Here is a 72,089-nt window from a genome sequence, read left to right on the forward strand (position 1 = left end):
AAAAACAAAAACATGGTAAAAGTAATAACACCTCTAGGAAAAGGACTACATACATTTTATTCTTCTGTTCACTTAGGTACATTTTATATATGGCTATATGAACATTGGACAGAGGTGTTCTGTATTAATCCTCAGTTCTTCTGCATTTCACTGTCCTGATCCAGTTCAAGCTATGCTTCATCCACATGCTACTGACCCTCTTTTGTATGTCTAACTCCTTTGCCTGCCTCATGCTTACTACGCTGGAATAGTGGCAGTGTTGCTGATTCAGACCTCACTCTCGGTACAGAAAATCCTTCATTTTTATACCTGTGCCTTTTAAATTTCCTATTAAGTGCAATCTTTATTAGTGGTTTCTAAGGAGTTTCTTCCCTCTAATATGCTGTGCACATTGAGTCATGAAATGTCACAGGGAGTAACAAACGTCAATACAGGAAATGCAAAACAAATTTCATTTTCTTAATGTGTTCAGCCATGGGAAATGAAAGATTCATTTATTGAATTGTAAAGAATCAACTGATCACAACATTCACAGTTTGACTGGGATTCCACAAATGGATTAATCAATCCGGCTGTCAAACTCGTTTTCATGACAAAGGAATTCAGTTTGCTCTCATTTGTCTTTTTTCCAAATGAAACTACTTAGTGATTCACTGTCTATGCAACTCAATTTCCAGCTAACTTGACTTTAAGAATATTCTTGTGTGCTCAGTCTTGTGTGGTCAGTTTCCTCTATATCCAGATGTCCAAATTATATTCCTAGGTCAAGAACTAATACAAATCTAGCTCTTCCATGAATCACTCTCTGATCTGTTCAGCTGGAAATTCAGTAGTGTCTCCTTATATTCATAGTTATATTTTTTATATTAAAATATAAGAGAGTGAGAAGGCTTAGAGATCCCTTTCTCTTCCTTGACCCATGTCATTTCTGGTCTTGCCAAACAAAGAAAGTCTATAACAAAGATGGAAAAAAAAATAAGAAAGGCTGTCTTCTTTTGTGCTTCTAACAGCTTAGGTCAGGAAATTTAAGGGATAGTCAGGGCTCATTTTGAGCAGGTTTTTTTTTTTTTTTTTTTTTTTTTAATCTTTGGATCTTAACTGACTGACTGATTCCTCTTTCATCTGCATCTCTTTTGAACTGGCAGAGTACTTTATCTTAAACCTTCTGTAGCAAGAATTATATTTTTGAGATTTTAGGTCAATACTATCCTTGGTCATTCCAGTTCCTAGTTGTTTCACAACTCCCTTGATGAGAACAAAGTTGTCAAAATTCAGTTTGAAGAGCTTATTTACTGTTTAGCAAGAATAGTCAGTTCTATCCCTAAAATAATATCCCTTAAATTAATAATATCCCTTAAAATTAATAATTTTATTAATAATAGGTAATAATATTCACATATTAGCAAATAACAAAATAACTAGGTTTTAACCAATGGAATCTCTCTGAAGTGTAAGTATACTACACAGGATTAAGTAGGGCATTTAAGCAATCTACCTTATAAATTAGTTTAACAACTGATAGGAAATGTTAGACTCACTGAATTTTAAAAGAGAGTAGAAGAATTCCTGAACACAAGAATTTTACTGAGTGTTTAATAGAGTTGTAACAGACTTACTGGAAAGATGGGATACAGAAAGATATTGGCTACGTTAGGGTCTTTCAAAGTGGGTCCTAGACCAGCAGTATCAGTATCACCTGGGAATTAGTTAGAAGTGCAAATTGTGGGAACCAGCAATCTGTGTGAAGAAGCTCTCTGGGTGATGTTGATGCATGCTAGAGTTTCCAAACCACTGGCCTATATTAGGAGTTGCTAAAAGTTTGACTTTTTGATACTAATGCCATAATGGCTTACAAGTTTTTACCCCTTTAGACAAAATTTCTATATTCTTTCATAATGTCCACATATCATGGTCAGTTTATTTAATTTTATATTTGAAAAAGTTTGGTTTTTTTTTTTTTAAGGCTAATGTGTGATTACATAAAATGTGTGTCCAAAGTATACATAGCATTTAACATTTGCTTCTGTATGATTTTTTAAAAAGAACTAAGAGTTAAATAAAAACATTTCCAAATCAGTGCTTCTTTGTCTACAACAAACCCATTTATCTGATATCTCCTTTTCTGTGTTTTCTCATGCAAATATTTCAAATGGTATAACGAGCATAATATCTGTCAAAAAATATTTTGATTAACTTTTTTATTTGTTGATTAACTGATTTGTTCTTACTGTCAGATACACTCTATGTAGCTTGCTCATCTTATAAACACAATCCCTAACAAATAAGATAAAAAGAATCATTGCACAAGTCTGAAAAGAAAAGAAAATGTATGCTTTAAAAAAAAAAGAATAAAAGACCAGAAGTTAAGAAAGATCACACTTACTACAAAATAATCACAGAAATAAACCTAATTAAATGTAACATTATCATTGCCTGATTGAAATAAACATGTTTATTCTGTCAGGGGAAACACTTAACAACAAAATCCATGTTTGCTCATGTAGGTTTTGTAGTGTTGTTGCCAAAACTCGGCCTCTGTTCACCAGTGCTGTATAGAAACATGGAGACAGAGCTTTGGGTGAAGTAGAAAAGAGTAGTTTTTATTGCTTTGCCAGGCAAAGGGGGCCACAGTGTGCTAATGTCCTCAAGACTGTGTGACCCACCCTGGAGTGGGTAGTGAGGAGTTTTATAGTGTTCAAGGAGCAGGGTGTAATTCTCGGATTGGCTGGCATCAAGGTGAAGTTTTAATCATCATCAAACTTTTGGTTTCAACTGGTCTAGTGTCTATGTGCTTGTGGTCAGCAGTTTTCATCTGGTGGGGATCTGCTTCCTATAAAAACAACTTAGGAATATGTGTCAGGCCTTTATTTACATCTTTCAGGGAACTGGGAGATCAGTGATTCTGCAATGTGACAGAATTATAGTCTAAATTGTTACCAGTTCCCCAGCCCAACAGCTATTCTTTGTTTCTACATCTTCACATTTCCTAATCATTAACTCTTGAGCCAGCATTTTAGTTCAAAAGACAAGGACACAGGGGCTTGTACACAGTTTCAGTGTCAAAAACATATGCCCAATTCACACAGTGTTGTTGCCCAAATTCTCAGAGGTATGATCAGCCTGCAGTGTTCTAACGGAAGGAATATTTCCTAGTCTTCTTTGCCTCTTCAAAGAAGAATTATGACGTAAATGAGTGTTATACTGATATCCCAACATTTTCTCTCCCATGGGACAAGAAAAGAAGTTAAAAAAAAAACAAAAACAAAAACAAACAAACAAACAAAACTAGATTCACTCATTGGCCATGCATGTTTGTAGAATAGGATTACCCTTTGCAGAATATCTGTTAGGGAATTGATATCAATGAGCAGTTTAAGTTAATGTTAAAGGGTCAGTGACATAAATGTACCTATAAAATATCTAATCTAAACAAGTGTTAAAGTCATCAGATGGAAAAAATTACATTTGAGAAAAAACAATGTTAGATAGTAATCTACCACATTCAATAATATAACTATTAAGGAAAATGTTGAAAAATGTTATTTTATAAACAAAAGAGAACAAAACACAAACACTAATGTTTGAGTTTTAGTAGTATGCAATAATTAAAATAATCACTCTCAAAACTCCTTTAATTATTGTAACTGCCTTCTCATCTCTCCTAAGAAGGCTTAATGGAGAGAGACTTTCCAGAGTGATATAATCTCTCTCCTAAGATGATTGAAAATATTGGCTCTTATAAATTATATATTTTCATGGAAATATGTGTGATCCAGTAATGCATCCTTTGAGTGTTTGAGCTGAAAGGATTCCTAGCACCTCAGAAGCTCAGAGTAGAGTCCCCAAAGTGGTGACTTGTGGGCATACCTTCCCCTGTCCATATAGGGTTTGTTTGTTTGAAGAGCTAATGTTAAACAACAACAGAAAATCTGTTTTGAATCTTTTCTCAGTCTTAATATCAGGAGATTTCTCACAAAAGTCCAGAATTCTGGCCCTCCCTATCCTACCATGTGAACATAATACATTGAGGTTGAGTGGAGTCTGCCTCATTGAGATGTGTACTTGCTCTTCAAATCACAAGTGCCCACTTGGCCAACACCCCTTCCTCAGACTCAGCTACCACCTGCCCTGTGCCATGCATAGCCCATGGATTAGGGGATATAGCTGCAAATAAAAGGGAAACAAATCTCTAACCTTAGTAAGCTTACATTGTAGTAGAGGAGGCAGACAATAAAATGACATATATAAACAACCAAACTCAATGGTCTATTAGATGAAATGGAAACTATGGAGAAAAAATTAGCTTGGAGTATGTGTGTGTGTGTGTGTATATGTGTGTGTTAGGAGGGGATGATTAATAAGGCAGTCAGAGAAGGTCTTTCTGGAAGGTAACATTTGAATAAAGCCCTGAAAAAGATGAGAGGGTGTGCCATGTGGACATTTGCAGGCAGAATGACCAGGTAGTACTACAGCCTTGAGGTAAGAGCTTGACCAACACATTTGAGGCACAGAGAAGAGTCCAGCATGGCTGGAGTGGGATGGGCAAGAAGAATATAATAAGACACATGACTAGACATGCAATGGATGAGGGACAGTCTGCATAAGGACTTGTGGCCCATTGTCAAGACACTGTCATTTCCACTGAATGACATGGAGAGCCAATAGCCAGTTCTGAGCAAGGAAGGGTCCTGATCTGGCTTTCATTTAAGAGGCTCACTCTGAATGCTGTGTTGGTAACAGACCTGGGAGGAAGGAACAAATATAGGAGCAAGAAGAGCAGCTGGGAGGCTACTGCAATAAAGTAAGTCAGAGGAGATGGTGACTTGCACCAAGTTGGTATCAGTGGTAAAAGAAATTAGTTGGATTCTGGATATATCTTGAAGGCAGAACTGACAAAATTTGCTAATAGATTTAATGTGAGGTACAGAAAAACAAAGAGAGAAAAGTCAAGGTTGACTCCATAATATAGAACCAAAGCAACAGGAAGTTAAAGTGACAGTTATCTAAGAAGATGAAGACTACATGAGCAGTGACAGCCAATTGAATATTAAGTATACTAGAAGGCAATTCATTGGATTCCTAGGCAGAGAGTTCAGATGCTGAGAGTCCATCCTTCCTCTACTGTCGCAATGGTGGGACTCATATATAGAAGGAGTTGAGACCTCACAGCATTATCCAGTCTGTGCACCAGAGAAAAGGAGTTCATATGCCAAGCCATATCAAGAAGTTGTTACATAATTAATTGTTACTTCTAGGGATTGTTTCTACTTTGTAAAAGGCAAATGATAAACCAGTGCAAGTATTTGATATATTCATTATTTTGTTAACTTGAGCAATTCAGATAACTCTAAAAAGACATCTAAGTAGTTACAGTTAAAATGATACTTCAAGGATTTGAGCACCAGTAAGAAAAGTGCTTATTTTTTTTTTATAAACTGATAAATGGAAATAAGAAAAATAAAAGTACCTATCACAATAATCCCAGTTCTGACACCAACTAGCTGTGTAACTTTGACATGTTACTTAACCTCTCAGTTTCTTAATTTCTCTTCTCTTTAGTTTCTTAGTCCCTCTTTCATAAGGTTGTTCTTAAAATTAAGTGAAAAAATATGTATATAGTCACAGAATGACACCTGACTAATAATAATACAGTAGTATCACTGTATTGTAATATTTAGTAATGTTAGTCCTTAATTCTATCTAAATGTACTAGATATTAGTGGTATTTTAAAGCAAATAATAAAAATATGACATTTGTCTAACACTTTTTCCCCATAGGAAATTCATTGACAAAAATCCTGTTTGTTAGGAAGGATAGAGATCCTCATCGCCTGTTCTGAAAATGAAGAAACTGGGCCTGAGAGGACTATTACTTACTCAAGATTACATACTGAGTTGGTGGCAGAGTTTCTGTTCTTTCAAAGAGACCCGATTTCTCATGGAAAATCCTGCAATGTGGTACTGTGGTGTTCTGAGACTGTTCTTCAAGTTCTGATTATTTATTGGTGATTGATATGGCCAACATTGTAAATGGGTATGCAAGTAACAAGAACAATGAATTCAAGGAAAATATTTTTAGAAAAATTTGTTTACATGTCTTATTCTGGTTTTACTTGTACTGTTTTAAGGAATTCGTTACCCTTTGCTAATCAATCACTTCATATTATATCTATGAGCAGCAAACACTGAAAGCGTCATCCCTCCTAGGAAACATACTTGCCTGTAAACAGAAACTTTTGATTCTTTAACTGAGAAAAATAAGTAATTCTAGTGGGGGGGAGAAGTCATTGAGAATGGCTTTTAGTGTCCCTTAAATCACACCAGGTTGACAGTTTCCTATCCTAAGGAAACCATGCAGCCAGTCTATATTCTTTCATAACAGAAGCTCTTGGTTCTCACCATACAAATCTGCTTAAAAAAATGATATACAACCATTGCTCATTTCTCTTTTGCTTCTGTAAAGTCTCAGTCTAGATATACCCTTCCCCACATTCAAGATCAAACTTTTCCTTTTCTCCCTTAGATGTGGTTTAAAACTTCCCTTATGGTGAATAATGTCTGTAAGCCAAATGTATATGTTAGCAGCCTGAGTGTCAAGCCTGATGGAATTGATGCAATTTACCAATATAAAACTAGGAATAAATGGGACCCTGGTTTACACTATCAGAGGGTTGCATTCAAAGTCTTAGGCTAGTGGGATTTTGTACAATGAAATAAATGGCATTGCTGCTCTAAGAGTCAGCAAATTGACCAATGCACAAGAATTACTCTCAGATGAAGTTAAATTCAAATCATCATCCTTCCACTCACTGCATGTGACCTTGGTCAAAGTATGTAATATTATTCCTGAACTTCATTTCCCTAATCTATACCTTTAAATATTGTTCTATTAAAGAAAAATCTATGAAAGAGCCATATAAACTGTAAAGGACTTTGTATAAAGTGTGATTCTTCATTTCCTTAACAAATGTTTGTGGACGACCTAATAAGTGCAAGGCAAAGGCAGCTTACCAGGTAGCCCACACTGCAGTAGAGAGTGTAGAACAGGGATATATATCTATTCCTATACATTCTATTAGGTCAGTTTTTTATTTGATCTCTTTCAAGCAATCAGAAGTAGTCTATCATGTGTGTTACTAATAACTTTTTATCAGAGTAGGTTAATATTTCTCTTGTTCTTTTTGCCTAAATATAAATAGAATATTTTTCATTGTAGTATCATCCTTCAGTTGATAATGCTAAATTCTATCACTGGAGTAGACAGTTGGCTATTTGTGGAAACAAAATCATCTCCTAAAGTGTGCTTTAAAGTTGAAAATTGGTTATCTTGTGAGATTTTCTTTTAACAACTTTGAATGCGCTGGGAGCAGGGAGAAAGGGCTTGCAAATTTAAGAAATACCTACCAAGTGTGTTAATCTTTACTAAATCCTGAAAGCTAGGTAGAAAAGATTTATTTTACACTGCCATTTTTTTTCCCCATCTAGAAATCTCATGAAATACATGAGTTCATGCTTATTCAGTCTCATTGCAAATATCTCTGGGACTCGCATTTCTACCAAAAGACCTTCTGCATGTGTTCTTAAAAGTCCCTTGTTTTTACTTTCCTTAATTGTTCTTCTCCCATTATTGTGTCTCCTCAGTCACACTCAATGCATTATCTCTCTTCTCATTTATAGCTTTCAAATATCAAATTTCAATCATCTATTGTGTCAAGTGGAGCACAGCTACTTTTTCCTCCTTCTCTCACATCAGTCATGTTACCTCTGTGCTAAATACTGAACTCTTGGAATACCTTGGCGGCCCATATTTGAACACCTTTCCATTTTTCTACTCTGTGCCTGATGCTGAGGCTTTGTTAACACAAGGCAATTTTCTACAATCATTGGAGTCATCTGTTAGAGGTAGAAAACTCTTCAGGCCTGGGCCTTGTCTTACATTTGCCTCTCAAATAACCATGGCCAATCCTTTGCTTCTTGAAGCGTTTTGTTTATCCTATTACTTCCTAAAGTAGTCACAATTACTATTTCCTGGGTTCTTGATCTGATAAGATTGGGTTAGCTTTTATTTGTCCCTAATGCTTTTTTCTCTCTGTTGTTCACAAATTTGTGTATCTCCCTGAGATAGTCCATCTTTGTCTTATGAACTCTCTTTCCTATTCAATCTAGATTTGAGAAAATAGAATCCAACCCTGAGATATGTAGAGCAGGAAGCTTTGTGGTTAGTTGATAACTAAATCAGCTTTGCATATAGTTTTGATGTTCTCTAGAGCACATCTCCTACTTATTTTCTTTTTCTCTCCTACTTACCTCTGAATGCATGCGTGCCAGACTGCTTGCCACAATATTGCTAGGAGAGTCAAGCTCTTATCATCCCCTTTGTCAGCTTCTCTGATATACCTCTAAAGTTCAAGTAACATAAAACATAATTTTAGGATCACTCTGATAATAGTACTCTCCACCTAGGTGGACATGTTTTCAAGGACTTTTGCTAACAAAATTGATGGCCAAATTTTTCAGTAATAAAACATTGAAATTAGGGTTTGTTATTTTGGTTTCCATGAAGATGGAAAAAAATGATATGAGGGAAATAGCTAGTAATTTTTAGTGGCAAATCACTTTAGAACCAAACATAAGACATTTTTTACACATTATATCATTTAATCTACATGTTGGTGGTATTAGAGAGGCATTGATTTTCCATATTCCAGATGAAGAAACAGATAGAGAGAGAAATGAAAAAACCTGTGCAGCAAATTAAAAGTTATGTTTATGGGGCTCTTAAGTCATGGTCTCTTCATTATATCACCTGTACTCTGTCCTTGATATGGAGTTGGAGTGGCAAGACTGACACATGTAATGGAAGAACATATACTTAGGTGTGAAGTTGATGTTCTAAGTGTGATAGATCATAAAAGATGGAGATCACAAAGTGGCGAGGAGTCAGGAAAAGTGTTTGGGAGGTTAGAAAAGTTTGTAATGTCTCTGATTTTTCACTTCAGTAGTCTAAAACTTCCGAAAATGATCTATATTTATGAGTTCCCTAAACTAAAAAAAATCCTCTTGTACTTTTTGTGTTGTTTCGAATTCTTAAAAGGAAACTTCCTAATATTGTTCAGTGTAACTGGAAATGTGTCTTCTATTTTTGTTACGACAAAAGCTGGTTGGGAAATGGAAGTTTATACACATCCTGACAACTTCGCAAGTTAAATGAGAATGCACCTGATAGTGTGACTTTTAAAGTATCATTCATTTATTAGTTATTCAGAACATGCTATTGTCTAATATTATATATCAGAGACTCTTGTGTGAAGGCTATCATGATGAACATACTCGACAAGTCTTTTGCCTTCTTGGATCTTAGAGTCCAGCAGTGTACCACAGAAAATTGCAGTAACACTGTTTATTATGTGTTATGATAAGTTAGCCCAAAGCATGATGGCACTTAACTAGCCCTGAGGCATTAGTATACACTGAAATCTAAAAGACTTTCAGGCAGCAGACTTCTACAAAAAAGAAAGAGAGAAATAGTTGTTTGCACTAGGGATGATGTAAGTGACTCCATTAGTATAATACATTTCCCACCTGAGCAGGGTTCTCATTTATTCATCCCTGTTCCACTCTACTCTCTTGTGAAGCAGTTCAGAATTACCTCAGCATCTGTTATGCTGTCCCGATTGAGGCTTCAAAACCCACATCAGGATATCCCCCATCTAGACTTTTCACCTTCCTTAAAAGGATCAGCAGGGCTTTGAGCTAAGGTGGAGTAAAGGAGTGCCGCTTGTCCCAGATATTCCTTTATTTAATTATTCTGATAAACACCCCCTGGCCCACTGTTTTTCTATATGCTAGTGACTTAGTGTTTAAAAACTAGTAAGACTACACTAGGAAGCCTTCCGATAATCTGTTTTTGTTTTGTTTTGTTTCACCTTTAATCTCCTAGAAAATTTAAGGTACTGTTTTCGTTATTTTGTTTTCTAATGGTATTTATATATTTAAGAAAAAAATCTGGGATTACAATTGTATTTTGAGGTCGGGGGAAGAATGGGGAAATTGTCTATCATCATAAAGAGCAAATTTTCAATTTTAAAATGTTGCTTCAATAGAGATGGTTTTAGAAAAGGATTGCTTCAAATTTCTAAATATACTGGGCACCAAAGTGCATTTTTAAAATAATAAACCCGATATGTTAGATGAGAAATATATTAGTATCTATGCTTTTTTATTAACTACTGAAACTTATGATTCATATGAAATATTATCTTCCCCATTGAATCAATTTTCAGGCATCTCACGAACAACACTATGACAGTAGCCAACGTTGATAGTTTTAAAACTCAGTTTTCCTCATTATCTTACCTTTTCCCATTATCTTCATATTTTTACTGGCTTTTTAACCTCATGCTATTAACCTGTTTTTTGGAATATTTACAGTTGAATATGTAATTTTTAAATTATTACATTTTAAATACCTAGATGAAAATTATTCTAAAATCACCAAATTAGTATTTTAAAACTTTTATGTTATTGAGGAACTAACTGAGTCTAAAAGTGGAATGAAGCACAATTACATTTGTATAACCAAATTATTTGGTAAAGCAGTTACTGCAGAAAGTTGAAATAATTTGGGGCAAACAATAACTGTTATGTATTCAAAAAATTAATATATTGGTATACAAGGTTACAAAATTATTTTTTAAAAGAGAGAGAGATTGGCTGATTTGAGGACATTTTACTGATTTTATTTGTGTAGACATGTTCTCTAAAAGTTTACATTTTCAAAATTTTTTCCTAAAAATTTTATTAAAAATTGGTCAAGTAAAATGTATTCTTATATGTCTTCAGAAATCCTGTAGTGTTAGAAGTTTCTTTATTATCACTGTTCCAGAACACGGACATTCTCCGAAGACCAAGTATAAAAATGTATTTACTTGGAATGACATTTATCCATTCAAACAGCAACAATTTAATTGAAATTTCCATCTATCCAAAATCTACTAAGCAATATAAACATTAAGCACAGTTTAAGCCTTGATGTTGACTCTCATAAATGTTTAAAATCTACTTGATAACTCAAATCTAACTCACTTAAATAATAACAACATGATAAAGGTATAACTGCTAATTTTTGAGACTCATACGTGATGAAAATATATAAAACAGAACAATTATTAATAAGGGCTGGGCCCATTAGGCATAAATGCATAAGAGAAGAAAGAATGGGGGTGAGGCCAAGATGGCAGAGTAGGAAGACCCTGAGCTCACCTCCTCCTATAGGCACACCAAAATTACAACCATTTACAGGGAAACTATTGACAAGAAAGACTGGAAGACTGCAGAAAAGATCCTCTACAACTAAACATATAAATAAGGAACCATGATAAGATGAGTAGTAGCAGAGGAGATGTAGTACAGTCAAGACCCATACCAGATGGGTGATCCACAAACAGGATTATTACAAGTGCAAAGGTTTTCCCTAGCAACAAGTTGTCCAAGCCCCACAGAGCTCCCAAGCCCAGAAGTCCTGCACTAAGAAGACAAGCCCCCTGAATGTTTGCCTTTGAAGGCCAGTGGGGCTTAGTTTTAGAAGAGCCAGAGGGTTGTGGGAAATAGAGAATCTACCCTTAAAGGGGACATACAAAATCTCACATCCTCTGGGACCCAAGGCAGAAGCAGTATTTTGAGAAAAGCCTGGGTCAGCTTCACCTGCTGATCTTGGAGAGCCTCCCAGAGAGGAAGGAGGCAAATGAACCTCACCACTGGGACACAGACACTGGAGACAACAGTTTTGGGGAGCTCCTTCTACCATGAAAACACTGGTCCTGGCAAGCACCATTTTGGAATCTTCTCTCTAGCTTGTTAGCACCATGATGTGGGCAGGCCTGTTGGCACCAGTACTGGGACACATTGGGCCAAGAAACTAGCCAAGTGGAGACACAGCCCCACCAACAACAGGCTGGCTGCCTTAAGACATCCTCAGCCAGCAGCTGCCTTGGAACCTGACCTTTTCCACCAGAGGGTCAATGACCCAACCCCCCACACCAGTGTGCCAGCTCTAGCCCTGAGGTACCCAGAGCCCAGAAGCCAGAGACCTCAGGACATGGCTTGGACCACAAGTGGGCAAGCACTAGCCCCTAGACCAGCCTCGCCTACCAGTGGAGAAGCATCAGCTCCAGGACTGGCAGGGCCCCAGTCCTGTCCACCATTGAGCCAACACACCAACTGCAGGACCCTCAGGGACCTGCAGCCAGACACCCCCAGGGACCAGGACCACCCACCAATGAGTGGACTCTAGCCCCAGGAACCACTGGGCCTTGGCCCTGTTCATTAGAGGGCCAACACCAACTCCAGGACCCCCGAGCCCTTCAGCTAAAGATCCCAGGACATGGCTTTGCCTACCAATAGTCCAGCACTAGGCTCAGGACATGGCCTCACCCACCAGTGGTAGACACCAGCCCCAGGATCACTGTAACCCTGTAGCTTGCTATGTCAGGATGCAGCCCTCATACCAGCAGGCAGGCACTAGCCCCAGGACCCCAAGGGCTGCAGCCCCACACAACTGCAGCCTGACACCAGTAGTAAGACACTTTGGGCCCCTCAGACAGCTGCCCTAAGATCCAGCCCTACTCACCACTGGGCAAATACTAGGTTTGGGCCACTCTGGACCACACAGCCAGCTGTGTCAGGAACCATCCCTGCCCGCTAGCAGGCCAATGTTAGATCCAGGACACCCAAGACCTACAACCACCCAACTCTGAACATAGCTACACCCAGAAGTGGGTCAGTACTAGCCCTGGGACATCACAGGGTCCACCCACTAACAGCCAGCAGTCTCCACATAAGGCTAGGTCTCTCAACCAATGACTGGAGGCCAGCAACACCTATCAGATCATCCAGAGTAGTGAGCCCACCACAAAGCAAAGGCTCACACAACCAACACAGGTGTACCACTAGAGAATATAGCTCTGATGACCAGAAGAGAATACACAGCTGAGATGCATAGGATGTCTTCTATAAAAGGCCAATTCTCAAAGTTTGGGTAATGTAACCAACCTACCAAATACATTGCAATCAAAACAGCAAATTCAATACAATTAGGTGACAGAGAAATGTATTAAAAATAAAGGAACAAGATAAAACCCAAGAAAAAATAAGTGAAATAGGTATAGGTAATCAACTCAATAAAGATTTCAATGTAATGAATGTAAAAATGTTCAAAGATCTCAGGACAAGAATAAATGAACAGAGTGAGAAGTTAGACATTTTTAACAAAGGGTTAGAAAGTATAAAGAAAAACCAGAGATGAAAATTACAATAACTGAAATACAAAATACACACGAAGGAATTTACAATAGATTAGTTGATACAGAGGAATGGATGAGAGAGCTGGAAGACAGAGTAGTGTAAATCACTGAAGCAGAACAGAAAAAGAAAAAAAGCATTAAAAAAAAAAGAATGAAAATAAAAAGAAAAGCTTAAGAAATTTAGGGACAACATCAATGGCACTAACATTCACATTATAGAGGTCCCAGTAGGAGAAGAGAGAGAAAGGGGCAAAGAACATATTTGAAGACATAACATCTGAAAATTTCCCTAACATGGGATAGGAAACAGACATCCAATTCTAGCAAGTACAGAGATTCTCCAAAAGAATCAACTCAAAGAGGGCCACACTAAGATACACTGAAAGTAAAACAGCAAAAACTAAAATTAAAGAGAGAATATTAAAATCTACAAGGGAAAAGCTACAAATTTCCTGCAAGGGAACTCCAATAAGCTATCAGCTGGCTTTTGAGCAGAAAATCTGCAGGCCAGAAGAGAGTGGCACAATGTATCTAAAGCGATGAAAGGAAAAAACCTACAACCAATAATCTCTCCCTGGCAAGGCTTTCATTCAGACTTGATAAAGAGGTCAAATTTTTATAGACAAGAAAAAGCTAAAAGAGTTCAGCATCACAGAACCATATTTATAAAAAATGCTAAAGGGACTTCTTTAAGCAAAAAAAAAAAAAAAAAAAAATTACAGAAAAAATGCTGATGGGTAAAGGCAAATATGCAGTAAAGATAATAAATCAACAATGTATAAAGCTAATAGAAAGATTAAGTCAAAAGTAGTATAATTATCTGTTTCTGTAATAAGTAGTTAAGGGATACACAAAACAAAAAGATGTAAAATATGATGTCAAAACCAGGACCAGGAAGTGTGGGTGAGGGGGAAGTAAAAATAAAGGGAGGGTTGTTAAAATGAATTTGAACTTAAGAGAGCAGCAATTTAAAATAATCATATATATATAGAGAGAGAGAAAGATTGCTATAGATAAGCATAATAGTAACCAGAAACTATGATCAATAATAGATACACCAACAAACAAGAGAAAGGAATTCAAACATAACACTAAAGACAGTCATCAAATCACAAGGGAAGACAGCAAAAAAGAAAGGAACAACAAAAACAACAACAAAAATCCCTACAATAAAATCCAAAATAATTAACAAAATGGCATGTGTATACTTATTAATAGTGACTTTAAATGTAAATGGACTAAATGCTCCAATCAAAAGACATAGAGTGGTTGAATGAGCACAAAAACAAAACCAAAATATATGCTACTTACAAAAGACTCACTTCAGATCTAAACAAACATGTAGACTTAAAATGAGAGGATGGAAAAATGTATTCCATGCAAATGGAAATGAAAAAAAAGTTGGGTTAGCAATACTTAAAACAGACAAAATAGACTTAAAAACAAAGTCTCTAACAGGAGACAAAGAAGAACATTACATTATGATTAAGGGGTCAATCTATCAAGAAGAGATAACAGTTTTAAATATATATGCAACCAACATAGGCACACCGAAATACACAAAACAAATATTACAGACATAAAGGGAGAAATTGACAGTAACACAATGATATTAGGGAACTTTAACACCCCACTTACTAAGTGGACATATCATCTAAACAAAAAATCAATAAGAAACACTGGCCTTAAACAACACATTGTCCAAAGAACTTTATAAATATGTATATATAACATTCTGACCAAAAGCAATAGAATACACATTCTTTTCCAGTGCACATGGAACATTCTCCAGGATAGATCACACTCTAGGCCACAAAACAAGCCTCAGCAAATTTAAGAAAATTGAAATCATATCAAGAATCTTTTCCAGACACAATATTATGAGACTAGAAACCAGCTACAAGAAACAAACTGCAAAATACACAAATATGTGGAGGCTAAACTAAACACTATTAAACAACCAATGGGTCACTGAAGAAATAAAAATAATAAAAAGCACCTGGAGACAAATAAAAATGAAAACATAGTTGTATAAAATCTATGAGATGCAGCAAAAGCTGTACTAAGAGGGAAGTTTATAGTGATAGAGTTCTACCTCAGGGAACAAGAAAAATCTCAAATTAGCAACCTAAGTTTATACCAACAAGAACTAGAATAAGAAGAACAACAAAACCAAAAGTTAGTAGAATAAGAGAAATCAGAAATATCAGAGCAGAAATAAATAGAGTTTCAAACAACAGTACAAAAGATTAGTGAAACTCAGATATTGGTTTTTGAAAACATATAAAAAAGATAAATCTTTAACCAGGTTCACCAAGAAAAAAAGGGAGGAGAGCCCAAATCAATAAAATGAGAGATGAAAAAGAAGTGACAACAGGAACCATAGAAATGAAAAGGACCATAAGATATTACTAGGAATCATTATAGGCCAATAAAATATAACAACCTAGAAGAAATGAATACATTTCTAGAAATGTAAAATCTCTTCAGACTGAACCAAGGAGGATTTAAAAATATGAGCAGGCCAATTACCAATAATGAAATTGAATCAGTAATAAGTCAACTCCCCCCCCCCAACAAAAACAAAAGCCCAGGAGCAGATGGCTTCACAGGTGAATTCTACCAAATATTTAGAGAAGAATTAACACCTATCCTTCTTACACTATTACCAAAAAAACAAACAAACAAAAAAAATGCAGAGGAAGGAATGTTTTTGAACTCATTCTACACGGCCAGAGTTTCCCTGAGACCAAAACCAAACATCACACACAAAAATTTATAGGCAAGTATCCCTGATGAACATAGATGCGAAAGTCCTTAACAAAATGTTAACAAATGAATTTAACAATACTTTAAAAATAGCATGCATCATGATCAAGTGGGATTTATCCCAGGGATGCAAGGGTGTTTCCTTAAGAATGGGTATACAGTAAGGGCCTTATATATGAATGAGTTCCATTCTGAGAGTACATTCATAAGTCCAGTTTGTTTGTAAGTCCAACAAAGTTAGCCTAGATACCTACCTAACACAATTGGCTATATAGTACTGTACTGTAATAGCTTTATAATATTTTCACACAAATAATACATAAAATACAAACAAAAAATAAAGAAAACATTTTTAATCTTATAGTACAGTACCTTGAAAAGTACAGTAGTACAGTACAATAGCTGGCATACAGGAGCTGGCATTGGGTGAACAGGCAAGAGAGTTATTGACTGGAGGAAGGAGAAGAGGTGGGAGATGGTAGAGTTGAAGGATCATCAGCAATAGGAGATGGAGGGCAAGCTGCAATTTCACTCACGCCTGATGTTGATGGAACTCACGTTCACATCTTTGAAAGTTCACAACTTGTAGGTTCATATGTAGGGGACTTACTGTAATATGATCATCTCAATAGAGGCAAAAACAGCTTTTGACATAAGTGAAAATTGTATTTGCTAATTTATTTAGAGCACATGATAGGATACTACTATAAATAAAGAAAAATGATATATGTTATATATGAAATACACTAAAAAAACTCATTATCACACAGAGTAATTCATATTTCTATTGGCTGAATGGAAAAAACTAAATTACTATTTGGTCCCCCCCCCCAAGTAAAAACCAAATCATCTTGCTTTGTAATACTTAGAATAATTTGTCTCCAGAAAATCCAAAAATTTTTGAGTTGTATTGAGCAGCCAGCACTCCCTCACACACACAAATAACTGATACCTATAGAAGATAATGGTTCATCCTCCATAATTTCAGAATTATGGTGACAAATGTTCTTTCCTTCATTAAATTCTATCCAGGTTCCCTGAACCTTTCAAATACTTCTCAACTTTCTGACTTTTGTTTCTGTCTTTTCACTGTCCAGTTTTATCAAGAATCCTGCTACATTGGTTTAGCTTGAATTCCCCACCTTCCTACCTCATCACCCTTAATATCTAATCAGGTTCCTCAACCTCCACTACCCCCAGGTGATGTCTGATCACCCTGGTCTGCCTTCAGTAAGAATGCTTCTAGGTAGGGTTAGCCAGAATCCCCCCTTACTCTTGCTATTTACTCAGTTATTTTCCAGCCACCAATCCCCACCCTGCACATTGGCTATAAATTCCCAATTGTCCATGCTATATTTGAAATTGAGCCTGGTTCTATACTGAGATCCTTTCTCCCCTGTTACAACAATCCTTAATAAAATCTGTTTTTACCACTTTATTATCCAGTTCTGATTTTTCTTTACCAACAACCAGACAGAAATTAGAGTGTTCCTGACTTATAAACTACTGGTATATATTATGCTCCAGCTTAGATACAGCTTCCTGAGTGGTTACCCTAATCCCAGGTTATCTCTTTTCCAATATATCCATCATTCATTTATTTACCTAACTAAGCTTTTTTAAGCATTATATTCCTTATGCTTCTCTTTGGCCGCCAAGGTCCAATGGTTACCCATTTGCTTTCACATCAAATCTATACTCATCTGTCTGATTTTAACACCCTATGCAGTCTGATACTATGTTACATATCCCAATTTATCTCCAATGAATACTGAATATTCACTCTATATTCTAATGGGGTCATATGTCTTATGGCTTGATCATATAAATTGTCTCCTCTCACCACTGTGCCCCACACTTGAACTTTTTCAACCTAGTAGAGAATTTAGTGATTATCAGCTGTGATCCTTTTACTCTGCAGATAAGAAAATCAGGTCCCAGAAAAATTGTGAAGACATCATTTTCTCGTAAGGAATTGAAACACAGCCAGGTCAGAAAATTCAGTCTTCCAATCTCTTTTACATTGTGTGGGAAGCCGCCCTTCTCCTTTAGTGACCTGAATTACACATGCTCTTCAGAGTCAGTGCCATTTTTCTTTTAATTTTTCTTCTAGTTTTACTGAGATATAGTTGACATACAGTACTGTATAAGTTTAAGATGTACAGCATAATGATTTGACCTACATACATCATGAAATGGTTATCACAAGTTTAGTAAATATCCTTCATCTCATATAGATACAAAATTAAGAAATAGAAAAAAACTTTCTTGTAATGAGAACTCTTAGAATTTACTCACTTAACAACTTTCAAATACAACATACAACAGTGTGAATTATATTTATCATGTTGTATGTTACATTCCTAGTACTTATTTATCTTATAACTGGAAGTTTGTACCTTTTGACTGCCCTCATTTAATTTCCTCTCCTCCAATCCTCACTTCCGGTAAACACAAATCTGATCTCTTTTTCTATGAGTTTATTTGTTTGTTTTTGAGATATAATTGACCTATGATACTATGTTATTTCATGTTACACAAAATAATGATTCAACATTTCCATACATTTCAAAAGGATCACCATGATAAGTCTAGTTAAGATATGTCACCATACAAAGATATTACATAGTTACTGACAATATTATCCACACTGTATATTTCATACCCCAGACTCACTTATTTTGCGACTGGAAGTGTGTACCTCTTACTCTACCTCACCTCTTTGTTTCCAGCCTCCACCTCCTCCCTTCTGGCAACCACTTGTTTGTTCTCTGTATCTGTAACTCTGTTTCTGTTTAATTATGTTTATTCGTTTTGTCTTTTAGATTCCACATATAGTAAAATAATACAGTATATGCCTTTCCCTGTCTGACTTATTTTACTTAGCATAATACCCTCTAAGTCCATCCATATTGTGGCAAATGGAAAGATTCCAATTATTTTTTATGGCTGAGTAATATTGTTTTATATCTATATATCTATATATATCTCACATCTTCTTTATCCATTCATCTAACAATGGGTACTTAGGTTCCCTCCATATTTTGGTTATTGTAAATAGTGCTGTAATGAACATAGGCATGAATATATATTTTCAAATTAGTGTCTTTGTTTTCTCTGAGTAAATATCAAGAAGTGGAATTGCTGAGTCACATGGTGGATTTATTTTTAATTTTCAAAGGAACCTCCAATAATGTTCTCTATAGTAGCTTCACCAGTTTACATTCCCACCAACAGGGCATGAGGATTCCTTTTTGTCCACATCTTTGCCAACATTTGTTGTTTGTTGTCTTTTTCATAATAGGGATTCTGAAGGTGTGAAGTGATATCTCACGGTGGTTTTGATTTGCATTTTCCTGTTTATTAGTGTTGTTAAGCAACTTTTCATGTACCTGTTAGCCATTTGTAAGTCTTCTTTGGAAAAATGCCCTTTCAGATCTTCTGCCCAGTTTTTAACTGGTTTGTTGTTGTTGCTGTTGAGTTGTATGAATTCTTTGTGTATTTTGGATTTTTTTTTTTTTTTGACATGAGAACGGTTTTATTTAAATCATTGACACTTGTGCAGTACTCAATATTAGGACTTTGAAATGCTTTAGACAAAATCTGTTTCCCTTTAAACTGATTAAAAAACCGAATCTTAGTTGGCAGAATCTAGTGCTTGTATCACACAGCTCATGGGAGGTAGAGTCCTAAAATCTGCTTCCAAGTGCCACCTGTACCTGACAACGCCAGGCAAAGTGTTTATTTTTGTGTTGCACAAGTGTAAGGACCATAAAATCTAGATTAACTTTATAACAATAATTTAAAAGGTAGAAAAGGGTTCCATACTACAGAAATTTTTAAATTGACTATTTTACCATTTATATTAATACAATAAATGAAGAAGGCTGACAGTAGAACAGGCCAGTGGTCAGCCAACACACAACACAATGTGTTAACAAACATGGCCAAAGGATTGGTGTGTGTCATGCACTACCTTCCACGTAACATGTTTTTTGGAGGGGGGAGGGAACATAAAGGCAGATTGATTCAAACTAGCCTTATTAAATATATCTATTAAGTTTATACTTTCTTCTGAAATTAATATTTGAGTGGAACATGTGTTAGTTATTCATATAACACTAGCTTTCTACTGAAGTTTAATAATCCAGTAGATGATGTTCACATTTAGGCAAATCCTAGGAGCAATTGCACTAAACAATATCCACTCAATTATGAACTGCAAAATAATACTGGGTAATTATTTCAAAGTATGAACTACAGATATGATATTAAAAAGTATAGTAGAACAACTTTCTAACTTAAAAGTAAAGTACAAATTGTTAAGTCAACAGTACCTACTTACACACAAATTAAACAAAATCAGAATAAACACTCAACTTTTAGGAGAAGCAATTTCAGTCCTGGTTTTACCACTTAATAGGAGAAAGATCTTACATAGGTCCTTTCATTCAAGGATGATTTGAAAAGCAATTTACAAAGTTAATACCTTGGATCCCAGCTAGGAAGACTCTTCAAGGATCTTTCATACTAACTTGAAGTTGGGGGACATACAATTTGAGAAATTAAATGATACCATCCCTCACGCACTCCCAGGTTACCCACAGTGAGTCCGGATCACACTTCAGTTCCTAATGACCTAAGTTAAGAGTCTCCTTTCTTCACATCTCTTATCCCGTGATACTCAACATGGGCTACAGAACCCAAAACCAACCTGTGTTCTATGTGGCACCACCTGGCTGATACTGATACCTAAGTGTGCACAGGATTGAGTTAAAAAGCTCTTCAATTCATCAAAGAAAAGAAAGAATAAAAATAACACCCTTAGTTTACACAGGCTTAACCTACTTTGATCACCTAGTAAATCTTGAATTGGCTCCCGTTAGTGGTAAACAGAATACTTTTGTATTCGGTGTAGAAACCAACAAATTTAGGTTAAATCAAGCCTTCACCCTGACAGTACAAACTATGTTTATTTGTGTGTAAAGTGCCAGTTTTATATACAAATCATAAGTAAACTGTAAAATCTGCTTTAAAATCTGAAGCAGTGAGTCTGATGTCTTCCTACTGCCTTGTGGTAGTAACTGTTTAATCCTGCTGGATCAAACTTTCTTGACTCCCCACACTTTGAGGCCAAGGAAGGTGCTGTTAAGAGCCAGGGTGAAGTCGTGCACAGCCAGCCTGCTTGCAAACGCCAAACATGGACAAGATCTTTCGTAAGAATCCGAGTAGCTTCTGTCTACGCTTTCAATCTAGGTGACCCCACTAGCATTAACAGGATTGATTTTGAGGTAGCTACACAGTTTTAAGCATGCCATTAATGAACATTATGGGTGATTTATGGTGTAGCTGGTTAATACAGTTCAAGTAGCTGATTTTTTTCTCTTTTGATGAGAAAGAAAAAAAGAAAAATCAGCAAAATAAGAGCACATCTTCAGTTCACTTAGAAGTCAGCATCCAAGGTAAAGGAATTCTCTGTCGGACTGGACATCACTCTCATCCTCTGATACTCGCCTACTCTCTTCTCAGAGAAGTTAGTCTTCCCTTCCAGTGAAATATTCTCCATAAAGTCAAATGGATTTTCTACTCTGAAAACCTTGCTCAAACCCAGCTCCAGCATAAGTCTGTCTGCCACGAATTCGATGTACTGCTTCATCAAAGTGCAATTCATCCCAATGAACTTCACTGGCAGGGCCTCCGTGAGGAACTCCTGTTCTATCCTAACTGCATTGACGATTATTTCTTTGACTCTCTGCTCCGAAGGTTTGTGTAGCAGGTGTTTGAACATCAGACAGGCAAAGTCACAGTGTAAACCCTCGTCTCTGCTAATAAGTTCATTGGAAAATGTGAGGCCGGGCATCAGACCTCGTTTTTTGAGCCAGAATATCGATGCAAAAGAACCAGAAAAGAAGATTCCTTCCACTGCAGCAAAGGCTACGACACGTTCTCCATATGTAGCCTCTTTGTCCCCGATCCAGCACAAGGCCCAATCTGCCTTCTTCTTTACACAAGGCATTGTCTCAATAGCGTTGAAGAGAAATTCCCTTTCTTTGGAATCTTTAATGTAAATGTCAATGAGGAGACTATACATTTCAGAATGGATGTTTTCCATGGCAATTTGGAAGCCATAGAAACAATGGGCTTCCGTAATCTGAACTTCTTGGCTAAACCGCTCCACCAAGTTTTCATTTACTATGCCATCACTTGCTGCAAAGAAAGCCAGAACATGCGAAATGAAATATCTCTCCTCAGGCTTCAGGGCTTCCCAGTGCTGAATGTCCTTGGAAAGGTCCACCTCTTCAGCTGTCCAAAAGGAAGCCTCAGCTTTCTTATACATCTGCCAAATATCATGGTATTCGATAGGAAAGATTACAAAGCGGCGGGTGTTTTCTTTCAGAAGTGGTTCCTCCTCCACACTGGGGGCAGATAGCTTAGGGTTCTGCGGCTCTGCGGGCTCCTGGAAGATCCTCCTCGCAGTCTTGCTGGCCAGTACGCGGGTCTCGCTGAGGGACGGGGGAGTGTTCTCCTTGTCCGCCAGGCTGAGCCCCTTCATAGGCGAGAGCTGGAGGGGGTGCTGCTGCTGCGGGTCAGCGATGGTGGCGAGCGGGACGCGGACGGAGAGCATGGCTGCGTACGGCTCGGCAAGGTGGGGTTGCGCGCAGGTCCTGGGAGCTGTATTTTGGATTTTAACCATTATTGGATTTGTTGTTTGCAAATTTCTTCTTTCACTCATTGGGAGGCCTTTTTGTTTGTTAATAGTTTCCTTCACTGTGCAAAAGCTTTTTAGTTTGATGTAGTCCCATTTGTTTGCTTTTGCTCTTTTTCTCTCTTTCTCAAGGAGACATATCCACAAAAAATATTGCTGAGACTGATGTCAGAGAGCACACTCCCTATGTTCCCTTCTATACGTTTTATTTAAGTATTTAATCTAAGTTGATTTGATTTTTGTGCATAGTGTGAAAGAATAGTCCAGTTTGATTCTTCTACATGTAGCTGTCCAGTTTCCCCAAGATCATTTACTGAAGAGGCTATATTTTCCCCATTATATATTATTGCCTCCTTTGTCATAGATTAATTGCTCACACAAGTGTGGGTTCAATTCTGTGCTCTCTATTCTGTTCCATTGATCTATGTGTCTGTTTTCGTGACAGTGCTATACTGTTTTGATTACTGTAGTTCTGTAGTATGTTTTGAAATCAGGGAGCATAATACCTCCAGTTTTGTTCTTCTTTCTCAAGTTTGCTTTGGCTATCTTTTGTTTCTCCATAAGAATTTTAGAATTCTTTGTTCTAGTTCTGTAAAAAATGCATTTGGTATTTTTGATAGGGATTGCATTGAATCTGTTGATTGCCTTAGGTAGTATGGTCATTTTAACAATATTAATTTTTCCAATCCATGAACATAGTATATCTTTCCATCTGTTTGTACCATCGTCAATTTCTTTCATCAGTGTCTAAGAGCTTTGCAAGTACAGGTTTTTCACCTCCTTAGTTAGATTTATTCCTAGGTATTTTATTCTTTTTGATGCAGTTGTAAATGGGATTGATTTCTTAATTTCTATTTCTTATAGTTTGTTGTTAGTGTACAGAAACACAACAGATTTCTGTATATTAATTTTGTATTCTACAATTTTCCTAAATTCATTGATGAGTTCTAGTAGATTTTTAGTGGCATCTATAGGATTTTCTATGTAGAGTATCATGCCATCTCCAAACAGTGACAGTTATACTTGTTCCATTCCAATTTACATTGCTTTTCTTTCTTTTTCTTGTCTAAATCCTGTAGTTAGGAGAACCAATACTATGTTTACAAAAACTGGTGGGACAGTATCCTTGTCTTGTTCCTGAACTTAGAGGAAATGTTTTCAGCTTTACACCATTGAGTACAATGTTAACTGTGGGCTTATCACATATGACACATTATGTTGAGGCATGTTCCCTCTGTATCAACCTTGTTAAAAGTTTTTAAACAACACAGTTAAGTTGCCTTCTTTCACGATGCATTCTTGTAGGTTTTATCAGAAGGAAAGTAGCTCCCAATATGAGTGACCTCCAGGATAAACAGGAAGCCAGCTGTGATAATAATATCTTTTAGTGGATTTCTATTACCAGAGACAGTCATGAAACTTTAAGGCTTTGAGGAAGTACATGTCAAGCAGATGGGGAAAAAGGCAAACAGACTTCTCTGGGAAAGAAATTTGATTCATCCAAAGACAATAAGATTCAGCCTTCATTTCTTCTTAGAAAAAGGCAAATAATTGAAGGTAGAGAACATTAGATTGCTCTCTAATTGATGCAAATTTTAGTGATATATATGGCTACATAAAAGTTAAACTAGGTCTGGCCTTACATGTGCAGGAATGAGTAAATAACAATATAAAAGCTTTATCCATTTAGTTTAGAGTTTTGATCTCCTTTTCCTTTTGTTTCAATCCTCCAGCCTTCAAACTTCACTCTCCATAAAGTGTATATCATCAAGGAAATGGTAACATTACTTTAAAAACATTTAGCTTAAACTAAGTAATTAACCAAATGATAATATAATTATCTACTGGGCTCTGATCCAGGCACCATCCCTAGTGCTTTGGAGTATACAAGGCTGAACAGTCCTTATGGCAGGTAGTTTACAGCCTACTGATAGGAACGAGAGCAAAGCACATGAATTACAATAGAAAGAAAGAATTATAAGTGCCAAAATCTGGGAGCTGTTAAGTACTGAGCATGTTTGGCAAGAAGGAACACAACTAGAAGAGAGCTGTTAAAAAACATTTTCATAAAATCTTTGAAATAGATAAATATACTTGCAGTGGTACAAAGCTCCACATCTCAAGAAAAAAAAAAAAAAGTGGCAAAACAATACTCTTTCCCAAAACTGATCCAGATTAGTCAACTTTACACCATAATTCCTGTCCTTATTGGTCAGTCCAAAATACTTGCCCCACCTCTGATTGTGGCTTTCATACCTACCCCTTTTAGATTTATTGTTTCATATATACCATATTTCCAGTTACATATGGATAGTTCCTTTTAGTACAAACCTATATGAGACAAAATGGCCCTTAAGTTACTTACTTTCTTAATTAACTTTTTTCTGTTATTACTTCTGTTGTTGTTTTCCAGGCTCCAGAGCTACAAAATTTGGAGCCATATTTTGTTTAATTTTTCCTTTCTTGGCTAGGCAGTGTGGCATGATGTGTCTCTGATTTTCTAATTGCTGGGTAATTGATAAATTATTTACCAATTCCTGTAGGTTTTATCTAATTGATAAAAGCTACAGGAATGCACCTTGAAATAAGGCAATTCTAGGAATTTGGCCATACTATTTAGTATCTCTATATTTTGATTTTTTAAATATCCAAAGTAGGAGTTGATAACATAGACCACAGAGGTAGGGCATGTGCAAAAGCCCAACCTATTGCCTAGTATTGATTGAACCATGAATAGCATTTTCCCACTTCCTGTCTCTCTTACACCCAAACTAGTGAGCATCAAGTTTTTCTTCATATTTCTCTTCTCCCCAATTCTTTGTATCTTTACCTTTCATTTAAGTATTTCACCTTCTATTTCTAATCCTATGAAAAAATCAGGGTTACTGCAAAAGCCTTCAAGAATTTCTCCCTGCCTTCAACCTCTCTTCTCTCCATTACTCCTACTATTGCCAGGCAAATCCTGGAAATGAACTGGGCTGCATGTTCCTTTCCTCTTTTCTCTTCAGTTCTTGGTTTACTGTCACATCAAGTCCAAAATCTTGTTGTCATGGGTCAATAACCTGACATCACTCAACAACAGGAACATGCCACCCCTTTACATGAGCTATACACATGTGTCTTTCTGTAACATCGTTTCCCATCTTAAGTATATATCACAGTCCCACATCACATGTCCTGCACTTTCTCTCTAACCCCACACTTCACGCCACCTTGCACATCCAACCACTGTCCAGTCTTGTGTCCCCCACAGGGCTCAGGAAACTTCAGTAATGACTTACTATTTGAACAGAATTGTCACTCTCCCTTCCCCTGGGAAACCTGCCCAGATACACTCTCTTTTGAGTTCCCCTAATATGTGCTCCTGGCTACTATTTATGTGTTGATTTACTTCTTTCATACTAAGAAGATAAATTTGGTGCAGAGATGTGGTTGTAGTGGGTATAGTAACCAATATAGACAATGTTATGTGTGTTGTACAGGGAAGCAGTTGAAAGGCTGGTCTGATTATAGTGCTAGCCCATTCATACAATGTAATACCACTAGTTGAATGCAGTGGAGAGCTGGTTCTGTCCCTAAGTTTCCAAATACCTGCTCAAAATTCTTACTCTGATAATCAAGAAACTGGGATAGGAGACTAATCAAAATTTCTTTATTTTCAGTATTAAGAGGATTTTTACACTATTTCATTATAAATTTCATTATAAGAAAGCATATCAAAGGGAACTGATCAAGCTGCAGCATTGTACTCAGAATAGCTTGGAAGATATTGGAAACGTTTATGTTTACAGCATTTTACAGTTCGTCCATTTCATATATATTTTGTTACTTACAGATAACAAATAGAATCTCTTAATGTTCCTGAATAATTAACCAACAACTTTTATTTATAGCAGGATGCAAATGAAGATGTTCATATTCAAGATACACAGAACACAAAGCATAGGGATCTTGAATTCATGGATGAATGAAGATGGAAGCAGCATGTTGAACATAGCATTTTTCCTTGAAAAGTGATTTCCATATTTTATGTTATTAAGTTGATACATAGCTGCAGATCTGCTCAATTCTCTGGGATCCATCAACCTCCAGTGCATCTTTCAGTAAAACACACATATATATGCTATGAAAGAATTGGTATGGATAAGGTCATCTAAGAGGATGTATTCTCTGCATTCATTGGGATAACTTAATTATACCTGTTTTTTTGCTGGTAAGATTCTCCTATTTGGAGAAAAAAAGCTTAATAATTTTCTGATTGAGCTTATTTAAGAAATGCTCTCACACATATTTACTGCAGCTCAAAGAGGATTTCATGACTGTGCCCTCAGGAAAATGTTATGTTCTGCAGGATTTGTACCAGAGACAATAGGCTTAATTTGTATTTTAAAAATTTATCAAAACATTTTCACTTCTCTTTGCTCATTTGATCCTTTCTACAGCTTTGTAAGACAGGTTAAGTGTGTGTCCTAATCTCTCTTTGACAGAGAGGAAATCGAGGTGCTGAGGGGTTAGATAATTTGTTAGAAGACACACTCTAAGTTAGTAACAGACCTAGAAGCTGTGTACTATGTCTTCTAGATTCTGTGCTTTCAGATTATATAGATGACTTTTGAACATAAATGCAAAGTTTTGTACCCTTACATACAAGTGCAAAACAAAATCAAACAAGGAGCTTGGTAAAACTCTATGATGCTAGAACCTCATACCTGGAGACTACAATTCAGGTCAGATGTGAGGCCTACTGTATCTATTTTTAAAATGACATATATGTGACTTTGAGTTTGGTTAACCAGCACTATTGAATATTCACTCATCCATTCATCCAGTGTTATTCTTTGTGAATTTCACCTTTATGTACATTGCCTGTCTTCCTAACAGGTTGTTGGGCTCTTTATAATTTTTTAGTCTTATGTCTATGGTGTAGGTATTGTTGAAATAATCAGATTTACTGTTCTTTTATTTTGTTTCACATATAAAGAAACTTCTCCAGTCCAAATTGAAAAAAAAATCCTAATTCAAAATCAAAAAATATTTTTTTCTTACAACAAAATTGAATCCATATCTAGAAGAGAATTTATAAATGGACAATAAACATAAAAGATATTCAATATAGCTCATAAATAAATACAGATTAAAGAAACAAGATACTATTTTTACCCTAAAATCTATAAAAGATAGAAAACTTTGATGGTAAGTGGCATTGGTAAGAATGAGGGGAAATAGGCACTTTTGTATAATGTTGGTGTTATTGGTACAATGTCTTTAGTGGTGAAATTGGCACTATTTCTCAAAAGTAAAAATGTATGTTCTCTTTGATCTAGCAGTACTACTTCCCAGGTATACATAAATTTGTGAAACATGGATGTCTAAAAATATACATTGTTGCATTGTTTGTAATAGGAATAAAAGAAGGATATCTAGATGCCTGTTCATCGACAACTATTTAAATAAAATATACTATATGCATAAAACGAATTATGATGCAACCAGGGAAAATAATAATCAATAATTGTGTATGCTTAAATGGAACAATTCCAAGTTATATTGAATATATTATATTCAAGGTATATTAAGGTTCTTAAGGCTTAATTAAGATTAAAGTAAAAATAGGTATATTATGTTCCTATTTTAGTATAAAGAGGTGTATAAAGGTGAAATGTATGTCTCTGGCTGTGTATACGTAGACTGTTTCTGTAAGGATAAAGAAAATATTAACTCATGCATTTGGGAAAAAAACTAGGAGTTTGAGGTGGAAAGAAAACTAAATTAATTTTATACACTTATACCATTTAAACATTTTGCAATGTGCTTTTATTATTTTTCAATAAGCACTAGACAATTAAAAATAAGTTTAATGCTTAAAATAATAATTGACAATTAGACTGAACAGTAAATTGTAAAATAGGTCTTTTCCAGTTTAGTTTGCACTTTTATTATGACTTAAACTATATACAACTGATGCAACAAATCTATTTATATTTTCTGAAAGATTCCATATATTTCTATGACGATTCTATCATTTCTATATGAAAAATGTAATTAAAAGTTTGGGAAATATCAGTTAGCTATTTCAATCCATGCTTCTCTAGTCGATCCATATCAACTGTGGGATTCTGATTGAGGCATAGGGTTTTCAAAATAAAAGAATGTCAGAAGTATGAGGGACCTCAGACATTTTATAATCTAACCTTGTTTTGGAGATGAAGAAACTGGGTCCAGTAGGATTTATTTCCCCCATGTTAGTTTGTTTCACTCACATGGTAAAATTTAGGATTGAGTTAAAGTAAAATTTAGTATTTAATAAATTGAAATAGTGAGGGTCAGAGAATATGAATTATTCAAACCAGCTCTACATTAGCCGGCTATCTACCCTTGGATAAGTTTCCTTTTCTCTCTGGGCTCATTCTTACAGCTTTGAAATGATTGGCTGAATTCAGTGATACTGTTTGCATTTGTTCCATACTGACGGAAAACACTTTAAGAGATTCACCAACTAACTCAGGACCTTATTAACTTTATTACTTTCTCTGGACTTGTATGCGCCTCAGTTTTCCAGAATTTCTCGATCTATGTAAATGCTGCCATCCTTTAAAAGTCAAGCCATGTTAAATCAAATTGACATTTATTTTGACATTTACTCTGATCAGGTTTTGTTTTTTGTTTGTTTGTTTCACAATATGGTCTCGTGTTGTTCTTTTATTGCTTAGCATGGTTTGTTCCACAGCTAGAGTCTAAGTTTTATATTTCCCATTGCAAGTGTGTAATTAACCTTTGTGTTTTTAACACGAGGTTCAGAATAATAGTGAATGAAAACAGATATTTCAGAGTAAAATAAGTATTTCATATCACAAGTCAAGCCAAATATTGAATTTTCAGTTGCCAGGCAATTTAGTTTAGGTGGAATGCAACATAAAAACTGATACAGTTATGTCTCCCAGGTTGGGATATTGGTACATTGGGGAGGGAGTTCCTGTCCTCCTCTGCAAAGAGAGGATGGAGGAGTCAACAGAATGTAGAAATGGACCCGTGACTCAGCAATTAAGATCTCTCTGTTTATCCCTCTTAGGGAGACAGATCTAAGAATACCCAAATATATCTCTGGGTTAGGGAGTATTTATGTTAATAACTTTCTCCATTCACAAGGATAAAGTAAAACTCTAGTTTGTTTTCATATTTTTGAGGAGAAATATAGTTAGTTCCTCTAGGTTTTAATGTTTGGAGTGTACAAATTTAGATTTCTTTTCCTAAAATTAGGTCATTAGAAGTATATAATCTATAAATAATCACCAAGAGTTCATGAGTAAATTTGCTTTTCAACTTATCTCCCCTAATATCTCTTAAATCAAATCTTCTGTGATTAAAGATCAACACTTTGAGCAGTTTAAAACATTCGGATTTCATAATGGTTTGTTTAGACCTCACATGGCTCTTCTATATGCAAAGCCTATAAATTTACATTTAGAAAATTTCTACCCAAACTACTTAGTCTCGTAATTTGTCTACTTTTGACCTTTTATGTTGCTAATGTTACGTGTTCACTTCATTGTTTTAAATTACATAATAATTTTACTCTTTTCCTGCAGGCAGAACTCACAGCCATGTGGGAGTAGTACATGTGAGGTGGTGAAGGATTCACCATCTGGTACTCTGTCACTGACCATCAGTCATTCCAGGAAGCTGCCAAGTTTAAAGAGCTCATTTTTCAGGTCAGCCACACCTATGAGATCCCCCTGGTCCTGGTGGATAACAAAATTGATCTGACAGACTTTCATCAGGTGAGTGTCAATTTTGCCTGTTAGTGCCTGTCTTTTCCTCTGAGAATACATAGGATCAAGTATGGCTGCTTTTTGAGGTTTATATTGAGAATTATGAGAAAGAAATATTGCACACAGGTTTCCTAAGAAGTCTTTGAAGAACTGTGATAGGTTTTGTTAGTCACCACAATATACCTTATTCCACATACTACTTTTCAGTGTCCTTATCACTCCCACATCAAGAGGCACAGTCTGTTTCTCCCATCCTTTTGGATCTGGGTTGGCCCTATGATTTGTTTTGAGCAGCAGAGTGTAGTAGAACTGATGCTCTATAACTTTTGAGGCCGAGCCTTAAGAGTTAAGTAAGAACAGTTTATGAGACCTCTGGGACAATATCAAGTGCACTAATATTCACATTATAGGGGTCCCAGATGGAGAAGAGAGAGAGAAAAGGCCTGAGAAAATCTTTGAAGACTTAGAAGCTGAAAACTTCCTTAACCTGGGAAAGGAAACAGAAACCCAAGTCCAGGAAATGCAGAGAGTCCCATACAGTATTAACCCAAAGAGGAACACACCAAGACACATTATAATCAAAATGACAAAAATTAAAGATAAAGAGAGAATATCAAAAGCAGCACAGGAAAAGCAACAAATAGCATTCAAGGGAGTTCCCATAAGACTATTGGCTGTTTTCTCAGCAGAAACTCTGCAGGCCAGAAGGGCGTGTCATGACATATTTAAAGTGATGAAAGGGAAAAACCTACAACCAAGAATACCCTACCCAGAAAAGATCCCATTCAGATTTGATGAGTAATCAAAAGCTTTACAAACAAGCAAAAGCTAAAAGTGTTCAGCACCACCAAGACAGCTTTACAACAAATGTTAAAGAAATTTCTTTAGGTCAAAAAGAAAAGGCCACAGTGAAAAACAAGAATGTTATGAAATGAAAAATCTCATCAGTAAAGGCAAACAAGCAATAAAAGTAGGAACTCTTCCACACACAAAGCTAGTATGGAGGTTTAAAGACAAAAGTATTAAAATCATCTATTTCCACGATTAAGGGATAAACAAAACAATTAGATATAAAATATAATATCAAGAACAGTAATCATGAGGGGAGGAGAGTACAAAGAGAGGGTTTTTAAAATGCATTTAAAAGCAAGACATCAGCAACTTAATTATGTATATATATACAATGCTATACAAAAATCTCATAGTAACTGCAAACCAAAAATCTATAATAGATATACACACAAAAAATAAAAAGAATCCAACACAACACTAAAAATAGTCATCAAATCACAAGAGAAGGGGACAAATGAAGAAAGGGGAAAAAAGGCCTACAAAAATAAATCCAAAATAACTAAAAAATGGCAATAAGAACATACATATTGATAATTACCTTAAATGTAAATGGATTAGATGCTCCATCCAAAAGGCACAGATTGGATGAATGATTATGAAAACAAGACCCGTATATATGCTGTCTACAAGACACTGACTTCATATCTAGAGACACATACAAATTGAAAATGAGGGCATGGAGAAAGATATTCCATGCAAATAGAAATTTTAAAAAGCCAGAGTAGCAGTACTTATATCAGAAAAAAAAAAAAAATAGATCTTAAAATGAAGACTGTTACAAGACAAAGAGAAATACTACATCATGATCAAGGAATCAATCCAAGAAGAAGATATAACAACTGTAAATATATATGCACCCAACATAGGGGCACCTCAGTGTACAAGGTAAATGTTAAGAGACATAAAAGGAGAAATTCACAGTAACACAGTAATAGTGGGAGACTTTAACACTCCACTTTTATCAATGGACAGATCATCCAGACAGAAAATCAATAATGAAACACAGGCTTTAAATGACACATTAGACCAAATAGACTTAATTGACATTTATAGAGCATTCCACCCGAAAGCAGCAGAATACACATTCTTCTCACGTACATGTGGAACATTCTCCATGATAGACCACATGCTGGGCCACAAAAAAAGCTTTGATATTTTAAGAAAATAAATCATATCAAGAAACTTTTTTTTTTTTTTTTTTTTTTTTAACCACAGTGTTATAAGAGTAGAAATCAACTACAGGGAAAAAACTGCAAAAAACACAAACTCGTAGAGGCTAAACAATATGCTACTAAACAACCAATGAATCATTGAAGAAATCAAAGAGGAAATTTAAAAAAATTACTTAGAGACAAATAAAAATGTAAGCACAACAACTAAAACCTATTGAATGCAGCAAAAACACTACACCAAGAAGGAAGTAGTTAGCAATACAAGCTTACCTCAGAAAACAAGAAAATATCAAGTAAACAACCGAATTTTACACCTAAAGCAACTAGAGAAAAAAGAACAAACAAAACCTAATATTAGTAGAAGGAAAGAAATCATAAAGAACAGAGGAGAAATAAATAAAATAGAGATTGAAAAAGCAACAGAAATGATCAATGAAACTAAGAGCTAGTTCTTTGAGAAGATAAACAAAATTTAGCCAGACTCATCAAGAAAAAAAGAAGGCCCAAAACAATAACATCAGAAATGAAAAAGGGACAGTTACAACTGACACCACAGAAATACAAAAGATCATAAGAGACAACTCTGAATTACTACATACCAATGTAATGACAATCCAGAAGAAATGGACAAATTCTTAGAAATGTGCAATCTCCCAAGACTGAAACAGGAAGAAATGGAAAATATGAGCAGACCAATTACCAGTAATGAAATTGAATCAGTAATTTTAGAATTCCCAACCAACAAAAGTTCCAGACCTTAAATGTAAATGGATTAGTTTTGGCTTCACAGGTGAATTCTACCAAACATTTTGAAAAGAGTTAACACCTACTCAAACTCTTCCAAAAAATTGCAGAGGAAGGAACACTTCCAAACTCATCCTATGAAGCCAGCATAACTCTGATACCAAAACTGGACAAAGACACCACACAGAAAAGAAAATTACAGGCCAATATCACTGATGAAACTAGATGCAAAAATCCTCAACAAAATACTAACAAACTGAATCCAACAGTACATTAAAAGGATCATACACCATGATCAAGTGGGATTTATCCTAGGAATTTTCCAATATTCACAAATCAATCAGTGTGATACACCACATTAAAAAAATTGAAGAATAAAAACCATATAATCATTTCAATAGATGCAGAAGAAGCTTTTGATAAAATTCAACATCCATTTATGATGAAAACTCTCCAGAAAGTGGGCATAGAGGGAATCTACCTCAACATAATAAAGGTTATATATAACAGACTCACAGCTAACATCATACTCAGTGGGGAAAAGCTGAAAGCTTTACCTCTAAGATCAGGAACAAGACAAGGATGCCCACTCTCACCACTTTTACTCAACATAGTTTTGGAAGTTCTACCCACAGCAATCAGAGAAGAAAAACAAACAAAAAAAAATAATCCAAATTGGAAAGAAAGAAGTAAAACTGGCACTGTTGGCAGATGACATGATACTATATATAGAAAATCCTAAAGAGGCCACTAGAAAAATACTAGAGCTCATCAATGAATTCAGTAAATACGCAGGATACAAAATTAATATACAGAAACTGGTTGCATTTCTGTATTGTAACAACAAACTATCAGAAAGAGATATTAAAGAAACAATCCCATTTACCATCACATCAAAAAGAATAAGGTACCTAGGAAAAAAACCACCTAAGGAGGCAAAACACCTATACTCAAAAAAACTGTAAGACACTGATATCACTGAAAGAAATTGAAGATGACACAACAGATGGAAAGATATAATGTGTTCTTGGCTCAAAAAATCAATATGGTTAAAATAACTGTATTACCCAGGCAATCTACAGATTTAAGGCAATCCCTATCAAAATACCAAAGGTATTCTTCATGGAACCAGAAATAATAATTTTATAATTTGTATGGAAACCAAAAGCCCCAAATAGCCAAAACAATCTTGATAAAGAAGAACAGAGCTGAAGGAATTACACTCCCTGACCTCAGACTCTGCTACAAAGATACAGTAATTAAAACAGTATGCTACTGACACAAAAACAAGCACATAGATCAATGGAACAGGTTAGAGAGCCCATAAATAAACCCATGCACTTATGGTCAATCTATGACAAAGGAGGCAGGAATATACAGTGGAAAAAGAACAGTCTCTTCAGTAAGTGGTGCTGGGAAAACTGGACAGCTACATGTAAAAGAATTAAATTAGAACTTTATCTAACACATACAAAAATAAACTCAAAATGGATTAAAAATCCAAATTAAGACTGAACGTATAAAACTACTAGAACAAAACATAAGCAGAACACTCTTTGACATAAATCATAGCAATATTTTTTGTATCTTTCTCCTAAAGGAAATAAAAGCAAAGATAAACAAATGGGACCTAATTAAACTTAACCTCTTTCCCACAGCAAAATAAACTATCAAGAAAATGAAAAGACAACCTATGAATGAGAGAAAAAATTTGCAAATGTTATGAATGATAAGGGATTAATATCCAACATATATAAACAGCTCAGAGAACTCAATATCAAAAAACCCAGCAACTTGTTTAAAGAATGGGCAGAAGAACTGAATAGACATTTTTCAAAAGAGAAAATGCTGATGGTTAACAGGCATATGAAAAGATGCTTGACATCACTAATCATTGGGGAAATACAAATCAAAACCACAATGACATATGACCTCACACCTGCCAGAATGACTATCATCAAAAAGACTGCAAATAACAAATGTTGGCAAGATTTTGGAGAAAAGGGAACACTCGTGCACTGTTTTGGGGAATGTAAGTTGGTGCAGGCACTGTAGAAAACAGTATGGAGGTTTCTCAGAAACCTGAAAATAGAACTAGCATATGAGCCAGCAATTCCACTTCTGTGTATCTATCCAAAAAAAAAAGTATACTAATTTGAAAAGATACATGCACCCCAATGTTCATAGCAGCATTATTTACAATTGCCAAGATATGGAAGCAACCTAAGTGTTCATCAACAGATGAATGGATATAGAAGATGTGGTATATATATACAGTGGAATACTACTCAGTCATAGAAAAGAACAAAATTGTGCCATTTGCAGCAACATTGATGAACCTGGAGGACATTATGAAAAGTGATGACAGAGAAAGAGAAATACTATATTATATCACTTATATGTGGAATCTAAAAATACAACAAACTCATGAATACCACAAAAAAGCAGACTCACAGATATAGAAAACAAGGTTCTGGTTACCAGTGGGGTGAGGAGGGAGGGGCACTATTGGGGGAGCAGGAGCTACAAGCTATTCTGTATAAGGTAGGCTACAAGGATGCATTGAACAACATGGGGAATATAGCCAATATTTTGTAATAACTGTAAATCGAGTGTAAGCTGTAAAAATTGAATAAAAAAAAATAAAACAGAGTTATTCAGGTTCTGTCTTTGCCACTTGAAATTCTTGTTCTTGAGGTCCAGACACTATGTAATGAGGACGAATCTAAACATGGGAGAGAGCCATGTGGACAAAGCAACATCCAGCCTCACATCTGTCCCTGTCAAGGCACCACACATGTGGGCAAAGCCATTCTGCATATTCTAGTACCAGCTGCCATCTGACTGTAATCTCATAAGATATCCTAGTAAATCCATAAGGGTCATTAAAATCTCCCAGCTGAGCCTTGTCTGGATTTCTGACACACAGAATCATGGACAAATAAAATGGAATTATTTAAAACACCATGGTTAGGAGTGATTTTTCATGCAGCAATGGATAATCAAATAGAACGCTTCCCACTTTCCAGAATCAGAACAACTATTTCTCAAGTTGATTAAGAAATGACTCCTGTATACCATCAATCTGCTTCAAGCTCCTCTGCTGTTTTACTGTGATCCTCAGTCTCACAATTTCTCCAAACAAACAAAATTGATAATCCAGAAACCATGCTTGGTTTAAACTGTGATCCATTATTAGATTTCATGTAGTTCATTATAGTTTATTCTCATCTGATCAGAGACTGTCAGATGGACAAACTATGATTGCCTTGTCTCTGAGATCTCTGCAATGTAACAATAATTAGGTTGTCCTTAGTACTCCTTATGAGACTAAAAGACAAAAACCTAATTCAGGGATAAGGCAAATCATCTCAAAATTCCATTGCTGTTACTCACTTGTACAAAGTTGCGTTACTGAGATGTTGCATACAAATCAAATTTTTCTAAATAAAGTTCTCTAAATCAAGTAGTTTATAATTAGAGATGCTACATCTTTATTTGCACTGACCTTAAATTTGAACTGGATTTTAATAATTTATGTTATTCCAGCTAATGGTTTATTTTTAGACTGTTCAAACTACCCCGTTAATAAAACCTTTTGCTAAGGTAAGAATCTTCACTAAAACAAATAGTTTTCTTCTATGTTAAGTGTTTTATACATTTTAATTTTTGTATCTAATGCATTTTAAGTTTTCTTAAAGTGAAAAGATCTCATATAAGAGCCAATGTTTATAAATTTATGCTTAACACAGAAACATATTCCTATGATTTAGTGCAATGCATTTTTGTATATTTCACTTAAAATTAAAGCATCTTAAAGTGGCAGCTAACTAGTTTTCAGGAGTTATACCATTTATTTTCCTCTGCACCTGTTCTGCTGCCTTGCTTTGTTTTTTCCTTTCTACCATGTTTAATTAGATATGGTTACATTATTATGGGTTAGAAATCCAAGTTTATCTCAGCAGCTAAATATGAATCTATTCTCAGATACTTGACAGAGAGGAGGAAGAGAGGTATAGATCTAGTGGTAAAACCTTCAGATACTCCTCTGGAAAGTGGGGACACTTTAGTTTTTTTTAGGACTTCTGGAAAGTGGCATAAGAGAGCATCTTGAGATGTGTGTGACCGTCAGTGATCACATGACCACCCTTGTTTCACTTCTCAGAATTCCTAGAAAACATAAACATTTATTTGGATGCCAGTCAAGAGAACTATAAGTAACTCTGAGAAAGCTAGTGAATTTGAGAATATTAGGGAAACTTCTTCAGGTAGAAGTTAATCAGATTCTCTCTAGAATGATTGCTCTCCATGATTCCAATGCTGGCGGACATGTGCTTTCCTCTCACCTTCCTGTCCCTGCTTCTGCTTTCTGCTCAAAGGTGGTCCTCTGCATCTCACAAAGGAATATTCAACAGGACCCTTATCTTTGCCTGGGTAATTTCACATTAGCAGTGACGTGAATCACAAGCGTTACAAATGCCACTGAAAGAAATAACAAAAAAGACATTAAGCTGAGTAATTTAGTGGATTTGACAAACTTTTCCTTTCAGATAAAAGCAAGTAAACAAGATAGTCACAGAGAGTGCCAAAAACATGAAAACTCAAATTACGATCTTTTAAAAGCTGCTCATGTACCAACCTCTCCAATAATGAAGTGTTGATATGCAAAGTTGGCTTCTGGTTGTGGTGTTTGTGATGGAAATAATTATTCCTGTAACTGTACCGTGTTTTTTTTTTTTTTCTTTTCAAAATGCTTTCAATTCACACTTTATTTTAATCATAAAACTGCCCTGTGTAGTTGTAAGGCAAGCATTTGATGGATGAGGATATTTGAGAAGTGAATATATTGATAGAAATTGAGGTAAATTATTGTTGTTAGTGACAAAATTAAGACTAAAACCCAGATCACATGTACTCCTTTTATTACATCAGTATTTAAAGTTAGGTCACTGGTTTTTTTTGTTTTTTTGTTTTTTTTTTCATCTAAAACAAAATCAAAAACAAAAATGCTGACACCTGAGTCATCTATAACTCAAAGGAGTTTTGTGAAGATTTCAAGAGTAATAATGTTAAACTCTCAAAGGTATGGAAGGAAATCACGCTGGTGCTTTTGTTCAGTGCTGAGAGGCAGAGAAGTAGGATTCTCACTTGGCAGCTCTTCTTCCTCCTGCCTACACTGAAAGGTATTGAAAGGAAAGAGTGCTGCTGAGGGAAGCTGTTTCTTATCACGTTTGTTTAGTATAGGTGCCTGCATTCTTAATGCATTTCGGTGAACCACAAGTCCCTTTCTTCCAAGAAAAATAAACAAGTTTTAGTGCCAGATTTTTAAAAAATATCATTCACCTCTTTGAGCTAAAATATTGCAGGGTTCTGTTTAAAGTCTAGTATTTTATCTGTGAGCAATATCCATTTTGACACTGATGATGCTGATGATGCATTTACTATTTGCAAGGCTCTGTGCCAGGCACTTAACACACATTATTGTATTTATTCCTTACCAGAAGCTCATGAGTAGGCTCTTTTATGATACTATTTACCTATGAGTCCACTGAGCTTTAATACTTTCAGTAACTTGCTCAAGGTCACACAGCTAGTTAGAGTTGAGAGACAATACCCACTGTGTTCTCATTTGAAATCTCACTATGTTAGACTATTGGCCTGTAAGCCATTATTATTTTCATGATTTTTTTATATCAGCTTCTGGATCTTAACATACTTCTCAGAGAATGGAACATAAACCATGGTATTTCATTGGCAAGATGGATCACGAAGGATCATAATGATAACTCTTTGGATGTGGAGTGAGGAGCTCCAGTACCTGGACAAACCAGTAATAGCCAGAAGTTGGGGGGAAGAGTGTGAGGGAAAATAAGAGAAAGAAAATGAGTTTCAAAACTACTCAAAGATACTATTTTCTAATCAGTTGAATAATTTTGTCCAGATTCCATCTAGACTACTCTAAAGCCTTTTTAAAATTCCCAGTCATTCATAGTATGAGTGTGTTTCATGTTTGGTAATTGCAATCATTGTTGCTTTTGTTGTGGTCATCCATGTACAATGCTTGGTGTCAGTCGATTTATCTCTTGTAAAAATAAAATACAGTGTGTGTGTGTGGAAAAAAAAAAAAAATTCCCAGTCATTAAGTCTCTCAGCTTCCACTAGCTTTGTCCCTATTTACAATATCTTCAACTGTCATACTGGAGAGTAAAAGGAGATAATTCCTGTTTTGTTTTTTGTTTTGTTTTGTTTTTTGTTTTTGGAAAATCCTAACCAACTGTGCAAAGTAAAAATGGTGCTATGAATGGAATGAATTTCAGAGATTTGGGAGCTGGATTAGAAAAGTTTTACATCAGTAACAGACTACAAACTGTTTTATCCTGAAGATAGACCAAGACAAATCCCTCAGGGCTGCCAGTCTAATTGCAGTTAATACTCAGTTTTAGGTCTTGAAACTCTGCTTTCCACAGCCTGAATGCTGACTTGGGATCCTGAAATACTCTTTGTTTATTCATCAGTGAGCTATCTAATGAAAGCAGTTCCATTACTTTACTGAGAGGGGCATATGAAGGCTGTGGGACTCAGGAATTTTTGTACTAAGAAAAATACCTTCTATTTAGAGTTATATCAAGCATCTACTTATCTTTCCAGAGTGGTGGCAGGTTCAGAGTATCGTAAAGAAATGAGTTAAACTTAAAAGCTGTTGCACAACAAAGGAAACCATAAACAAGATGAAAAGACAACCCTCAGAATGGGAGAAAATATTTGCAAATGAAGCAACTGACAAAGGATTAATCTCCAAAATATACAAGCAACTCATACAGCTCAATATAAAAAAAAAAAAAAACACAATCAAAAAATGGGCAGAAGTCCTAAATAGACATTTCTCCAAAGAAGACATACAGATGGCTAAAAAACACATGAAAATATGCTCAACATCACTAATTATTAGAGAAATGCAAATCAAAACTACAATGAGGTATCACCTCACACTGGTCAGAATGGTCATCATCAAAAAATCTACAAACAATAAATGCTAGAGAGGGTGTGGAGAAAAGCGAACCCTCATACACTGTTGGTGGGAATGTAAATTGATACAGACACTATGGAAAACAGTATGGAGGTTCCTTAAAAAACAAAAAATAGAACTACCATATGACCCAACACTTCCACTATTGGGCATATACCCAGAGAAAACCGTAATTCAAAAAAACACATGCACACCAGTGTTCATGGCAGCACTATTTACAATAGCCAGGGCAAGAAAGCAACTTAAAAGTCCTACATACATGTGAAGGGAAATTGTTTAAAACATTTGAGCAAAGCTGTAGCATGAATACAATTTTCATTGTCAAGCTAGGTATTGGGGTGGGGCAAGAATGGAAACAGGAAGACCAGTTAAGAGATTTAGCCATCAGGATGAGGAATGACGGTAACTTTAGTGAAAAGAGTAGCACTAACTATTCATAGATTCCATACTCATGGAGCACACAGACAGGATGACAGGTGACAAACTACAGTACAGGTTTGGAGACCTTCCATGTATGGATGAGCTATACTACATCCTTCAGTGGCACCTGAGGTCATCATTGCATTATCACATTATACAGTGTGTGTCCATCATGGACTCCTAAGACAAGGTTAAGAAATATATTTGGCAAATATATTTTAGAAAGTAACAAAATATATTGTATAAATGGTCCTTGAGTTTCAGTCTTTAGTGAGACAGTTGCTGTGTCCTTGGAAAAATCAGTGGTAGACACAAGATGGACACCAGGATTCCCCTTCAAAGAAGTACTTCCTGCATAGCACAAATGTAGGAGGTATAATCAGTAGACAGCTCCCAGCCATCAAATACTTCAGGATCAGCCTCAGCTACACAAAGCCTCCTTGCCTGAGGTCATAGCCTTCTTGGGGGAAACTCATTTCCAGTGTGGTGTGGGCATAAATGTCCAGTCATTGCAGCCCAATGTGGGTCACTGGAAAAAGCAAATCTTGCTCCAGATCCCTTCACTGGTTTGGCAAGAACTTTGTCAGTCTTGCCTTGAGGTTCAACCTTTCCCTCTTCCTAATCCAGTTTCCTTCTCCTTCTTTTCATGAGTGTTGATCCCTAATGAATATCATGTACTCTAAAATGTGTCTCAGTGTCTGCTTCTATAAAATGGAGATATTAATACCTATTTCATAGATTATCAGGTGGGATAGATGAGATTATGTCAGTAGATTATCTAGCATAAATAGTGCTCAGCACAAAGTAGGAACTCAATAAATATTAGGTACTACCATCCTCATCCCTCACCTGGATTGTTGCAATAGTCTTTGGTTATTATCATGTTCTGATCTGCTATTTTGCAAGTTATAAATTAGCAAAACAAAAGTATAAGACTTTGTTGAAAAGAAAGAGTTAATTAATCCTGAGTGAAGACTCAGGGAGCTTTGTGATGACCACAGTGTATAGATGTCAATGCATTTGCAAAATCAATTTTGAAATTATTTTTTCTAATTTTTAGCTGTGAAACATACAGTAACAATTTTGAAGTAACTGAATTCTGAAAAATAGAACTCTGTATAAATCATTGTTTTCTTCCATTAGTTCATTAATTAAGTAAACCTGAGTAATCTGGATATATACGAGAAAGACCAAAAAACATTGACCATTCCAGAAAAGTTAAGCTAATTTTTCCATGTACCAACAAACTCACTATGGATGAGACCTGTAGTTCTCAAAGAGTGGTGCACAAACCAGAAGAATCAGTATCACCTGGAAACTTTGTTAAAAACAAATTCTCAAGCCCCAGCATAGTCCTACTAAACCAGAAAACCTGGGGATAGACACAATAATCTATTTCAACAAATTCTCTGGGTGGTTCTGAACCATGCCAAAGTAAGGGAATCACTGGGCTGGAATATAGATGAATGGACATAAATGGTAATTTTATCCTTTAGGTCCTGTAAGAAAGCCTAGACCCTACAAATATTTCAAAGGTCTTGAACAAAATATTTGAGATATAGAAGAAAAAAAGTAAATAAACACACACCCCCATATGTGCACACACATATTTAAAATATAAAAATATTTTTTTAAATAAAATTAATCAATGCTTATATAAAAACAGCAGTGAAAAATATTATAGATTAAATCAATGCGTTATAAAAATCTAAATTGCTCTGTATATAGTGTGCACCTACCACTAAATGGATTTTTATTTGGCAGTTTTATGTTTCATTGGAGTAGAGATTGTATCTGCTCAGTTTGAATTAACATAACTGCTTGCTTCCCTTCCTTATTTAAATATTATACTGTATTGTTTGGTTTTCATGGATCATTGACTACATTTATCAAATTGATGTCAGTGAAAGCTTATAGAAATGACCTTGCTTCTTTTTAAGGAAAAGGGGGGGAAAAAGCTGTATGGAGAATATTGCTAGTTCCTTGAAATGAAATCCAAGGTTACAAAATTTCTCAGAATAGATCTCTTATGATTTTTCAAGCCAATCATTTAAAACAGCTGCACAAAAGGAAATAAGTACTGAAGTAAAGTTTTAAATTTTGTATTATTCTATCCAAGATTTCAGCTTTCCATGTGCTTTCCTAGGTATCCTGGCAACTCAAACTCTGACATTTGTGAGAATTTTCTTCAATTCTCAGTCAGCCTTCTGGTTATTCCCAATAAATCAGTGTGTGTGTGTGTGTGTGTGTGCACATACATGTGCACACACACACACAGTTATGTATATAGGTACAGGTATCTTAGAGACCAAGATAATCCTATAAATCCAAAAGAATGATCTAGGTCGAATTATAAATACTCTGAAAGAGGAAAATTTGTTATTTGTACTTTGGAAACTTTTAAACTTTATCTCACCACATGTTTAAGAAACTACATAATCCATCCTGTTTTAAAACTTTCATATTTCAAAATATGAAATAATTATAGAGGCAAAGGAGGTTGTGAACAAATGTGTAAAATGTCCCATGCACCCTTCCCTTAGCATCCCCAATATTAACAAATTATAAAACTGTAAAATGATATCAAAAATGAAAAAAAATGACATTGGTTCAATTCATAGAGCTTATTAAACTTCACCAGTTACACACATACTTATTCATGCATGTGTGTATAATTACATGCAGTTCTATTACATATATAGCTTGCATACACCACCACAATCAAGATATTCAACTGTACCATTACCATAAGATTCCCTCATGTTGCTCCTTACAGCTACATCCATCCCCTATCTATCCCAATCCCTACCTCCTAGAAACCACTGGTCCATAGTCCATTCTCCACCTTTACAATTATTTTAATTTTTGATTGTTTACTTTTTGATTTATTATGTACCTGAAATCATCTAGTATGTATCCTTTGGAGACTGGCTTTTTTCAGTCAACATTATATCCTGAGGTACATCAACTTTTTATGTTTATCAATAATGTGTTTCTTTTTATTACTGAGTAGTATTCAATTTGTATGGTACCATAGTTTGTTTATCCATTCACCATTTATGATGACATGGGCAATTTCTGGTTTTCAGTTATCATGATTAAAGCTTCTATGAACATTCATATAAAAGTTCCTACATGGGGCTTCCCTGGTGGTGCAGTGGTTGAGAATCTGCCTGCCAATGCAGGGGACACGGGTTCGAGCTCTGGTCTGGGAGGATCCCACATGCCACGGAGCAACTAGGCCCGTGAGCCACAATTACTGAGCCTGTGTGTCTGGAGCCTGTGTTCCACAACAAGAGAGGCCACGATGATGAGAGACCCATGCACCGCGATGAAGAGTGGCCCCCACTTGCCGCAACTAGAGAAAGCCCTCGCACAGAAACGAAGACCCAACACAGCCATAAATAAATAAATAAATAAATAAATAAATAAATAAACCCAAAGTTTAAAAAAAAAAAAAGTTCCTACATGAACTCAAGTCTATAATTCATTAGGATAGATGCCCAAGAGTGAAGTTGCTGGGTCTTATAAGTCCATTTTTAGTTTTGAAAGGAAGCAACCAAGTATTCTCCAAGGTGGCTGTACACTTTTACATTCTCACCCCTGTCAACTTTAGAAGTTATCACTATTTTTCATTTTAGATATTCTGCTAGCTATATAGTGATATCTCACTATGGTTTTAATTTTCATTTCTCCAATAACTAATGATATTGGACATTTTTTCATGTGTTTATTGGCCACCGCTATAGCCTCTTAAGTGAAATATCTGTGTACATCCTTTGTCCATTTTATAGTTGGATTATTATTGTTTAATATTGTTTTGAGAGTTCTTTGTATATTCTAGATTCAAGCACTTTGTCATATATGTGAAATGCAAATACTTTCTCCCAGCCCATGATTTGCCTTTTCATCTCTTTAGTATGATATTTTGTTAGGAAAATTTTTTTTTAATTTGATGAGGTCTATTTATGGATTTTTCCTCTTATGGATCATTAATTTGGTATTGAATTGAAGAACACCCTTAACCAAAGATTTCTCCTATGCTGTCTTCTAGAAGAGAGTAAGTTTTATGTGTTACATTTAAGTGCACAGTCCATTTTGAATTAATTTTTGTATAAAGTGTTCATATTTTGATGATGGATGTTTAATTGCTCCAGCACCATTTATAGAAGAAGTTATCCCTTCTCTATTGAAAATTATTTTGCACCTTTGTCAAAAATTAACTGGGTATATTTGTGTGGATTTAGGTCTGGGTTCTTGATTATGTTCCATTGATCTATGTATCTATCCATTGCCAATGCCAAACTGATTTGATTACTACATCTATATAGTAAGCTTTAATATCAAGAATTCCAATATTTCCTCCTTTTAAAAATTGTTTTGGATATTTTCGTGTCTTCCCTTTCCATATGAATTTTATAATAAGTTTCTCCATGTTTTCAAAGAGGAGGCAAGAATATACAATGGAGAAAATACAGTCTCTTCAACAAGTGGTGTTGGAAAAGCTGGAAAGCTATGTGTAAAACAATGAAGTTAGAATATTTCTTCACACCATATACAAAAATAAATTCAAAATGGTTTAAAGACCTAAATGTAAGACATGACACCATAAAACTCCTAAAAGAGAACAAAGGCAAAATATTATCTGACATAAATAGTAGCAGTATTTTCTTAGATTAGTCTCCCAAAGCAAAAGCAATAAAAGCAAAAATAAACAAATGAGACCTAATCAAAGTTTAAAGCTTTTGCAAAACAAAGAAAACCATCCAGAAAGTGAAAAGACAATATATGGAATGGGAGAAAATATTTGCAAGTGATGTGAAAGACATATTTTGAACCAATTTTTATCCAGACATATGCCCAAGAGTGGGATTGCTAGATCATATGGTAGCTCTATCTTTAGTTTTTTAAGTAACCTCCATACTGTTCTCCACAGTGGCTGTACCAGTTTACATTCCCACCAACAGTGTAAGAGAGTTCCCTTTCTCCACACCCTCTCCAGCATTTATTGTTTGTAAATTTTTTGATGATGGCTATTCAGACTGCAGTGAAGTGATATCTCATTGTAGTTTTGATTTGCATTTCTCTATTAATTAGTGATGTTGAACATATTTTCATGTGCGTGTTGGCCATCTATATGTCTTCTTTGGAGAGATATCTATTTAGGTCTTCTGCCCATTTTTTTGATTGGGTTGTTTGCTTTTAAGGTATTGAACCACATGAGCTGTTTGTAAATTTTGGACACTAATCCTTTGTCAGTGGCATCATTTGCAAATATTTTCTCCCATGTTGTGGGTTGTCTTTTCATTTTATGTCTTTTCATTTGTTTATGGTTTCTCTTTTGGTGCAAAAGCTTTTGAGTTTAGTTAGGTCCCATTTGTTTATTTTTGTTTTTATTTCATTTACTCTAGGAGATGGATCAAAAAAGATATTGCTGCGATTTATGTCAAAGAGTATGCTGCCTATGTTTTCCTCTAAGAGTTTTATAGTATCTGGTCTTATATTTAGGTCTTTAATCCATTTTGAGTTTATTTTTGTGTGTGCTATTAAAGTGTTCTAATTTCAAAAGGATACAGGCGCCCCAAAGTTCATTGTAGCATTGTTTACAATAGCCAAGACATGGAAGCAACCTAAATGTCCATCGACAGATGAATGGATAAAGACGTTGTGGTACGTATATACAATGGAATGTTACTCAGTCATAAAAAAGAATGAAATAATGCTATTTGCAGCAACTTGGATGGACCTGGAGATCACCATACTAAGTGAAGTCAGTCAGACAGAGAAAGACAAATACCATATGATATTACTTATATGTGGAATCTAAAAAAAAATAATGATACAAATGAAGTTATCTACAAAACAGAACAGACTTACAGACTTAGAGGATGAACTTATGGTTACCAGAGGGGAAATATGGTGAGGAGGTATAGACTGGGAGTTTGGGACTGACATGTACACACTGCTATATTTAAAATAGATAATCAACAAGGACCTGCTGTATAGCACAGGGAACTCTGCTCAGTACTCTGTAATAACCTAAATGGGAAAAGAATTTGAAAAAGAATAAAAAATAAAGTTGTCCAAGGAAAATGAAGGAAAAAAAGTCTGCAAATAATAAATATTGAAGAGGATATGGAGAAAAGCAACACTGTATACTGTTGGTTAAACTGTAAATTGGTGCAATCACTATGGAAAACAGCATGGAAGTTCTTAAAAAACTAAAAATAGGACAACCATATGAACCATGAATTCCACTCTGGGATATATTACCAGAAAAAATGAAAACTCTAATTTGAAAAGGTACATGCACCCCAATGTTCATAGCAACTTTATTTACAATCACCAAGACATGGAAGCAACTTGATTGTCCACTAATAGATGAATGGATAAAGAAGATATATATAATATTACTCAGCCATAAAAAAAGAATGAAATATTGTCATTTGCTGCAACATGGATTGACCTAGAGAATATTATGCCTAGTGAAATAAGTCAGACAGAGAAAGGCAAATACTATATGATATTGCTTATATGTGGAATCTAAAAAATAATGCAAATGAATCTATATACAAAATTGAAATATATTCACAGACATAGAAAACAAACTTATGGTTACCAAAGGGGATAGGGTAGGAGGATGGATAAATTAAGAGCATGGGATTAAGAGCTACAAACTACTATACATAAAACAGAGAAGCAACAAGGATTTACTGTATATCACAGGGAATTAAACACAGTATTTTATAATAACCTGTAATGAAACATAATCTGTAAAAAATAAAATCACTATGATGTACACCTGAAACTAACACAATATTGTACATCAACTATACAACTAAAAAAAAAGAAAAAAATGTCTACAGATTAATTTATGGTGAATTTACATCTTTACTATGCTAAATCTTCCAATCCATTAATATGATCTGCCTCTCCAAGCATTTAGATATTCAACGATTTATTAATCTGCATTTTATAATTTTCATCATGCAGATACCATAGATGTTAGACTCATACTTAAGTAATTTTATTTGGAGCAATTGCAAATGGTATTGCACTTTTTTTTTTTTTTTTTTCTGTTTCCAATTGTTCCTTGTCGGTATATTGAAATGCAATTCAGTTTTGTGTCTTGTTATTGTATTCTATAACTTCACTGAACTTATTAATTCTCAAAATGGATTTCCTCTTGGGGTTTTCTATGTAGGCAATCTTGCCATTTACAAATAGAGACAGTTTTATTTCTTCCTTTCAACTGTGTATGCCCATAACTTCCCTTTTTTGCCTTATTGCAGTAGCAAAAACTTCTAGTACTATATTACATAAGTGTAAGGAAAAGAGACATCCTTGAATTGAACCCAGTCTTAGAGAGAATGCAGTCATTGATATGATCATAGAGTTTTCCTCCTTTATTCTGTTGATATGGTAGATTACAATGCAAGATTTTCAATATTGAATAATGCTTGTGTATCTGGAATAAATCCCATTTTATCATGGGGTATTATTTTTTTTATACATGGTTGTACAACATTTTGCTAAAATGCTGTTGAATATTTAGCATCAGATTCGTGAGAGTTACGGGTTTCTAATTTTCATTTTCTGTGAAGTTTTCATCTGGTTTGGGTATCAGAGTAATACTGGCCTCATAATATGAGATGGGAAATATTTCCTGTTCTTCTATTTTTTTGAAGAGATTATGTAAAATTTGTGTTAATTCTCTTTTGAGTGTTTGGTAATACTTTTCATTAAAACTATCTGGGCCTGGATGTTTCTTGCTTAGTAGCTTTGAAAATTAAAATTCAATTTCTTAATAGTTTTGGACTATTCATTTTATCTGTTTGATTTTGACTGAGTTTTGTCAGTTTGTAGTTTTCAAGGAAGTTCTTGATTTCCTCCAACATGTTCAGTTGATGAGTGTAAAGTTGTTCATAGTATTCCCTTATTATCCTTTTAATGATTGTAGGATCCGCTGTGATATTTTCTGTTTCATTCCTGATACTAGTTTTTCAGTCTTCTCTCTTTTTATCTCTTGTCAGTCTTTCCAGAAGTTTACAGATTTTATCTTTTATTATAAGAATCAACTTTTAGTTTTATTAGTTTTCTCTCCTGTTTTCCTCTATAATTTGTAATTTTTGCTCTTTATTATTTCCTTCCTTCAACTTGTTTTGTATTTATTTTGCTCCTCTTTCTTTTTCTGTTTATTTTTTGGTGTTGTGTGTTTTCACTTATATATTTATTATGTTTACTGCTATTTTTATTCATTCTAATCTTCTTTGCTTTCTGAAGGTCCCATTCTTCTGTTATCATTTTATTTCTGTTTGCAAAAGTTTTGTTTTGTTTTGTTTACCATTATTTAAAAGTAGATTTGCTAGGGATGAATTCTTAGTTTCCTTTCATATGAGAGTGTCTTTATTTTTTCTTCATTACTGAAGGATAATTTCACCAGATATAGGATTTGGATTTGACAGTTCTTTTCTTTCAGCACTTGAAAAAGCTTGCACTACTTCCTCCTGACCTCAATGGATTCAGATGAGAAATTCTCTGTCATTTAACTTACTTTTCCTTTATAGGTGATGTATCATTCCTCTACGGATATTTTGAAGATTTGTTGTTTATCTTTATTTTTCAGAAATTTAATTATGATGTGTCTTGGTGTAGATTTACCTACGTTTATCCTCCTTGGATTTTACACAGCTTCTTGAATCTGTAGGTTTATGTGAGTTTCCAAATTTGGGGAGTTCTCAACCATTATTCTGTTAAACACTTTTTAAATTCCACACCATTTCTCCTCTCATTCAGGACTCTGATGACTAGAATGTTATGTATTTGTCATTATTCTACAGATCCCTAAGAAGTTTTATTTTTTTCTTTCAATCTACTTTCTCTCTGTTGTTCAGACTGAGTAAATTCTATTGATCTGTCTTTGAGTTAACTAATTCTATCTTTTGCCTTCTCCACTCTACTATTGAGGCCATCCAGCGAGATTTGTTTTTTTGTTTTTCTTCTTATTTTTGGTTGGTACATTTTTCACTTGTATGATTTCTGTGTGATACTTTTTTATACCTCCTATTTCTTTCTTGAGTTTTTTTTTTAAATTTTGTTTCATAAGAACTTGTAATGATTATTGAAGCATTTAATGATAGCTGCCCTAAAATCCTTATTAGATAATTCTAATATCTGATTCATATTAGTACTAGAATCTGAATGATTGTATTTTTAATTCAGATCATGATTTTTCCAGTTTTTATACTGATGAATGATTTTTATTGTATCTTTCACGTTTTAGTCATTATGATAGGAGATTCTTCATCCTATTTAATTCTTCTATTTTAGCAGGTGGTTACCATATTTAGGCTAATATGTGATTTCTGCCTTACATTTGTGGGCTTTAGACCCAATGACAGTTTTGTTTGTATACTCCTTGCAATGATATTCTGGTCTGTTTTATTCCTTTAGTGCTGTTGGAGCTCCTGCTCCAATCCCTAATGGTGTTGTCTGAAGGGTTGGAAGAAATTTTCCAGACCACTGATTTCTCTGAACTAAATTCTATGTGAAGTAAGAGCAGAAGATCTTGGGCATGTGTTTCCTTGTTGAAGGGAAGGAGGATAGAAGGCAGGTGTGATGCTGGTTCTGTGAGAGGATTGCTCTGCCTGCTAGTGCTCTAGTTGTAAAGTGGGTCCTGGAATAGTTGTGTTTCCTCTGCTGCTGTTCATGACAGATTGGACTTCCATATAGCTCTTTTTAAGGTCCCATATAGCTCTTTTTAAGGTTACCCTGTTTCCAAATGACAAAATCCAGTAGTGGGTCCCAAGCAAAATGATGGTTCCTATCAGAGTTTCCATCCACTAAACATTCTTTATCCTTAACATATCAGTAGAAGGTAGCATTGTTGAGCTCCAGATAAATCTTTCCCATGCATATTCCCATTTTATTTCCTGCCTGTGCTCATGCTGAACATCTAAGGCTTTTTCTATTTGCTTTTTCTGTCTCACCAATTTTCTCTATCCCCCAAGGCCCAGCTCAAAGCATAATTTCTCTACCATGCCTTAGCCAAAATAATTCCAGATAGAAATTTCCTTTTTATGAATTCCTTCAGTTCACCCTGATGTTACAATTACTCTTTTTTTGGGGGCTATGTTTATTTATTTTCTGAATTATGCTTTAAGCCCCTCAAGGTAAGTATCTTTTGATTTTAATTCTCTTCTATCCCTCATCAACTTTAACAGTGTCTTGGTTACATATAAGGTGTTGTATAAACACTGATTTGTTGATTTCAAACTGAGGTTCAAGTGTTGCTGACCTCTTTTAATCTCATTGTCAGCATGAACAAAGTAACTCTGAGAGCTGGATTTGGAAGGGATTTTAGCTATAACTTAGTCCAACACACTCATTTTAAAGAGTACAGTTTGAGTCAAAGGACACAAAGACAAACAGATGGTCAAGAGCAAAACAGAGAGAAAACTACAGCAGGTCTTCTCATGCTCACATCAATGTGTCCTCCATTAAACTTGCCTTTTCTCTACAAAGTATTACTTTTATATGATTTTATAAATTAAACTTTCTTCTGAGCAGGGAGGGAGGGGAGAGGAAAATAATAGCTGCATAATTAAGAAGCCAAAACTGATATTGTCCTACTGAAGAGGGTTGTACCCTACCACACCCACAAGAAATTCTGAAGGAGAATCTTTATTAGAACTCTTGGAAAATCCCCTTTTAGGCTGCCCTAGTTTGGAATAATATTATTATTATTATTATTATTATTATTATTATTATTATTATTATTATTATTTTAGTAAAGACTTTCACGCATGCAGAAAATTATGACAATAATAAGTGTATGGCTTAATTAATTATTAAAACTAAGCATATTTGTGTAACCACACAGATCAAGAAATAGAAAACAGCACCTTGGAAATGCCCTTGGGTTTTCTGAAGAGCTTTACTTCTTCCTTCCACTTCCAAGAAAACCACCATCTTGATTCTTAACCCCTTTAGTTTGTTTTGTTTTTTATACTTTAAATAAATGAAATTAAAACACTATTCACATGTTTCTGACTTCTTTCAGAATATTGTAACATTGTTCAACATTGTATTTGTGAGATTCATCTATGGGTTTATATGCCTATTTATTATAATTATAATAATATATTCTTTTGTATGAATATACCACAATTTATTTATCCATTCTGTTGTTAATGGACATTTAGATTGTGTCCAGTGTGGGGGTCTTATGAATAATGCTGTTAATGTTGTTTCTTTTATTATTTGAAGAACTCATGCAGTATTTTTATTGGGTTTATATTTAGTGTGTAATTGCTAGGTCATAAGACTTGCATATGTTCAACTTCAGTAGATTTTGTCAAAATATTTTTTTTAACATCTTTATTGGAGTATAATTGCTTTACAATGATGTGTTAGTTTCTGCTTTATAACAAAGTGAATCAGTTATACATATACATATGTTCCCGGATCTCTTCCCTCTTGCGTCTCCCTCCCTCCCACCCTCCTTATCCCACGCTTCTAGGTGGTCACAAAGCACCTAGCTGATATACCAGTGCTATGCGTCTGCTTCCCACTAGCTATCTATTTTATGTTTGGTAGCGTATATATATCCATGCCACTCTCTCACTTTGTCCCAGCTTACCCTTCCCCTTCCCCATATCTGCAAGTCCATTCTCTACTAGATCTGTGTCGTTATTCCCGTCTTGCCCCTAGGTTTTCACTACCTTTTTTTTTAGATTCCATATATATGTGTTAGCATACTGTATTTGTTTTTCTCTTTCTGACTTACTTCACTCTGTATGACACACTCAAGGTCCATCCACCTCACTACAAATAACTCAATTTCGTTTCTTTTTATGGCTGAGTAATATTCCATCGTATATACGTGCCACATCTTCCTTATGCATTCATCTGTTGATGGACACTTAGGTTGCTTCCATGTCTTGGCTATTGAAAATACAGCTGCAATGAACATTTTGGTACATGTCTCTGTGAATTATGGTTTTCTCAGGGTATATGCCCAGTAGTGGGATTGCTGGGTCATATGGTAGTTCTATTTTTAGTATTTTAAGGAACCTCCAAACTGTTCTCCATAGTGGCTGTATCAATTTACATTCCCACCAACAGTGCAACAGGGTTCCCTTTTCTCCACACCCTCTCCAGCATTTATTGTTTGTAGATTTTTTGATAATGGCCATTCTGACCGGTGTGAGATGACATCTCATTATAGTTCTGATTTGCATTTCTCTAATGATTAATGGTGTTGAGCATTCTTTCATGTGTTTGTTGGCAATCTGTATACCTTCTTTGGAGAAATGTCTATTTAGGTCTTTGGCCCAGTTTTGGATTGGGTTTTTTGCTTTTTTGATATTGAGCTGCATGAGCTGCTTGTAATCAATGGAGATTAATCCTTTGTCAGTTGCTTCATTTGAAAATCTTTTCTCCCATTCTGAGGGTTGTCTTTTCATCTTGTTTATGATTGCCTTTGCTGTGTAAAAGCTTTTAAGTTTCATTAGGTACCATTTGCTTATTTTTGTTTTTATTTCCATTTCTCTAGGAGGTGGGTCACAAAGGATCTTGCAGTGATGTATGTCATAGAGTGTTCTGCTTATGTTTTCCTCTAAGAGATTTACACTGTCTGGCTTTACATTTAGGTCTTTAATCGATTTTGAGTTTATTTTTGTATATGGTGTTAGGGAGTGTTCTAATTTCATACTTTTACATGTAGCTGTCCAGTTTTCCCAGCACCACTTATTGAAGAGGCTGTCTTTTCTCCACTGTATATTCTTGCCTCCTTTATCAAAGATAAGGTGACCATATGTGCATGGGTTTACCTCTGGTCTTTCTATCCTATTCCATTGATCTATATTTCTGTTTTTGTGCTAGTACCATACTGTCTTGATTACTGTAGCTTTGTAGGATAGTCTGAAGCCAGGGAGCCTGATTCCTCCAGCTCTGTTTTTCTTTCTCAAGATTGCTTTAGCTATTCGGGGTCTTTTATGTTTCCATGCAAATTGTGAAATTTTTTGTTCTAGTTCTGTGGAAAATGTCAGTGGTAGTTTAATAGGGATTGCATTGAATCTGTAGATTGCTTTGGGTAGTAGAGTCATTTTCACATTGTTGATTATTCCAACACAAGAACATGGTATATCTCTCCATCTATTTGTATCATCTTTAATTTCTTTCATCAGTGTCTTATAATTTTCTGCATACAGGTCTTTTGTCTCCTTAGGTAGGTTTATTCCTAGCTATTTTATTCTTTTTTTTTGCAATGGTAAATGGGAGTGTTTTCTTAATTTCACTTCCAGATTTTTCATCATTAGTATGTAGGAATGCCAGAGATTTCTGTGCATGAATTTTGTATCCTGCTACTTTACCAAATTCACTGATTAGCTCTAGCAGTTTTCAGGTAGCATCTTTAGGATTCTCTATGTATAGTATCATGTCATCTGCAAACAGTGACAGTTTTACTTCTTCTTTTCCAATTTGGATTCCTTTTATTTCTCTTTCTTCTCTGATTGCTGTGGCTAGAACTTCTAAAACTATGTTGAGTAATTGTGGTGAGTTTGGGCAACCCTGTCTTGTTCCTGATCTTAGTGGAAATGGTTTCAGTTTTTCACCATTGAGAACGATGTTGGTTGTGGGTTTGTCATATATGGCCTTTGTTTTGTTGAGGAAAGTTCCCTCTATGCCTACTTTCTGGAGGGTTTTTATCATAAATGGGTGTTGAATTTTGTGGAAAGCTTTTTCTGCATCTATTGAGATGATCATATGTTTTTACTCCTTCAATTTATTAATATGGTGTATCACATTGATTGATTTGCATATATTGAAAAATCCTTGCCTTTCTGGGATAAACCCCACTTGATCATGGTGTATGATCCTTTTAATGTGCTGTTGGATTCTGTTTGCTAGTATTCTGTTGAGTATTTTTGCATCTATGTTCATCAGTGATATTGGCCTGTAGTTTTCTTTCACTGTGACATCTCTGTCTGGTTATGGTATCAGAGTGATGGTGGCCTCGTAGAATGAGTTTGGGAGTGTTCCTCCCTCTGTTATATTTTGGAAGAGTTTGAGAATGGTCGGTGTTAACTCTTCTCTAAATGTTTAATAGAATTCCCCTGTGAAGCCATCTGGTCCTGGGCTTTTGTTTGTTGGAAGATTTTTAAACACAGTTTCAGTTTCAGTGCTTGTGATTGGTCTGTTCTTATTTTCCATTTCTTCCTGGTTCATTCTCAGAAGGTTGTGCATTTCTACATATTTGTCCATTTCTTCCTCATTGCCCATTTTATTGGCAAAGAGTTGCTTGTATTAATCTCTCATGATACTTTGTATTTCTGCAGTGTCAGTTGTTACTTCTACCTTTTCATTTCTAATTCTATTGATTTGATTCTTCTCCCGTTTTTTCTTGATGAGTCTGGCTAATGGTTTATCAATTTTGTTTATCTTCTCAAAGAACCAGCTTTTAGTTTTATTGTTCTTTGCTGTCATTTCCTTCATTTCATTTCCATTTATTTCTGATCTCATCTTTATGATTTCTTTCCTTCTGCTAACTTCGGGGTTTTTTTATTCTTCTGTCTCCAATTGCTTTATGTGTAATGTTAGGTTGTTTATTTGATATGATCCTTGTTTGTTAAGGTAGGATTGTATTGTTATAGTCTTCCCTCTTAGAACGGCTTTTGCTGCATCCCATAGGTTTTGGGTCATTGTGTTTTCATTGTCATTTGTTGCTAGGTTTTTTTTGATTTCCTCTTTGATTTCTCCAGTGATCTCTTGGTTATTAAGCAATGTATTGTTTAGCCTCCATGTGTTTGTATTTTTACAGATTTTTTCTGTAATTGATATCTAGTCTTATAGTGTTGTGGTCGGAAAAGACACTTGATATGATTTCAAATTTCTTAAATTTACCAAGGCTTGATTTATATCCCAAGATATGATCTATCCTGGAGAATATTCCACGAGCACTTGAGAAGAATGTGTATTCTGTTGGTTTTGGAAGTAATGTCCTATAAATATCAATTAAGTCCATCTTGTTTAATGTATCATTTAAAGCTTGTGTTTCCTTATTTATTTTCATTTTGGATGATCTGTCCATTGGTGAAAGTTGGGTGTTAAAGTCCCCCACTATGATTGTGTTCCTGTCGATTTCCCCTTTTATGGCTGTTACTATTTGCCTTATGTATATAGGTGTTCCTATGCTGGGTGCATAAGTATTTACCATTTTTATATCTTCTTCTTGGATCGATCCCTTGATCATTATGTAGTATCCTTCTTTGTCTCTTGTAATTGTTTTTATTTTAAAGTCTATTTTGTCTGATATGAGCATTGCTACTCTAGCTTTCTTTTGATTTCCGTTTTCATGGAATATCTTTTTCCATCCCCCACTTTCAGTCTATGTGTGTCCCTAGGTCTGAAGTGGGTCTCTTGTAGACAGCATATATATGGGTTTTGTTTTTGTATCCATTCAGCCAGTCTATGTCTTTTGGTTGGAGCATTTAATCCATTTATATTTAAGGTAATTATCGATATGTATGTTCCTATTACCATTTTCTTAATTGTTTTGGGTTTATTACTGTAGGTCTTTTCCTTCTCTTGTGTTTCCTGCCTAGAGAAGTTCCTTTAGCATTTGTTGTAAAGCTGGTTTGGTGGCGCTGAATTCTCTTAGCTTTTGCTTGTCTGTAAAGGGTTTAATTTCTCCATCAAATCTGAATGAGATCCTTGCTGGGTAGAGTAATCTTGGTTGTAGGTTTTTCTCCTTCATCACTTTAAATATGTCCTGCCTCTCCCTTCTGGCTTGCAGAGTTTTTGCTGAAAGATCAGCTGTTAACCTTATGGGGATTCTCTCGTGTGTTATTTGTTGTTTTACCTTGTTGCTTTTAATATTTGTATTTAATTTTTGATAGTCTGATTAATATGTGTCTTGGTGTGTTTCTCCTTGGATTCATCCTGTTGTGACTCTCTGTGCTTCCTGGACTTGATTAACTATTTCCTTTCCCATATTAGGGAAGTTTTCAACTATAATCTCTTCAAATATTTTCTCAGTCTCTTCCTTTTCCTCTTCTTTTTCAGGGACCCCTATAATTCGAATGTTGGTGCGTTTAATGTTGTCCCAGAGATCTCTGAGACTGTCCTCAATTCTTTTCATTCTTTTTTCTTTATTCTGTTCTGCAGTAGTTATTTCTACTATTTTATCTTCCAGGTCACTTATCCATTCTTCTGCCTCAGTTATTCTGCTGTTGATCCCTTCCAGAGAATTTTTAATTTCATTTATTGTGTTGTTCATCACTGTTTCTTTGCTGTTTAGTTCTTCTAGGTCCTTGTTAAACGTTTCTTGTATTTTCTCTATTCTATTTCCAAGACTTTGGATCATCTTTACTATCATTGTTCTGAATTCTTTTTCAGGTAGACTGTCTCGTTCCTCATCGTTTGTTATGTCTGGTGGGTTTTTACCTTGCTCCTTCATCTGCTGTGTGTTTTTCCGTCTTCTCATCTTGCTTAACTTACTGTGTTTGTCGTCTCCTTTTCACAGGCTGCAGGTTTGTAGTTCCCATTGTTTTTGGTGTCTGTCCCTATTGACTAAGGTTGGTTCAGTGGGTTGTGTAGGCTTCCTTGTGAAGGGGATTAGTGCCTGTGTTCTGGTGGATGAGCCTGGATCTTGTCTTTCTGGTGGGCAGGTCCATGTCTGGTGGCATGTTTTGGGGTGTCTTTTGCCTTATTATAATTTTAGGCAGCCTCTCTGTTAATGGATGGGGTTGTGTTCATTTCTTGCTAGTTGTTTTCATAGGGTGTCCAGCACTGTAGCTTGCAGGTCGTTGAATGAAGCTTGGTCTTGGCGTTGAGATGGAGATCTCTGGGAGATTTTCATAATTTGATATTACATGGAGCTGGGAAGTCTCTTGTGGACCAGTGTCCTGAACTTGGCTCTCCCACCTCAGAGGCACAGCCCTGACACCTGGCTGGAGCACCAAGAGCCTTTCATCCACATGGCTCAGAATAAAAGGGAGAAAAATTAGAAAGAAAGAAAGAAAGAAGATAAAATAAAGTAAAATAAAGTAAAATGAAATAAAATAGTTTTTAAAATAAAAAATAATTTTAAGAAAAAGGTTTTTAAAAGAAAAAAAAACAAAAAACAAAAACAAAAAACGGACAGACAGAACCCTAGGACAAATGGTAAAAGCAAAGCTGTACAGACAAAATCACACACAGAAGCATACAGATACACACTCACAAAAAGAGAAAAATGGAAAAAAAGTATGTATATCTTTGCCCCAAAGTCCATCTCCTCATTTTGGGATGATTCATTGTCTATTCCGGTATTCCACAGATGCAGGGTATATCAAGTTGATTGTGAAGATTTAAACCTCTGCTCCTAAGGCTGCTGGGAGAAACTTCCCTTTCTCTTCTTTTTTCGCACAGCTCTCGGGGTTCGGCTTTGGATTTGGACCCACCTCTGCGTGTAGGTCACCTGAAGGCATCTGTTCTTTGCTCAGACAGGACGGGGTTAAAGGAGCAGCTGATTAGGGGACTCTGGCTCACTCAGGTACGGATGTGGGGCAAGTCTGTGGTGGCAGAATCTGGCATGACGTTGCAACAGCCTGAAGCGTGCTGTGTGTTCTCCTGGGGAAGTTGTCCATGGATCACGGTACCCTGGCAGTGGCAGGCTGCACAGCCTCCCGGGAAGAGCAGTGTGGAGAGTGACCTGTGCTTACACACAGGCTTCTTGTTGGCTGCAGCAGCAGCCTTAGCATCCCATGCCCGTCTCTGTGGTCCACGCTGATAGCCATGGCTTACGCCCGTCTCTTGAGCTCTTTTAAGCGGCATTGTTAATCTCCTCTCCTCACGCACCAGGAAACAAAGAGGCAAGAAAAACCCTCTTGCCTCTTCAGCAGCTCCAGATATTTTCCCAGACTCCCACTCAGCTAGCTGTGGTGCACTAGCCCCCTTCAGGCTGTGTTCACGCAGCCAACCCCAGTCTCCTCCCTGGGATCTGACCTCCGAAGCCCGAGCCTGAGCTCCCAGCCCCTGCCTGTCCCGGCGTGTGAGCAGACAAGCCTCTTGGGCTGGTGAGTGCTGATCAGCACTGATCCTCTGTGCGGGAATCTCTCTGCTTTGCCCTCCGCACCCCTGTTGCTGCACTCTCCTCTGTGACTTCAAAGCTCCCCCACTCTGCCACCCGCAGTCTCCACCCACGAAGGGCCTTCCTAGTGTGTGGAAACATTTCCTCCTTCACAGCTCCCTCCCAGGTGCAGGTCCCATCCCTATTCTTTTGTCTCTGTTTTTTCTTTTTTTCTTTTGCCTTACCCAGGTACGTGGGGAGTTTCTTGCATTTTGGGAGGTCTGAGGTCTTCTGCCCATGTTCAGTAGGTGTTCTGTAGGAGCTGTTCCACATGTTGAAGTATTTCTGATGTGTTTGTGGAGAGGAAGGTGATCTCCACGTCTTACTCTTTCACCATCTTGAAGCCCCTCCACCAAACTGTTTTTTTTTTTTTTTTAATGTCTGAAACATTTATATTAACATATTTCCATACATATTTCCATACAAATACAAATATAAGATTTTTAGAAATTTCATATAATGTCTGAAACATTTATATTAACATATTTCCATACAAATAACCCAATGAAAGTTTAGTATTAGTTGTTTTGTTTGTTTGTTTTTTTATACTGCAGGTTATTATTAGGCATCAATTTTATACACATCAGTGTATACATGTCAATCCCAATCACCCAATTCAGCACACCACCATCCCCACCCCACCGCAGTCTTCCCCCCTTGGTGTCCATATGTCCATTCTCTACATCTGTGTCTCAACTTCTGCCCTGCAAACCAGCTCATCTGTACCATTTTTCTAGGTTCCACATACATGCATTAATATACGATATTTGTTTTTCTCTTTCTGACTTACTTCACTCTGTATGACAGTCTCTAGATCCATCCACTTCTCAACAAATGACTCAATTTCGTTCCTTTTTATGGCTGAGTAATATTCCATTGTATATATGTACCACATCTTCTTTATCCATTCGTCTGTTGATGGGCATTTAGGTTGCTTCCATGACCTGGCTATTGTAAATAGTGCTGCAATGAACATTCGGGTGCATGTGTCTTTTTGAATTACGGTTTTATCTGGGTATATGCCCAGTAGTGGGATTGCTGGGTCATATGGTAATTCTATTTTTAGTTTTTTAAGGAACCTCCGTATTGTTCTCCATAGTGGCTGTATCAATTTACATTCCCACCAACAGTGCAAAAGAGTTCCCTTTTCTCCACACCCTCTCCAGCATTTGTTTTTTGTAGATTTTCTGATGATGCCCATTCTAACAGGAGTGAGGTGATACCTCATTGTAGTTTTGATTTGCATTTCTCTAATAATTAGTGATGTTGAGCATCTTTTCATGTGCTTTGTGGCCGTCTGTATGTCTTCTTTGGAGAAATGTCTATTTAGGTCTTCTGCCCATTTTTGGATTGGGGTGTTTGTTTCTTTAATATTGAGCTGAATGAGCTGTGTATATATTTTTGAGATTAATCCTTTGTCTGTTGATTCATTTGCAAATATTTTCTCCCATTCTCAGGGTTGTCTTTTCATCTTGTTTATGGTTTCCTTTGCTGTGCAAAAGCTTTGAAGTTTCATTAGGTCCCATTTGTTTATTTTTGTTTTTATTTCCATTACTCTAGGAGGTGGATCAAAAAAGATCTTGCTGTGATTTATGTCAAAGTGTGTTCTTCCTATGTTTTCCTCTAAGAGTTTTATAGTGTCCAGTCTTATATTTAGGTCTCTAACCCATTTTGAGTTTATTTTTGTGTATGGTGTTAGGGAGTATTCTAATTTCATTCTTTTACATGTAGCTGTCCAGTTTTCTCAGCACCACTTATTGAAGAGACTTTTTCTCCATTGTATATGTTTGCCTCCTTTGTCATAGATTAGTTGACCATAGGTGCGTGGGTTAATCTCTGGGCTTTCTATCTTGTTCCATTGATCTATGTTTCTGTTTTTGTGCCAGTACCATATTGTCTTGATTACTGTAGCTTTGTAGTATAGTCCGAAGTCAGGGAGTCTGATTTTTCCAGCTCCATTTTTTTGCCTCAAGACTGCTTTGGCTATTCGGGGTCTTTTCTGTCTCCATACAACTTTTAAGATGATTTGTTCTAGCTCCATAAAAAATGCCATTGGTAATTTGATAGAGATTGCATTGAATATGTAGATTGCTTTGGGTAGTATACTCATTTTCACAATGTTGATTCTTCCAATCCAAGAACATGGTATATCTCTCCATCTGTTGGTATCATCTTTAATTTCTTTCATCAGTGTCTTATAGTTTTCTGCATACAGGTCTTTTGTCTCCCTAGGTAGGTTTATTCCTAGATATTTTATTCTTTTTGTTGCAATGGTAAATGGGAGTGTTTCCATAATTTCTCTTTCAGATTTTTCATCATTAGTGTATAAGAATGCAAGAGATTTCTGTGCATTAATTTTGTATCCTACAACTTTACCATATTCATTAATTAGCTCTAGCAGTTTTCTGGTGGCAGTTTTAGGATTCTCTATGTATAGTATCATGTCATCCGCAAACAGTGACAGTTTTACTTCTTCTTTTCCAATTTGTATTCGTTTTATTTCTTTTTCTTCTCTGATTGCTGAGGCTAGGACTTCCAGAACTACGTTGAATAATAGTGGTGAGAGTGGACATCCTTGTCTCGTTCCTGATCTTAAAGGAAATGCTTTCAGTTTTTCACTATTGAGAATGATGTTGGCTGTGGGTTTGTCATATATGGCCTTTATTATGTTGAGGTAGGTTCCCTCTACGCCCACTTTCTGGAGAGTTTTTATGATAAATGGGTGTTGAATTTTGTCAAAAGCTTTTTCTGCATCTATTGAGATGATCATATGGTTTTTATTCTTCAATTTGTTAATATGGTGTATCACATTGATTGATTTGCGTATATTGAAGAATCCTTGCATCCCTGGGATAAATCCCACTTGATCGTGGTGTATGATCCTTTTAATGTGTTGTTGGATTCTGTTTGCTCGTATTTTGTTGAGGATTTTTGCATCTATATTCATCAGTGATATTGGTCTGTAATTTTCTTTTTTTGTAGTGTCTTTGTCTGGTTTTGGTATCAGGGTGATGGTGGCCTCATAGAATGAGTTTCGGAGTGTTCTTTCCTCTGCAATTTTTTGGAAGAGTTTGAGAAGGATAGGTGTTAGCTCTTCTCTAAATGTTTGATAGAATTCACCTGTGAAGCCATCTGGTCCTGGACTTTTGTTTGTTGGAAGATTTTTAATCACAGTTTCAATTTCATTACTTGTGATTGGTCTGTTCATATTTTCTGTTTCTTCCTGGTTCAGTCTTGGAAGGTTATACCTTTCTAAGAATTTGTCCATTTCTTCCAGGTTGTCCATTTTATTGGCATAAAGTTGCTTGTAGTAGTCTCTTAGGATGCTTTGTATTTCTGCAGTGTCGTAACTTCTCCTTTTTCATTTCTGATTTTATTGATTTGAATCCTCTCCCTCTTTTTCTTGATGAGTCTGGCTAATGGCTTATCAATTTTGTTTATCTTCTCAAAGAACCAGCTTTTACTTTTATTGATCTTTGCTATTATTTTCTTTGTTTCTATTTCATTTATTTCTGCTCTGATCTTTATGATTTCTTTCCTTCTGCTAACTTTGGGTTTTGTTTGTTCTTCTTTCTCTAGTTTCTTTAGGTGTAACGTTACATTGTTTACTTGAGATTTTTCTTGTTTCTTTAGGTAGGCTTGTATAGCTATAAACTTCCCTCTTAGAACTGCTTTCGCTGCATCCCATAGATTTTGGGTCGTTGTGTTTTCATTGTCATTTGTCTCTAGGTATTTTTTTATTTCCTCTTTGATTTCTTCAGTGATCTCTTGGTTATTTAGTAACGTATTGTTTAGCCTCCATGTGTTTGTCTTTTTTACATTTTTTTCCCTGTAATTCATTTCTAATCTCATAGTGTTGTGGTCGAAAAGATGCTTGATATGATTTCAATTTTCTTAAATTTACAGAGGCTTGATTTGTGACCCAAGATGTGATCTATCCTGGAGAATGTTCCGTGCGCACTTGAGAAGAACATGTAATCTGCTGTTTTTGGATGGAATGTCCTAAATATATCAATTAAATCTATCTGGTCTATTGTGTCATTTGAAGCTTCTGTTTCCTTATTTATTTTCATTTTGGAGGATCTGTCCATTGGTGTAAGTGAGGTGTTAAAGTCCCCCACTATGATTGTGTTACTGTCAATTTCCTCTTTTATAGCTGTTAGCAGTTGCCTTATGTATTGAGGTGCTCCTATGTTGAGTGCATATATATTTATAATTGTTATATCTTCTTCTTGGATTAATCCCTTGATCATTATGTAGTGTCCTTCTTTGTCTCTTGTAACATTCTTTATTTTAAAGTCTATTTTATCTGATATGAGTATAGCTACTCCAGCTTTCTTTTGATTTCCATTTGCATGGAATGTCTTTTTCCCTCCCCTCACTTTCAGTCTGTATGTGTCCCTAGGTCTAAAGTGGGTCTCTTGTAGACAGCATATATATGGGTCTTGTTTTTGTATCCATTCAGCCAGTCTATGTCTTTTGGTTGGGGTATTTAATCCATTCACGTTTAAGGTAATTATCGATATGTGTGTTCCTATGACCATTTTCTTAATTGTTTTAGGTTTGTTTTTGTAGGTCCTTTTCTTCTCTTGTGTTTCCCACTTAGAGAAGTTCCTTTAGCATTTGTTGTAGAGCTGGTTTGGTGGTGCTGAATTCTCTGAGCTTTTGCTTGTCTGTAAAGCTTTTGATTTCTCCATCAAATCTGAATGAGATCCTTGCTGGGTAGAGTAATCTTGGTTGTAGGTTCTTCCCTTTCATCACTTTAAATATATCATGCCACTCCCTTCTGGCTTGCAGAGTTTCTGCTGAGAAATCAGCTATTAACCTTATGGGAGTTCCCTTGTAGGTTATTTGTCGTTTTTCCCTTGCTGCTTTCAATAATTTTTCTTTGTCTTTAATTTTTGCCACTTTGATTACTATGTGTCTCGGCGTGTTTCTCCTTGGGTTTATCCTGTATGGGACTCTCTGCGCTTCCTGGACTTGGGTGGCTATTTCCCTTCTCATGTTAGGGAAGTTTTCGACTATAATCCCTTCAAATATTTTCTCTGGTCCTTTCTCTCTCTCTTCACCTTCTGGGACCCCTATAATGTGAATGTTGTTGCATTTAATGTTGTCCCAGAGGTCTCTTAGGCTGTCTTCATTTCTTTTCATTCTTTTTTCTTTAGTCTGTTCCGCAGCAGTTAATTCCACCATTCTGTCTTCCAGGTCACTTATCCGTTCTTCTGCCTCAGTTATTCTGCTATTGATTCCTTCTAGTGTAGTTTTCATTTCAGTTATTGTATTGGTCATCTTTGTTTGTTTGTTCTTTAATTCTTCTAGGTCTTTGTTAATCATTTCTTGCATCTTCTCAATCTTTGCCTGCATTCTTATTTCGTGGTCCTGGATCATCTTCACTATCATTATTCTGAATTCTTTTTCTGGAAGGTTGCGTATCTCCACTTCATTTAGTTGTTTTTCTGGGGTTTTTTCTTGTTCCTTCATCTGGTACATAGCCCTCTGCCTTTTCATCTTGTCTATCTTTCTGTAACTGTGGTTTTTGGTCCACAGGCTGCAGGATTGTAGTTTTTCTTGCTTCTGCTGTCTGCTCTCTGGTGGTTGAGGCTATCTAAGAGGCTTGATGGGAGGCTCTGGTGGTGGGTAGAGCTGACTGTTGCTGTGGCAGTCAGAGCTCAGTAAAACTTTAATCCACTTGACTGTTGATGGGTGGGGCTGGGTTCCCTCCCTGTTGGTTGTTTTGCCTGAGGGAACCCAACACTGGAGCCTACCTGAGCTCTTTGGTGGGGTTAATGACAGACTCTGGGAGGGCTCACACCAAGGAGCACTTCCCAGAACCTCCGCTGCCAGAGTCCTTTTCCCCACAGTGAAACAGAGCCACCCCCCGCCTCTGCAGGAGACCCCCCAACAACAGCAGGTAGGTCTGGTTCAGTCTCCCGCAGGGTCATTGCTCCTTCCCCTGGGTCCCGATGCACACACTACTTTGTGTGTGCCCTCCAAGAGTGGGGTCTCTGTTTCCCCCAGTCCTGTCAAAGTCCTGCAATCAATTCCCACTAGGCTTCAAAGTCTGATTCTCTAGGAATTCCTCCTCCCGTTGCCGGACACCCAGGTTTGGAAGCCTGACGTGGGGCTCAGAACCTTCACTCCAGTCGGTGGACTTCTGTGGTATAAGTGTTCGCCAGTCTGTGAGTCACCCACTCAGCAGTTATGGGATTAGATTTTACTCTGATTGCGCCCCTCCTACCGTCTCACTGTGGCTTCTCCTCTGTCCTTGGATGTGGGGTATCCTCCTTGGTGAAGTCCAGTGTCTTCCTGTCAATGATTGTCCAGCAGCCAGTTGTGATTCTGGTGCTCTCGCAAGAGGGAGTGAAAGCACGCCCTTCTACTCCGCCATCTTGGTTAATCCTCCCACCAAACTGTTTTTTAAAGCATTTGTTTAAATTGATACTACTACCAGCAGGGTATGAGCATTCTAATTGCTCCAAATCTTCACCAACTTGTCAATCTTTTTATTTTTAAACATTCTGTTCTGCATGTAATGATATTTCCATGTGGTTTTGCTTGCATGTTCTTGGATATTAATGAGAGTGAGTCTCTTTCTAAATGTAGAGTGAAAATTTCCATTTCTTCTCTAAAAAGGCTTATTCAAGTCACTCACCCAGTCTTCTATTAGGTTGACTTGTTCTTTTTACTGTGTAGAAGGTCTTTAACATTCTGGATGTAGGCCATTTGTCAGAAACATGTGTTGTACATATTTTCCTCTCTCAATGGCTTCTCTTCTCATTCCTTTAATATGAACAGAATTTCTTAATTTTAATATGGCATTATTTATTGATCTTTTCTTTTATGGTTAATGCTTTTTATACATTTTTGAAAGAAATTTTGTTAAAATTCTCTCCTTTGTTTTCTTCTAGATGATTGATTTTACCTTTTATATTTATATCTGCCATCCTACTGGATTTCCCATAGTAGGGATCAAACATTTTTTCCTCCATGTAAATGTCAATTTGACCTGGTTCCATTCATAAAAGAGATCTTGCTTTCTTCATTGTTCTTCAGTGTCACCTTGTGAGAAAGGAAGTGTACATGAATTTTTTAGTCCATTTATTTACTCTCATTTCTTCCATTTTCTATGTATATATCCTTGTACTGATAATGCAATGTCTCAGTTACAGTAGCTTTGTAATAAGGCTTGATATTTAGCAGTCAAAGGCCTTAAATTTATTTTTCTTATTTAGGATTGTCCTGTCTATTCTTGCTCACATTTCCATAAAATTTTAAAATTAGCTTGTCCATTTCCATATGCAAACACACACACACACACACACACACACACACACACTTGTATTTTAATTGGATTGCAATTTATATATAGAAAATCTTGAGGAAAATTGACAACTTTATATTATTGAATATTTTAGTCAATGGACATTGTAAATTCCTTAATATTTCCCATAACATTTTGTTTTTTTCTAAGAAAGTGTTGTTGTACATCTTTCATTATCTTTTATATTTTCATACCATTTTTAATATTTTATTTTCTAAATTGCTTTTTTAATATACTGACCTAGTAATTCCTTGTTGAAGAATAATCACTTTTAAAACGTTGTTTTAAAACAATAGTCACTTTGTTAGTATTCGTCAGGGTTCTGGGTGTTGACTGGGCTCATCAAGGCAGTTTTTGCCCAGAATCTCTCATGTGGTAGTGGTCAGATACTATCTGGGAATACAGTCATCTCTATGACTTCCTCACTAACATATCCAGCAGTTGATGCTGGCTGTTGACTAGAATCTCAAGTATTGACTGTTTGCCAGAGCACCTATATGTGTCCTATTTACACGAGATGGGCTCACTCACAGCATGAAACTTGAGTCCCAAGCGCAACTGTCCCAAGAGGATTAAACAGAAGTTGCATCACCTTTTATAAACTAGCCTCATAACTCAAATGGTAACACTTCCTCCATAGTTAGAGGTTTGTCCAGATTCAAGGAGAGGACCATAAACTTCATCTCTCAATGGGTAGATTGTCAAAATCACATGTTCAAGAGAATGATGGATGGGAGACCTTGTTGCATGCATCTTGGAAAATATAGCCTGCCACAACTTCGCTAAATTCACTCACGGATTTTCATAATTTATCCTCAGCATTTTCTATATACATCATTATGCCATCTATAAATAATGACAGTTTTATTATCATCTCTTCAACATTTATAATATCTTTTTTAAAAATTTATTGCCATGATATTCAGTACAATTGTTGAATCGTAGTACAAAGTACTACAATCTACAATTGTAGATTTCAATTTGAAAGATAAATTAAATTGGATATCCTTGTCTCATTCTTGATTTCAGGCAGTAAACTCTCAACATTTCTTCATTAAGTATGAATTCTGTAATTTTTTACAGGTACCCATTTATAAAATTATGAAAGTTTTTTTTTTTTTTCCTAGTCATTGTTTTCTCAGAGTTTTTATTATGAGAAAATGTTGAATTTCATCAGTGTTTTGCTTTTTCTACTGAGAGCATCATGTGAGTCTTCTCCTTTATTTTCAAATTAAGGACTGCAGTGATTTTTTAACTTGTGAAGTCTACAATATACTGCTGGAATAACCCCAAGTTTTGAAGTATTATCACTTACATATTATGGGATTCTGTTTGCTGATATTTTGCTTAGGATTTTTTGTATATAAGGTAATAAGTGAGATTTAATTGATTTAGTTATATCCTGGTCAACTTTTGGTTTCAAGGTTATGATAGCCACAGTTGGTAATTCTACTTTTGAAATAACTTGTGTAAGATCAATATTATTTCCGCTTAAAAGTTTTGGAGTAAATTAACTGGGCCTAGTATTTGTTGGGACAAAGTTTTAAATTATGAATTCAACATTTTTAAGAGTTATAAGAATATACAGTTTTTCTACTTATCCTTGTATTCATTGGATATGTCTTTGGTATTTTTCAATTTGTAAAAATTTCAAATTTATTGGCATAAAATTATTATAATAGCCTCTTCTAATCTTTTTAAAGGCTGTAGAAACTGAAGTAATGTCCCCTTTTAAACCCCTCATAAAGTTCATTTGTGCTCCTCTTTTTATTGAACATATTTATCAATTTTACTAGTTTTTCAAAGCACAAACTATTGGCTTTGTAGTTTTACTAATAGTGAATTCCATTGATTAATTTTTAATTTTAAAATGTACCATAAAGTTCTGGAATAAACAAAGGTCTTGATGTATTATTCATTATATCTCACCATTTGTATTAGTGAGATTGTCCTGAAAAACTTCTATTTTATTATTTCCTCCTTTTTTTTTTATTACATGTTTATTCAATCTAATTTGTTGGTGTTTTATTTGCTCTTCTGTTTTTGAATGCTTGAGATGGATGCTTAGCTCATTGATTCTCATTCATTCTTCTTTTTTTAAATTTATGCATTTAAAGTTATAATTGTCTCTCCAAGGAAGACATTAGCTATAGAGCTATATCTTAAATTTCTATTTTATATTTTATTAAGTTCAAAGTATTTTCCAATTTCAATTATAACTTGTGCTTTGACTCATGGGTTTTTCAGAAGTATAGTTCTTAATTTCTGAGCATATGGTGAATTGCAAGTTATTCTTTCATTATTTAATTTCTACTTATTTTCTACTATTTTAATGAATATACTTTGTATAATTTTAGTCCTTTAAAATTTGTAGAGTGTTGATTTTTTAACATGACAAATGATCAGTTTTGCTAAATGTGACATGTGTATTTGATAAGAATATGTACTTTTGGGTAGCTTTTTGTGTAGGTCCAGTTTTGCAGTTATTTTATTTCAACAATTTGAAGATATCATTCCATTTCTCCTGGCGTCCATTGTTTGTGTAAGAAAATCAATATCCATCTATGTTATTTTGAAGATACTCTATACCACATCTCCTACACCACATCTCCCTACCCTTGATGCTTAAGATATTTCTCCTCTGTAATTTTCAACAACTTCAATCTGATATATGTTATGGCTTTCTCTCTCTCTCACACACACACTCTTGCTCTTTCTCTGGGTATGTGTTACTTTTATCTGTAGTGCTTTTTGAGTTAGGCATTATTTTTTAAAAATCAGATTTGCAAAATTCTTAGTCATTATCTCTTTAAATATTACTTTTGTCTTATTCTCTCCCTTCCTTTTGGGATTTCAGTTAATCCTATGTTAATATTTTTCACCTTATACTGAATTTCATTTATGATCTTTTCTGCATTTTCTATCATTTTATCTCCCTGTGCTTCATTCTAGGTATCTTCTTCTGAACTCTTTTTGTTTGTTTGTTTACTATTTCATTTTTCTTTCATACTTAATTTGATTTAAACTCATCTACTGAGTTCTAAATTTCAATTGTATTTTTAAATTCTAGTTTACTATTTCATTTTTCTTTCATACTTAATTTGATTTAAACTCATGTACTGAGTTCTAAATTTCAATTGTATTTTTAAATTCTAGTAGTTCTGCTTTTTAAATTTCATATTATTTGTTCAATTTTTTAATCTATCCTTGAAAATCCTAAACATGATTATTTAAAACCTGTGATGGATACCACTTTTCTGAATCCATTGAAAGTCTCTCTCTCTTTTTTTTTATTACTATTGATTTTTTAGTCACAGTGACTTATCAAATTTACTTCTGACAGGAGACTTTTAGTCTAAAATCCCACATCAACTTAATCCAGCTAGGAATTATATCTGTCTTTGTTTCTCTAGTTCTACTACTTTGTTTCAGTAGGAGAGTTATTCAAAATTACCTGGTGGGCTATCACCAGAAGGGGACTTATTCTCAAGTTTTCATGACATGTTCTTTCTCTGGCCAACAGACTCTTTGCTAAAGTAGTTTAAGCTTGTAGGCCTTGTACATACATCTAGCTATTTCAAATTGATCATAAATTAATTTAAATGCCAATAAGTGTGATTGAATTTTAAGTCCATTTTTGAAAAGATGTGTGAGTTACTTGGGCCAGGGCCTGACCCCTAAAGTCTGCTATTTTTGGTAAGACCCAGGAATATACACCCATCTGGTCCTATATTAGGACTTGGGGAGGCAGTAGCCATCTTAGTGGGCAGTGGATGAGTGGGTGGAGGAATGCTGAATCAGTCACATACAGTTTGAGATAGTGGTATGGTAAATTTTTCCCAGCCTGTGGGAAGCACCATTGGTAGGATTCTACTTTGAGCCTTGGGTTTATTTGTTACCAAATGCATATTTCAGAATGTTTCATCCCTTGTATGCAACCCTCCAGATAATCTACAGAGTAAATTTTAATGTCCAGTCCCATCTAAATGTAACATTTGTCCACGTCTCTCATACCAAGTTATTTCACCACTTTCTATACCTTGAATTTAAAATACCAACTCTCAGAAAGATGATGGAAAATGATGTGAGAAAGAGAGAGAGCCTAGGCAGGAAGCTTGGCTAGGCTAAGTCTTGAGTATAACATAAGGAAATTGGGAATGATTGGAAAAGCTGCATTGTTTTCATTAGTGATTCACTTAATAGAAGAAACAAAACCATTTTCATAAATCAGTCAAAATCTGTGGCAGGCAAGTTAGGTTTTGAAATACAGTGTTTTATGCACAGCAATTAGTAATGTCTATCATCTGTTTCTAATCTACCAGTAATGTTACAAAAATGAACTTGTAATTAAAATTACCATTAAGAGCAGCTGGGGAGAGGCTGGATAGGAAGTTTTTTTCTCTCAGAAACCAATAATTTCAGAAGCATCTTTGGAGTGTCTTAAGTACACCATGCTACTATTTAAATTAAGGTTTGCCTTTTTCTTCTTCTAAAATGTATTCTAATTAGAAAAGATCTAGGAGTAAAGACACTTTTCATATAATCAAAGGAGATATTTCTTATGAAGAAATCCATACAATTCAATATTAGGGAACACAAACTTTTATTCCAAGAGAGAGACAAGTCTTAAAATAAAAGTTCTCCTGGAGAAAGAGATGTATAAGCAGCTGTATATATTTAAAATTGCCTCAGTTACTTTTATTTAATAAAAAGAAAAAGTATTGCTTATAAATATAAATTCCTCTTTTTTTCTCCTTAGACTTTATCCCTAGTTCTGTGCATTAAAACAAGCCTCTAACCTGTTCTCTGTTTCCTCTAATCAATTTTATCATCAGCCCTAGATTCTAGCTTTTTAGAAACAGAAATAATATCGTAAACGTGTTTTTGTTCAGTTACAAAATATATGTACTTAGAAATAGCAGGTAATATTATTTTATTTATTTTAAAATGTAAATAAATTTAAATACATTATATGGGATACACATACACACATATATTCATACATACAGGACTATCTATCTTTCTATCATCTATGCATGTATACATCTTACTTTTGTTTCATACAATGCTATGATTTTGGTATCTATGTTGATATACATATATAACTAGTTCATTAATTTCAATGGCTGTATAATAATATTCCAGTCAATTAATACACTGAAATTTATATCAACCTGTTATAAAATGTTTCCTCCAGTTTTTTCACATTGCTAGAAATGCTGCTAGGAACATTTCTATGCACGTCTCTTCAAACACATGGGCAAGAACTTCCTTAGCAGGATGAATTGAAATTGAACTGGGTGAAGGCATGCAAATTTTCAGTTTTATTTGGTACTGAAAAATTACTTTCCAAAATAATTGTACTGATTTACACATCCTCTAAAATATATAAAGAATCATCTTTCTACACCCTAATTATTGGATTTTAAATGTTTGCTAGTCTAGTGTAAAATTTTATCTCATTCTTTTGTTTTGATTTTCATTCTTCTGATTACTAATTAAGTGTAACACTTTTTCATGTATCTTTGTTGTCCGTTTCTGTGAATTATCTTTTTATATACTTTGCCCACATTTTTATTGCTATCTACCCTTTGCATGTGAATTAATGAGTTCCTTAAAAATTCTGTTTTTGTTTCTTATAAGTTATATATGCATAAACCAATCAGTCACTTATTTTTTCACTTTATCTGTTATCTCAAGTTTCCTTTCTGTGTTGTATTTTGTGATTTAACTAAAATTTTCTTTCTTAGAAAGATACACTAGTGTTGTGGTCAATCTCTCTATTATGCAAATTTCATATTGTTTTCTTTATTACGTCAAATTCTAAAAGAAGTATATCTGAGAATTATAATGCTAACATTGAAAATTTGTCCACTTTTCTTATAACTTTGTT

General features: G+C 35.3%; 1 pseudogene across 1 annotated transcript; it reads right to left on the bottom strand.

Moving 5' to 3' along the window:
• Positions 1-19,546: 19,546 nt before the first annotated feature.
• Positions 19,547-30,498, bottom strand: LOC309610855 (ribonucleoside-diphosphate reductase subunit M2 pseudogene; annotated as a pseudogene). The gene has a single exon. The product of its transcript is annotated as a ribonucleoside-diphosphate reductase subunit M2 pseudogene (transcript).
• Between the last annotated feature and the right edge of the window lie 41,591 nt (positions 30,499-72,089).

Source organism: Balaenoptera borealis, assembly GCF_965194805.1.
Source record: "Balaenoptera borealis genome assembly, chromosome: 14".
Taxonomy (NCBI): domain Eukaryota; kingdom Metazoa; phylum Chordata; class Mammalia; order Artiodactyla; family Balaenopteridae; genus Balaenoptera; species Balaenoptera borealis.